A 72,089-nucleotide genomic window follows, 5' to 3' on the forward strand; every position below is an offset into this window, starting at 1 on the left:
GTTGTGAACCATTTTACATGTAATGTGTTACATGTTTTGATTGATTTGATTTATATCCGCTGCGATTTATGCAAATGTTTATTTGATTAAATAAAGAGCATGACTGTTATTTTGGATCATGGTGTGAAGTGATTATGTGACACCCTCGATTGCATGTTACTCTGATTGACATATTGTTATTTTAATTAAATTATTGGGGTATTTTAGAAGGGTGTTACACCTACCAATAACAGTAGGTCTTCCAGACTACATGAAGATCAAGGAATTATACCTCAGTGGTATGCAAACCACAAGCAATGCCAAGCAAGTTCAAATGAACTTAAAGCAACTTAGGTACCTGTGGAAACAGCTAAACCAATCAGTACACAGTTCAGACCAACAATCAACAGTCAGAATCAGACAGACAAACAAGTCATCATCAGACAATAATGAGTAAACCACAAGGTAAGCACAAATGAGTTATCCTCAACCTACAAAACACACAAAGGTTAGCAAATAACAACAAATTACCAAGCTTAAATGAAGGAGCAGCATCAATCATGGAGATGCATACTTGAACCTGAAACTCACAACCCAAATGGTAAGTCTAAACCACTAGGTCAAAGCCTAGGGTCAAAAGAGGATCAAAATCCAAAACAGAACTTCAAACTCAACATGGCTCACATTTAATCCATCAAGAACAAGTCCTAAAAAGGACCAAATCATAATCAATAAGCAAGTCCATTTCATGTGCAAGATAACTCAAAGACCAATTCAAGGCATCCAAATGATCATCATGAATGAAAATTCTCAATCAAAACAGAAATGATTCAAATAATTCTGGAAAAATTCATGAGCAATCAAGACATCCACAACATCCATCACACAAAAGATCAGAAACATTGGAGATCATTTGGCATGGAAATCACATTGTACAAGTTAGACAACCAAATGTGTGACACAAAATATCACACCATGTTAACACAAGCATAAAACAGAAATGGTGAATGAGAAAAATGTCAAACCAAAACCAAAACATCCATCAATGTGTCTAGAATCAGCATGTAAAATTTCAAGTTCATTGGATTAAAATCAAGCATTTCACAAAGGAAAGAGTAAGGCAAGGTCATATATGCACATGTGTTCAATCATCCTAGAGCAAATTAATTTTCCAGCCGTGCACAACTTTCCAATTCATGATCATAAAAAACTACACATTCTAAGGAGCACTTTGCAAAAAATTGGGATTGATTTGGATGATTTTTCAATTTGTTATGATTTTATGAAGTTGGGAAAAAATTTGAAGTCAAACATGAGCATAGCATGAAATAAGGAGGGAACATGTGAAAATGGATTAAAAATTTGAAAACAGCGCTCGGCCAGGATCGAACCTTGGCCAGATTCAAATTTGAGCGCGCTTCCAAAACGGCAGCGTTTTGGACAAAACCCTAAGCCTGGAAATGAATTCCAGAAATCGTAGCAAATGATGAAGGTTTCGTAGCAAATTCGTGGCTATTCTGGAAACGATGATGATCTTCATCCTCTTCATGAGGTTGAAGATGAAGATTGCATGAACTTCATGAGCAAATTCCAGAAAATCCCGAAAAATTCCAGAAATAAAAAAAAATCATACCAAACGAATCCTTGTCTCACGTACATTAAAGATCAAAACACAAATCATGCTAAAACATCATGCATCGTTCAAATCGAAGAGAATAAGATTGGACATCCAAATTTCAAATACACATAACTTCATGAATAATGCACCATTTCACTTGATTTTTTGCTCAGAATCATCACCAACACAAGATCTACACAAATATAACAATGGATTTGAGAATAAGTGAGATCGAAACTTGACCTCTTGAAGAACAGCAAGTTGGAAACGCGTGCTACAAGGCTCAGCAATGGTCCAAAGCTCCTCTACAATGCTTGTTGAGATGATTGATGGTGAGATTGAAGCTCAAACACGTTTGAATCCGGTTGAATTTGAAAATTCCATTAATGCTTCAAGCTTCAAGTGTGGTCAAAACTGGCACGAATTCCTCCAAATCCACGTTCAATTTGCTTCAAAAACACTTCACGATCATGAATTTAACAAGAGAAATGGTCTTTGTGTGAGAAAATTGGAAGTTCTTTTTGAGAGAAAAATTTGAAAAGTTTCTAGATCTAGATCTGAAAAATGTTGTTAATGGCAAATGCAGTTGTGATTATCATTATATATCCCTTGTTAATGATTCTGAAAGTGAGCTTAAGCTAAAACTAAATGAGATTAGCAAGTTACAAGGTGTGTGCACAAATTGTGTTTTCACCTCATGCATGAAATGCATGCGTGAACAGTGCATTATGCTGACCCAAATCCACTTAAAAAAGGCTCATGCACACTTTGGAATTGGTATTTCATGCATATGATCAACCAGATTGATTTTAGTAACTTTCCTTCAAAAAACTTCATGAATGAGCATATGATCATGCAAAGGAATTTCATGCCATGTAATGAGATATTTGGAAAGTGCATGTCATGAGGAACAAAATGCAAAAAGAACCACCAAAATTGGAGTCTTGGTTCAAAAGTTATGGCCATTTGAATTTTTAAACACACTTTGTCATGATTTGATCATAACTCCTTAACCATTCATTAGAAATTCATGATCTTGGACTTTTTGGAAATGGGAGAGAAAGATCTTCAACTTTCATGTTGGAAAAAATTTCATTTGAAGCTTCTTTGATGATGTACAATTGAGTTGAAGTTGGTCCAAAACCTTTCCATTTTTGGAAATTTCAAATTATGGGTCACTTTCTATTTTGGGAAATTCTTGACTTGACTTCAAATCCTTCAAGATAAATGTTTGACATGTTTAATAACCTTCTTTGGGACATGAATGAAGTGTCTCAATCCATTTCTCTATCTCCTAGCCCTCAGTTGACTTGCAGTTGACTTTTATGGGCCTCAGATGACTTGGTCATGCACTGTGGACTTTGAACCTCTAGCACTTGGTCAAGTTGCTTCAAAATGATCCTTGGGTCATGTAAGCTCATTGGAACCACCATAGGGCTTTCATCTCATGGAAAATGCTCTTGCTCTCTTGCACAGTTGAATCTCCTGACCAGTCTTGACTAATGAGATGTAATGGACTATGCAATGTAAATGCAATATTAATGACCTAAAAATGAAATGTATATACAAATGGGAGGTGAAAATTTGAGGTGCTACAACTGTGGCTTTAAATTTTGTTTGGGGTTCTGAGAAATCCTCTCAAAAGCCCAAAGAAGCCACTTAGAATTAAATACTTAGCTAGGAAGAAGAACATACTCAATGGTAAGAGAGATAACTTCAAAGGGTCAAGTTCTGGGAGTAAAGATCGGAATGGTTGTTACAACTATAAGAAGCCTGGTCATTTCATTGGTGAATGCCCTGATCTTCAAAAAGACAAAAGCAAAAATGAGAGCTTCCAGAAGAACAACTTCATAAGAAAGTTAAAGAAAAGTCTCATGACAACATGGGAAAAACTTGACAATGAAGGAGATAATGAAGAACCTAATCTTGCTTTGGTGGCCTTAACCTTCTCAGAATCAGTATCTGAAGTTGATTCTGACACTGAGTCAGAAGATACAGAACATGTATTCTCTAATCTCTCCAAATTTGATTTGATTACTCAGTGTCATGATCTTATGGAAAGATGCCAGCAAAAAGCCAGGCATATAAAAACATTAAAAAAGAAATGTGATTTTTTAAAAGATGACTTAAATCTTTCTAAAGAAAAAATTGAAAATCTTGAGAAAGAATAAATTGCTTTAATGAAAAATATGTCTGACAAACCTCTGGATAAAAATGAATCAGCTCTTAAGAATTTCATTATATATGGTTATGAAAGAACCAAACGTGCTTCCATGATTTATGGAGTGAGTAAGAGCAAAGGGGGAGGTCTTGGTTATCATCAGAAACCTTACAATTCAAGGACTAATATCTTGATGAAACCATCAAATCCTTCTTCTTTAAGAACTGCTCAAAAAGGGTTGAATGCTTACTTTATGCATGCTCCTGAAAAAGGTAGAATTCTGAACCAATTAGGACCTATGATAAATAACTCACAAATTCTGAAGGATTCAGAATCTCATAATTAAGAGTCAAAAGTTCTAAGCAAATTAGAAGCTAAAACTCTGAATTCAAAGATCTTGAAACACCAAGAACCTAAAGTTATTGTATCTAAAGTTCCTAAAGGTTCAGAAGTCAAGGTTAAGACTTATCCTAGACAAACAGTCTGGAAGGATTCTAAACCTTACTATAAGGCTAAGGCACAAAGCAAGAATAAGTCCTATAAAACTAACCTCATAGGACCCATAAAAATATGGGTACCAAAGAATGATATTGCTTTTGTTGCATATATGCTTAAAGGAAAGGTCAAAGTAACAGTTGCTCTAGGACAGGGGTTGCTTAGAACCTTAAACAAGAAGAAGGCCTACATCCTAAATCCTAACTCTAAAGGAGGAAGGAGATGTGGAATATGGAAGAAACTAGTAAGACAAGATTACTAGTACTGGGAAGACTAAAAGTTTCCCACTTGAGAACCGGTGCTTCAAATTCTTGGTTATGTCTCTGAAGTTTATCCAGCTTTTTTGAGAAGTCTTAAGAGACTTCTGATGGTTAGAGGAAAAGCATTGTTGAAACTATATTATTTCTCTTAAACGATCTTAATTGATATTAATATAAGAAAGCTTGGCAAAGAATCTTTTTCTATGTCATAATATGATGACGTTTAGAAGCCACCTTGATCAGAAGCTTCTTAACAGGTTCTAATGAACAAATAGTCTCTGAAGCATTGTAACACCTCAAAATTTGCCCTCCTCTTCTTGGGACTAGTTTAGCATGTTGCATTTCATGTTTTAGGACATTAGGCATTTGCATGTCGCATATCATGTGAAAATAAACAAGTCATCCTCTAAGGTCTTGTCAAAGATGGAGAAGTTGTATGGTTCAAGCCTGAGGGTCTTATTGAGTTGATCATCAACCATCTGAGGGTTTGAAGTGCATCAGGGTTCCTTGGTCCTTCAAGGAGGTTGAGCATTGTCTTGGTTGCAAGGATATATTGCCATCATCATGGTTCTATCACCATCAAGGGTCTCATAATTCATGTTCAGTTCCTTAGGATTAGGGTTTTGACCTCTAGTCAACCCTAATCAATGACTGCTATTCCAACCAGGGATTCTCAAGGAGGTGAAGTATTCTATTGAGATGGAGATCACATGGTTATGTGGAGAGCTTATATGGGCTAGGGGTTTCATTTCTGAGCCATTTCCTCAGGTGGTAGAGGCTCAAAGTCCACAGTACATTTTCAAGTCATCTGGGGCCTATAAAAGTCAACAGAAGTCAACTGAGGGCTAGAAGGGGGAGAAATGAGTTTCAACATCTCATTCATGTTCAAAAGAGGTTCATTTGTCATTACAAACACTTATCTTGAAGAATTTGAGGTCAGATCAAAAGTTTCCAAAAATGGAAAGTGACCTGTAATTGAAAGTTTCCAAAAATGGAAAGTTTTTGGTTCAAATTCAACTTGATTTTACATCATCAAATAAGCTTCAAATGAATTTTTGTCCAACATGAAAGTTGTATATCTTTCTCTCCCATTTCCAAAAAGTCCAAGATCATGAATTTATGATGAATGGTTGAGGAGATATGGCCAAATGATCATGAAGTATGCATGGAACTTCAAAGTGCCATAACTTTTGACTCAAAACTCCAAATGAAGCCACCCTTTTTGCATCATGCTCCTTATGAATCATATTTTCCAAAACCCTCATGGCATTGCATGAATGAGCATCATATGATCATTGGTCCATGCATGTGCTTTTTGGAGGGAAAATCATGAATTTAAATTTGGTTGGTCATGTGAGTTTTCTAGCCATTCCATCATGTTCATGAGATCATTTTAAGTGAAAATACACCATGCATGCTACTGTTCACGTTCATAATGGCCATGCATAGGGTGAAATTTCCAATTGTGCATAACACCTTATTTTGCATTAAATTTTCATTAGCCAAGCCTAAGCATCATTAGCAATGTGATTAGCATAGCATATAAAAGGCTAATCATAACAGAATTTCACAGTTTTCAATCATTCTAGATCTAGATCCAAATTCCCTCCAAAATTTCTCTCAATCATAATTCAAATTTTCTTCACATAAGCCATTGATTTTATTGCATATTGCTGTTCTCTGATCATCATTGAATATAGATCAAGCTCTTGATTGAAGAATTCGAGCCAGAATCAAGGTGTGCAAGCTCAAGAACATGAAGATGGAAACTGATATCTGAGCTAGATCCAAGCCATCTCAAGCTCCAATTATTGCATCAAACTTCAAGTTATCATCTCAGGAGTGGAACTGGACATTGTAGAAGCTTGAATCGCTTGTTTCCTCATTCTGCTCTTCAAGAGGTGTGAATTTCGAACCTCTTAATTCACCTTTTTATGCACATAGAGTTGTAGATCTTTGAATGTTGATTCTCCTGATATAAATGTCATGAAAAATGGTTGAGTATTCATTGAGTTATGTTGAGTTAAAGTTTGATGGTGAAAAATGTTTTCGTTCGTTTCTCTTGATACATGATGAATTAGACTTAACTAATGCTTGATCCGTGTTCCTTGTTGAATGAGCTTTCCAATGATGTATATTTTGTGCAAATCTGGGAAATTTTTTGAAGCTTGGTACTGTAGCTCCGCCGTCTTCATGAAGAAGATGGTGGAAACCACCACGTACCGTACGCGTACCACATGCTAGGGTTTGTCTGGTTCAGAGCGCCAATTCCACTGTTTGAACGCTATTATCCAACGCATCATGTGTTCGATCCCTCCCAGGCGCTTCTTCATTTTTCATTTTAATTACTCATAGCCAAAACGACATCGTTTTGATAGGCGCCTGGTACCTCGCTTCGATTCCTGCGTGTAGCATTTTGCCAATTCCCATTTCAATTATCATTTTCACATAATTTTTCACATGATTCACACTTATTTCCTTTTTATTTCATGCAAATTTTGAAATCCATAACAAATTGAAAACTAATCCAAATAATTCCATTTTTTTTCTCACCTATTCCTTGAAGTGTCTATTATTTTGTGGTTATGATTTCATGATTTTATCATTTCTGGAATTTGAAGTGTGATTGATTCTTTGGACATGTATGCAAATGTGACATGCTTCATTCATTCTATTGTGAAATGCTCATACACTGGCCAATTGATTTGAAATTGGGTATGCTGATTCCCAACATGTTGCATGATTTTTGAGGCTTGGTTGTGTATTTTTATCATTTTTCATCTCTGTTTTAGACATATAAACTTTTGGTGTGACAATGTGTGTCACACAATTTGATGTCGTACTTGTGCATTTTCATTTCTAGGTCAATTGAACTCTGTTGATTCTAATTTTTGGCATGATGATTGTGTTTGACATGTTGTATGCACATAAAAATTTCTAGGATTGTTTGATTCATTTCTGTTTTAATTTGGAATTTTCATTCTTGATGACCAATTGTGTGCTTTATAATTGCCTTTGCCATATTTTGCTCATGTAATGACTTTGCTTAATGCTTTTGACTTGGTCCTTTTTAGGACATGTCCTTACTTGATTAAATAAGCTTCATGTTGAATATTGGTTGCTGTTTTGACTTTTTGCTTTGTCTTTGACCCTAGCCTTGGTGCTAGTGGTTTGTACTCATCTTTTGAGTTTTGCATTTCAGGTTCAAGCTTCTAGTCTTGATGGTTGATGTTGATCTCATGAATTGAGATGCAAAATTCTTTGTCCACTAACCTTTCTTGTGTTGTAGGATCCTTGGTGATGAGCTCACTTGAGTTGTTGACTTGCATTGTGTATATTGGTTGTCTCACTGTTGACTGTCTGTTTGGTTTGTCTGAATGTGAATATTGACTTGTTTGATTTTCTTACAGGTACTTTAGTAGCTTTAACTTATTGCTTGAGTTGCTTTGCTTGTGGTTGGCATACCACCTAGGTAATCATCCTCTAACTTCATGTAGTCTGGAAGCTCTGTCGTTTTTGTTTGGCAGGCATTTGGCTGAAGTCCTCCTTAAGAGGCAATGACTGTGTTTGTTTACTTTTGTGCCATGTACTTCAAGTCCTCCTAAGTGAAGAGGCAATTGGCAGATAGAAGGGATTTGCAATCAATCCCCTGCTATTCAGTTGAGTCTTTCATTATGCTCGCACTACGTGCTGAGGCTTTTGAATAAACACCCAAGATCCTTGTATATAGAGTCAGTCAAGTGGAGTAGGGTCCCACATTCTGGACCCCCACGTTTTCATTGATTGAAGCTCACCGAGGCCCGGGTTAAGAGCTATGAGGTCTTACCCTCATTACCTTTCATCTGCTCACCCTGACGGTCAATGTCAATGGTTAAGAGCCTCAGACACCCTTTCCAGTGTTGGCTTGTTTGTCGAGGTTGATATGACCCCTTGACTAAAGCCCAGCCTTGTATGAGCCGCTTGTTTGCATATAGCGTGTGATGATTGCGTTTGATGTTTATCTGCTTTTGCTTCTCATCTCCTTTCTGTAGGAGTCGTATGATCAACTTTCGAGGAAGTTGAACGTACGTAGAGATAGACTTGAGTTGACTCACTGCCTGTGTGAGTCAAACTCTTGTTAGAGACCTCAACCTAGGGTTATAATTTGCATGATGACTATTAGGCTCGAGTCAGACTCCCTTTTAGTCCGTTATTCCCTTGGTCTCTGGTTAGGAGAAGTTTTTCCCTGTTAAGGGGAACTACGTCGCCCTGATCCTCATACCAGATGAGGTACGTAGGCAGGAGATCGTGCGAGATCTCTCCGGGTAACCTTTTATTTTTTGTGTGTGTTTGCTTGACAGCTATTGAGCTCGAGTTCCAGACTCCCTATTAGCTTGTCTGTTTGATAACCTTTTTGTGTGTGTTAGGAGATGGATGTAAGCCCAACGATTGGCATTCCGTTTCCTGTTGTTGTTGTTTATTTGTGGAGTCTGATGTAAGCCCAGATATTGGCCTTTGGTTTCCTGTTTGCGTTTGTGTTTGGTTGTTCGGAGTCAGACGTAAGACCAGCCATTGGCAGTCTGTTTCCATTTGCGAGTTTCTTTTGACGTCTCAGTGTCTTTGCGTGTGTTTTGTTTCGGTGTGCGTTAGCCGAACTACGGTAGCTCTGATTCTCATTCCAGATGAGATATGTAGGCATATGATGCGATATCCTAGCGAGCCCTTCCTATTTCCCCGAACTACGTCGACTCTGATGTTTGTTTCTGACAAACTACGTAGGCCCAGGATGCGACATCCTGTCGAGTCCCCTTCCTCCGTTTTCCTTCACCTGTTTATTATTCCAGTGTGTGTGCATTCTTTGAGCAGTTTGTTAGCAACCTTATTCTATTCTTCTGAGCGTGGATCCCGTCGAGTACGGCGGACGTGAGGGGTGCTAATACCTTCCCCTTTGCGTAACCGACTCCCGATCCTTGCAATCTCCGGTCGTAAGACCATTCCCTTTCCAGGTTTACTTCGAGCGTTTCCTTTCCCTCCTTTGGGATAAATAACGCACGGTGGCGGCTCTGTCTGTGTCTTTTTCCGCCGGTTGTTTTTCGCGTTGCGACAAGCATCACAACCTCTGATACTATGAATAAGAGTAACTTCCTCTGTTTTATTTACAAATGGTCGCTTCGCAGTAACTACCTCTGACACTTGTCCCGCTATGTGTCATTAATGTGAAATGCCTCCTGGCGCGTGGAATGAATCTATTGGGTAAATATTTTCTCTCTCTTTTTGGTTTTGTTGTAGTTAGCTTATTCATTTTGTTTCTCACTTCTTGTATGTTTTTTTGTGTTTAAAATTTCTTTTTCACTCAAAAACACTTTATTTATATCAAAATCACACACCTCACTACTTCACTACCTACGATTTTGCTTTCTCTAACCTTCTCTAAAAAACCTTGTTTTCAATAGTAACCCTAAAAACTCCGTTCATCAATGGCGTCCTCTTCAAATGCACACATGATCATCAAAACTGGAAAAAGTATGACTATCAAGCCCAAGACCATGGATTTGAATCAAGATGATCTAAAGCTTTTGATAGAACATATTGTCGACTTTGACTCATTCAGTCAAAATGGGTATGACCTTTGGAGTTTCTTCAGAATTCAAGAATGTTCTTAAATATTTAATATTTTGAATGGTCCTGCGTATCCTTATCTTGCGACAGATTCCTAGGTTAGGGCAGAAGTCTTTGATGAACTTGATGCATGTGAAGAAGTTAGACTTTTGATTAAAAAGGATAACTCCTTGAAGGGGAAAGCAGGGAAAGAAGTAGGTTTGAAGAAGTTGAAACTAGATCTGCTGTAATGGGTATTGATGTGGTCATTACTCATAAAATTATTGCTAAACTCTTAAGTTCACCAGACTCGGGTAGGTTTGTTGTGGGCACAAAATCCAATAGTCCTAAAGCAGATGCTAAGTGGTGTTTGTTTGATAATGTTGATAATCTATGTTCTTCTGACTTTGGAAAGGTCAAGAACATGCAGAAAGAATTCAGACTTTTATTCAAAATTTTAATTAGTTGTCTGATTCCTAGAGAAGGAAGTACTGATCAGATTTCTTGGGATCACAAACATTTCATTTTATACATGAAAAATGAAGACAAGATAAATTTATCAGTTTACATTTTCAACCATCTTTATGAAGCTATCAAGTACAACACAAAGCTTCACAAGAAGAATGTGCCTTATGCTAGATTGTTATCATAATTTTTCTTTAAGGGTCTTCTAATTTATGCCCTTAAAAACTTGCATGACAATGGAGATCTAGAGGAGATTTATGGAAATATGCTATATGCTTCTGTTTTGGATAACATGAAGCTGATAAAGAAAAGTATGATGGTTGCTTCAAAGATTCCTTTCTATGTTAGATGTACCAATTCTAACTATCTTGAGGATTATCCTATCATCACAAATATGGATAATCCTGAAGTAATCAAGAATTTCATCATATATTCCTTCAAGGAAGGTAGAAGCATTAGACTCAAAGATATTCTGACAAACCCACTGATGTGTTTAAGTCTTCTAATAAGAGGAAGCAAACGACTTCAGTTGTTCTGAAGGATGTTTAGAGATTGTCTAAGAAGAGAATTATTGAGAAGGAAGTTGAAGAAGTGGTAGCTACCACTATAATAATTCCCTCCAAGACCATGAGTGAAAAGTATCCCAAGAAGGCTTCTTATGTTTCGGTCATCTCATAAACACCTTTTAGGAATAAGAGATTAAGGAAGTTAGTTGAGATTGAGGAAGATGAAGATGAAAAGGAAGAAGGTGTGTCCTTGATCAGAAAGAGGAGAGATGTTCATGACTCTACTTAGAAGAGTACAATTGAGCCTACCCAAATGTATGCTCAACTTTTAGCATCTCTCATCTTAGATCAGTCAGAAAAACATCAAGAAGCATTTATGTCTAAGAATTAAGAGGTTGTTGTTGGTGTTTTAGAACCTGCTATGAATACTGGTGAAACGGGTATAAATCTAAACTTAGTCTTTGAGGATGATTTTGATTTCACCACCCTTAACTACATTTCTCCAAGCCCCTCACCTATTACCTCACTAAATCATTCCCCAAAATACACATCACTCCCTATCAATTAACCCACTGATGTTCAGAATCAGTTAATTGTATTTCCTTTTTCTGGATAACCAACACCCCTAAACAAAATGCTTGAACCTCTCATAGATGTTTCCAATGGGAAATCTATATCATCTAGCTATGAGTCAGAGTATGATGCATAATGGTTTGAAGCTCATATTGACCTAAAATCTTCAAAACCTTCACTAGATATCATCAAACTTATCCCTTCTATCCCTATCCAAGTCTTCTCACCTTTAGTCCAACCCTCTAACTAAACATGTTCTACTTCTGAAGTATAACATGTAATCCCTGTCCAACCAGAAATCACTCTTCCATCAGAAAATCAACCACCATCTCCTCAAAGAGAACCTAGCCATGTCCAGCGTGAACCTCTAGATCAAGTTGTATATGAAATTTAGATTAGAATTGAATAAGCTGTTCAGGATCTATCTCTGGTTAAAATTGAATTTGAATCTACAATTGAGTTTAAACATATCCCTTTTGACCTCCTTCACCATAAAATATCTCTAAATTCACCTAATCTTTAAAACCATTCATCTGAACTAGAACCCTCCAATTCAAACACCTCATCCCTTTCTCAAACAGTCTAAACAAACATGGTTGTAATCAAAAACATTATCTTAGATAAAATGCAGTGTCTAATCAGTGAGATACCTTTAGCATATGAACCAATAACACACTCTTCAAGATGGGATTCTCTCCAGGCATCTGTTGCATCAGTGATTCAGAATCTAAAGAATGTCACTTCAGAATTTGTTGCATCATCTTGTTCTAGGCAAGATCTTGTTAAGGAAAATTTGGCTTTTGTTACTGCTGCTCAATAAGTTATGGCTATCAAACAGGTTGAAATGGATATTTGGATGAAGTCTATGGATGCCAGTAAAGATATCATGGGTGCAGATCTAAGAGCGACTTTGGATCTTCTGAAGAAACCTTAGTCTTAGGATTTAAACCATTTTGTTGTTTTGTTAAACTTATTCCTTTTATAAAATCTTATCTTTTCCTTATTTATCTCTTTTGCATATCTTGATTATTTTCTTATGTTTTTCCATTAAGCAGTATTTATCTGGGAATCTTTATTATTCTTCTGATAAATGTTTGATATAGTATTTCCTTGGTTATCTTGTGGATGAACTATTTTTCTGGGAGTCTCTTATTTCTTAAACGCATTCAAAAGGGGATTAAACCATTCAGAGTCAATATAGTATAAAAAATGGGGGAAATTTTCATTAATTGATGGAAAAATTACAAAAGTTCTTAGATTACATTAACTTATCAATATTAGAACAATATCCCTTAGCCCTAACAGAATCTTCCTATTCAATTACTCATTTCTCACTTCCTTCATTAGAATCAAAGAAGAAAGTCCTCTTTGGAACTCTTTTCTTCTTCTTCTTCAGTTTTTTCTTGTTCTTCTTGGCTTCCTCACTCTTAAAGCATCCCTTGCAAAGGTTGACCCAGTTGGCTGAGCTTCCTCAGTAGATGGTTGCGAGTGTGGTACTCTGACATCCACTGAAATGGGGTTGGTCACCTTCTTTGTTGGAGAACTCATACTACTAAGATGAGAAGAAGAGTTGACTGAAAATATGAGAAGTACGTCTCTGATAGTGTGTTTTTATAGAGGAAGTTGAGTGTCTTGTACGTTGTATTTTGGAAGATGGAACATCCGATCATTTAATGCATGCAATGATGACTTCTGAGGGTTTATACTTTTGAAAGACGTATGACACCTTGAGACACGTAGAAATAGTTCAACCTTTTTAATCGTTTCTCAGTATTGGGAAGTGTAAAGGTTGTTCATACTATGTTTTATCAGAATTAATATTTTCCATATGTGTTTGTATTATTAAATACTTTTGTCCTCTTCTTTGTTGACTTGTATGAACACACTTTTTGTTGATGACAAAAGGGGGAGAAAATTATGGGAATATTTAAGAAGATTAAAAGTATTTTTTAATGCTTTTTAATTAATCCTAAATCCTAGTTATTCAATTATTTTGATATTAACTTCTGAATATTTTTCATATCAAAATAAGTTTAAATTAGCTTGGGTAAAACTTAAAGGGAGCTTAAAAAACTCATCCTATGGACTATTAAACTCACGGGGGGCTTACAAACTCTAGACTCTGATGTTGTCGAGTTGGTTAAAACTGATCAACCATTGTTCTTAAATACATTTGTTTGTCATCATAAAAAAGGGGGAGATTGTTGGAACAAAATTGTTCATATCTCTCAGGTTTTGATGAAAACAAAGTATTTAAAGAATGAATGGGCATGCTAACATATGTTTAAGTGTGCATGATCATAAGCATAAAATTAATCTTAATTGTTAGCATATGTGAAGAAGCAATGTTAGTCTAATTCTAATTTATCAGAATCTGAATTAGTTTCATCAACATCTGAAGGCATCAGACTCTGAAGGTTCAGACTCTAGTCCCATGACCCATATTCTTATGATAGCTCAGATTCTGAAAGGTTGAAGAGCATCTGATCCATATATTGCACCAAAGCAGACTTGTCTTATCAAAGCCCTAGATTTTTGGACTAAGTCAACTAGGGTTTTGTTTTGTAAGGCTTAATGAATAGTGATGTGATATCTTCAGTATGTTCTACCTTTTAGTAGATACCTAGTACTTCGAAAGGTGTTGTGAAAAATTCCATTATTTAGTGGACAATGCTTCAAACCAGATGCATTCTCCAACATCTCTCTTGGAATGCTTCTTCACTAAGTTTCCTTGTTATGTTCAAACCCTCATATGGATCTCTCCCTGTCTTTATAAAAGGAAGCCGAAGATTCAAAGGAAGGTTACAACATCACAACACATTTGAAAGATTTTGTGTATAACTCTGAGCTGTTATTTCCTAAGATCTTAAGGTTTCTTATCTTTGTTTATCTTAGAAATATTAAGAGGTTTTAAAACCTTTGTGATTGTTACACAACTGTTATGCTTCTGATTGTGTATATAAGTATAGTAATTACCATTTCTACTAAACTATTTGTTTAAAGTAGAGGAAGTCTCTTGCCTACGTTTTTGAGTAAGGAAGTCTCTTGTCTGAGGACTTGAGAAAGGAAGTCTCTTTCTAGGTTTCTTGAGAAGAAGTCTCTTGTAAGGTTTCTTGAGCATAAGTCTCTTTCTATGTTCATTGAGCATTGAAGTCTCTTGCAATTGTGTTTGAGCAATTGGTAACATGTTTGCTTATAGTGAAAATCTCCTGTTGAGGCAAGGGGACTGGAATACACTCAATTGAGAAGAGGAACCAGGATAATCTTTGTGTGTTGATTACATTTACCTCTTAACATTTTATTGTTGTTGCTATGATTAGTTCTGTTATCAGAGTCTGAACTTTGTTCAAAATCTGAACTTGCTTGCTCAGAAGTGAAATCGATTTTTAGACTTACACAATTTAACCCCCCCCCCTTCTTGTGTAATTTTCTCACGTTTAGATATCATACTAAGAAAAATCACATGCATGTATGCCTAGACTATTTTAACATGTTAAGTCTTTGTAAATTTTTTCTTGAAAATAAATTCAAGAAAGTATGTGCGCTAAGAAAGCTACGAGCCTCGCTTAGTGAGTTAAACATCATAAAATGGACATTTAATCATTGATGATGAGAAAAGGTTATAAACTTCATACGCAAACTCTAGGTATCTAAAGAACTTTCAAAATATACTATATTAAATGAATGTGCATATGACTCCCAGAAAATATACCATTTGTAGAAAGAGGCAGTCAGGATCATAATTTTCATGTATACTCTATGATCGTAATAGATTCAAGAGCCATTGGCATAAAGAGTTCTAAGAGGACTTAAGAAGCAAAAAACTTCTCACAAAGATAAAAGTTCAACTAGAAGACCCCCATAAAATTCTCTGATTTTGTGTAGGAACTCAGGAATAGAGGATGGAAAGTGCTGGAAAATCTTTAAGAAGAAATCAATTTGGACATGATAAATGAGCTCTATGAAAATTTCAAACCTTTGGACGATGGATGAATATCAAGGGTGTCTTAGGTAAAAGGTAAAGAAAATTCCATATGATAGAGAAACCATCCATGAGTACTTAGAAGATACTTATGAGATAAACATAAATGAGCTAGACTCTTTTTCTAAGGAAGTTGCAAGGGATAGTTGGGATTATGATAGGATCACAGCCGATAATTGCATAGAAGACCGAACCTATTAAATAGGAATAAATGGGAGACCTATATATTTTAAAAGGTCCAACCTTAACAGTACAACACAAATGTGGATGGGCTTTATCTTGCAAAATATCACACCTAAGGACCATACTTCTTCAACAACCTTGCCTACTACTCAACTTTGTCCTCCATCACTGTGAATTTTTCTTTTCTTTTCTTTATTTTTTTTCTAGCTTAATATTATTATTTTTTGAACAATTTATTTGCTTTCTATAGTTTTGTTTGCTAACAATGCTATGGACAAAAGGAACTTTGATATGTTGGTCATTTTATAATAAGTACATGAGCATGTCCAAGTTTCCAAACATTTTACTCTCTTTTGGACAACATGTGAAGTACTTTTATGTTAAATGTGTTGTGATATTACCTGAATATGACCAAGTACCAGCAGTATGTGTAGATATTGCATGAATCTCGCTAGGTGAGTTTTATTGTCCACTGACGTGTGTGAACTGCAAATATATGATTACCGAATTTTTACTCTAACTTTGTTTATCTAAAGCAATTGCAAAATGGTTTGTTTGGTGCAGATTGAAATTGAAATTGAAATTAACAAATAATAAAGATAGGATGGTGTGTCACCCAGTAGAAAGTGAGTCTTCTTGTCACGGCAGCTGCCTCTCTAATCTATTATTTAACAATCCGCTATCAGACACCAATACATATCCTTTCTTACTATGATCGTGTTTATGTTGCCTTTTCTTTTGTAACCGACATAGACGTGTGAATTGGAACTTGGATTCTAAAATAAAAAGAAACTTAAATTTATCGTAATATAATATGGATGAATCAATTAGGGATTGTCATGAGATAGGATCTCACAACCCCTTGTCCTTATGGGACTACTCACCCATGTTGAGACAAACAACAATCAAACAATATAAAGACATTACAAGTAAATAAATAAAGTAAAGAAAGCAAGAGTAATAACTCAAAATGAAAAAGAAGGCAAGAACTTAAGCTTAAAAATCAATATAAAGGAAAATTAGAAATTATAGTGTACGATATATGATAGGTGGTGATCTTATTTCAAGCCTAAGCATCTATTTATACTAAACTAAGCCATAATCACCTCTAAATACCAATTATTTTGAGCTTAATCATTATGACTCAATAACCTAAAGCATATGGAGGTTATAGAAACCTAAAATTCACAAAAACATCCAAAAATAAAAGCATTTGTAATTGCATGGGGTGCTGACACCGCCCGTGTCAGGGGACACGACCAAAACATGTCATCCCCGACTTGCTTCTATGGGATGGCTCTAAGGGAAAACACGACCTGTGTCATGGGACACAACTAGGCCGTGTTGGTCATGAAAATTTTGTATGGTAAGAGTCCCCTTTTGTGTTATCTTTGTCCTTTTTTGCTCTGATTCAGTCCATTACCCTCTTATTACTAAAAACATAAAAAGAAAAAAACACATAAAATCGAACAAAAGTGGAGAAAACACTCATGAATATGGAAATAAAGCAAGTAAGAATTATTATGCATTCACTACTTATTAAATACCCCCAAACTTGAATTGTCGTTTGTCCTCCAACATCAAGTTCACTTAAAAAAATTAGGATCAAACGGTTTAGTACCTCAAAAGCTTAAAAGATGAAATCACTGATACTCGTACGTGGTTTGGTGTTCCGACTAGTAAATACCTAATTTACCCCGTATTCACTAACACCAAAAGCATTACAAAAATACAAAACCGTACAACAAACATAGACAAAAATTTACATTTCAGTAAGCTCTCTAGTTATGCTTTGGACTTAAGTCTTTTCTTCGATTTTGCCTTCCTTTGGTCAGACTATCAAATTAACGTATTTGAAGGCATAAGATCGATCGAGAAAATAAATTTTGTTTTTGCAAATGAAATTACACATTTGTGTGTTTATTTCTTAACCATTTTGGTTTGACGTTGAGGTTCGACCACCTTTGGACTGAATAGTCGGGTGAGGGCTACCTAACTTAGAGGGTGTAATCACCTATTACCGCCATTTTTCCTCTTTTAGTGCTTATATATATTTTTATTTTTTCTTTCTTTCTCAATCAATCAACAATAGAAAGTGATTCAAATGTTTTATTAACCGTCTATATCGACTACTCATGAGGTACTTCTAAGAATCCAAGTACTATGGTACAAAATACACTATAAACTCGCACCTACTCATAAAACTAATTGTGTTCAGGTAATATTCAATTTGTCAGTTTTTCAGGGGTCCCTAGACTTAGCCAATCATTACTTCAATCATATATACTTCTTAGATAATTTTCAAATTCAGAAGCTTTTTCGGGAAAAAAAAATTATAGCTCAATTTTTTGGGTTTTCAATAATGGTACATGAAATTTATTCAAACAAAACTATCCTAACAACACAAAGCACACATCAAAGAGATGAAATTAAAAATGCAAAAAATAAGGGAAATACCCCTCCCCCCCTAAAACTTAAACCATGCGTTAACCTCAACGTTCCAATTAAAGTAAAAAGAGGTAAAGAAAAACTCACAAACACCTCATATAAGAAGGTGGTAGGAAGTGTAGTAGGAGGTCATGCAGTGGCCTTTGAATATCCTCAACCATGACACCTTGTCGGGCTTGTTCATCCCTTTGCCTTTACTGCTCTGTTTTTAAGTACTCATTGATCTTGATACTGAGTTGATGTATCAGTTTCTTGATAGGTAGATGGATTTGTGTGTCAGTTTCATCGTCTTTGTCACCACCTGCATTTTTAGTCTCAAAATTTGGGAAACCATCCTATTCTAATTCCTTTTCGGTGGGGGTCTCCTTAGTATACAACCAGTTTCTTTCCATGCTCATTTTTGTTTTGTTCTTGCTTGGGAGGTAGGACATAGGTTTCTCGTGTACTACTAAGTCGTAAGATTCACCATCACGATAAATCATGCCCATATTAATAAGGGCTTCCATATCACAATAGGAACATGTCGCGGCGGGATTTTTGAATGCAAGATATTGGGTTATCTTTACTCAGTTGAATCATTAAAGCAAGAGTCGCCACCGAACTTTATTGTATCCAAAGACATAGAAATGGAAAATATCGATAAAATCCTAAGAAAGAGATCTATGTAAGTAAGTCGGTTATGCAAAGGGAATGTGTTAGACACCCTTCGCATCCTTGGTACTCCAAGGGAACCATTGATCATATATGTTGTTTGCCTTATTATGGGTATTAGAAATGGTGAGGGGGTTTTAAAATAAGTAAAGTAAAGGATGAGATTGTATTTTTTATTTGCTTGCATAGATTTGTGTGGATATCTCATGCCTACGTACCCCCCAAGTGCAATGAAGGATCAAAGCTTCGTAGTTCACCTAAAATGTTGTTTTGTTTGTTGGTTAATTTTATTTGAGCAAGTGATAATAGACCTTCTAACTTGAGACAATGTCCATTATACATAATTTTATTCTTTCTTTCTCTTTTGTGGTCCACCCTTGTGACCAGTTAATTGCGAGGCTAAAAGACACTCGGCTTACACCATTGGTTGGGTGCTTGGTATATGGACCAAGTAAGTGCTAGGGTTAAAAGTAAAGTGAAGTTTGTGTTTTTTTAATCTTTGATTAGGTTAAAGCCTTTATTAGGTTCTTTATAAAGTGTTTTAACATGCAAAGAGGGTGGTTTTCTAGGTTATGGACAAAGGATGGTGAAACGTTTTTCATGCAAGAAATAAACTTTAGTTTGAATGGTTGATTTTAGGTTGATTTTAGTTTAAGGAATTAAAGCATACAACCTATAACCTACCCCTCATACAAATTCCCATACTCCTATCTAAGTATAGTATCCATAGTATCATTATTACATCACTTTGAAAAGCAAGAAAGATAACTAGTCCTAAGATGATATTTCCCTTCCACACATGGAATCTCAAAGACAAATAAAAGGAAATGTGAAAAAACAAAAACAAATGAAGATATAGGGTATCTCTTGGTCTCTTGCTGGTCTAACTTGATTTTGAATAGCTATTCCTCTTTATAATTTTCTTTTTCACCATGTTTGGACGGAATACTCTTGAATGTAACAAGAAGAGAAACAATGCTAATACAATGACTTAACAAATTTTAAACTATAACATAGAATCAAAATTGTTAGTAAACTTCAAAATATGAAATGAAGAAGTGTGAGTCCATAATGACATATATTTTTCGGATATTTTTCTCATGCAATGAAAGGCACATTTGAACATGATTATCATAACAAGTCACAAATGGAATGCAAACTAAACATGCTTTCTAAACAAAACGAAAATGAAAAAACATTTAAAATATGAAATGACACATAATTAAGTCAGAATCAAATGCAATTGAGACACATCATTAATCATGCAAGTTGACAAAATAGGAATCCAAACAAGGCATGCTAGCAAGGTATGAACCCTAATCTACAACATGCTTGAACATTGAACCAAAAGTGCAAGATGTGAACATGATATCAAAAACATTTTGAAAGATGAAATGCAATAAAATGATATGGCAAACCAATAATATTCATGAATTGCACTAATGATGGGTATCAAACAAGTTATGATTCTAATCATACAATGTGTCACTTAAATATGCCAAAACTAGGCCAAATCAAACATGAAATTGAATGAAATGAAAAGGACCTAAAAATGAAAAATGGAATGAAGCAAACATGTTCCATAATTTCATATAAACATCAATATGTAAACACAAATCAAGCATAAAAAATGAAGGTCCATTCTAAAGTCAAAAGCAAGCATAAACATCAAAATCAAAGCACAAATGAGAACTAAGTGAAAAATGGATCAAATGAGACAACTTCCAACATATAAAAGTATTCAAATCTCATATTAAAACCATGGATGCAATCATTTCACATTGATAACTCATCATGAATAAGTTATAATTTGAATCAAGCAAAAAGGGCAAAAGGAAAACCCTAATTTGAACTTTAAGAAATAAGCATCAAATGAAAAAGTGTTCAACATAGAAAATGCCAAAATTCACCTAAGGAAACTAAAAATGTAACTATATATCATTTATGAACCAATTTTAAACACTTAGGGTTTTCAACCTTTGGAAATGAATGAGTAATAAACCCTAAGTTCAAACTAAATAAAAGATGCTTCAAAATAGAAAGCTCAAAAGAAGATAAGTTTTACCTATTGCATCAGGATCATTCACAAAAATATTGGGATTTTTATCATGTAATTTGAAATTACTATGATTTAAATACATTAAAAATAATACCTAAAAAGAGATTTTTTTTTTAATTTTCTAATGGTCAGATAAATAAACAAAAATCATATTATGGAAGAGAAAAAAATCCCAACAACTTTCATGTTGGACATTTTTTTCAAATTCCAAATGGTTTGAGAAATATTAAATAAACAAAATAAATAGAATAAATAGAAAAAAATAATAAAAAGAAATCCAATGGAAATTAGGGGAACAAGGCCTATGGTAAGCCAGCGTGCAAATCAATCTGTTCCCCTGATTAGTGAGGTGGCTTAGTGTGAGCCACCAGATCCTTAGAAGATACACCATAACACGTGTTTCTTAAAACACAGGAATACAAACAGATTCAAATTTTGGAGGGACCATACTTCATACTCCCATTGGTCCAATTTGAATTTTTGGAGGGAGGGGTGTGTGGTCACCTGAGAATACGACCGGACCACCATGGGCAGTGGCCGGTTTCTTGAAAAATGTAAAAAGCTTCAAAATGGAAAACTCGAAAGAGCAAAGTTGCTAAGAATTTCATGGCGAGCAAGATGGTAGGATCCAAAATTGTTTATGAACAACCAACAATGCAAATCGAAGCTGGTACCAAAATGAAACCCTAGATTACAAATCAAAATTAAATGCTACTCAAGTCATGAAAATGCAATTAAATGGCATAGTGATCATCAGGAACAAATTTCCAACAACATGGAATCAATAAATTCACGATTTGGTTCAAATTAAATACCTCTTGAAGATTACTCGAATGGCTAACTTTGGGGCACTGGTTCTCCCTCCACAAGTTTGCTTACTTCAAGTTGCCACACCTTCACCAAACTTCAAGGAACCTTGATGAGCTAAAGGGAAAAATTGAGTGTGCTTGAGTTTTGAAAACTGATTCAAAGTTCAGAGATCCCAATGGAAAATATGCAGAGGTTCAATATTTATCCAAGCTTAGAAATAGCAGTGCAGTAACCTCTATTTATATAGGGGAAAGATGTTGGTTACATGCTGAATGATTTTAATTAGGTTAGAGGGAAAAATGGAGTTTTGATTAATCTTCCTAACCAAGTTTTGGTGAAATGGTTCTTGTACCTTGCAAAAGGCATGTGCAGACACAATACACTCTCCACCATTCTATTTTGCATCCAAAATTGTGGCCAACTGTCAATGCTCTTGCCTCTTTAGGTGATTTGCTTCAAAATGTGAAAATAAGAAAAATTGAGGAATGTGGGACTTTGGCATGGTATAGGTTGTGGATGAGTGCAAACAGAAAGTGTAAACGGGCTTTGCATGGTTTGTTTGAACTCCAATTGGAGCAAGGGCAATTGGTTTGGGAGAAAGAAGCTTTTGGCCAAAAATTCAATATGACCCGGGTTGGAAGACAAGTCATGGTTTAAGCCCTCAACCATGGCATATCTTGATGCACACACACCACATAGTTGGTAGACAATGGAATGGCACAAGAATTTGAGCTCGAAAGTGTGTAATTTGGAAAATGGCCATGTGACATAAATGGATAACTTGAAATGCAAGGTACAAGGTGGTCCAATTGAGTTTTGGCTTGAATCAACCTCAAACAATGATGCACATAAGTCATATGAACCATTTGTGAGGTGTTTGAGTTGGAAAGACACCCAAAGAGCCTTTAAATAAAAACCTCATTTTTTCACTTTTGGACAATTTTGGCAACTTTTAGGTTTTCACTACAAGTCCTTGATCTATGCATTTTTGGGTTTTGGACAAAGAATGAAAGTTGTAAAGAATGGAAAAATAAAATTATAGCAAAACAAACAAGCTAATTTGGGTCAAAAATGAGAAAGTTACGAGGTAGTGAAGTTGGCAAAATGACCTATAACGTATAGACCTCAATCACCCTTTTCCACTCAAAATTGGACTTAGATGTGTGAAGAACAAATGTTTACAATGGTTGTGAGATTAACTTTGAAAAACCAACCACCTCATTTGGCCAAAAATTGAGGGAGTTATGATGTTTTGAAGTTTGGCCCAAAACCAAAAGGAACCAAAGATGACCTGTAATGTCTTCCCAAAATAAATGGGCTTACAATCAAAATTAGACTTTGTTATAAAAAGAAACGTTGTTATAAAAGACCTTAAGATTGATGTGGTGAAAAGAACCACCCTATTTGGATGAAAATTGACCAAGTTATAGTCAATTGAAGTTGGGAAAAAATCAAGGTGTTGCATAGGGAAACCTCCAAACCTAAAAGCTAAACCGAGCCAAATCTATTCTTGAACAATGAATCAAAGTTGTAGAGGGTCTCAATTGGAACATATGAGAAAAAGAGTTGGCTTCATATGATAAATATTTCCCAATTTATGACCTTGGGAAGTTCCAGTTGAAAATTAGGTCAAAACCCTAGACATCTTGAGATGTTTTGCCTTCAAATATGGCTTTCCATCCACAATTGGCTCTTGTCATATGAAGATAAATTGTAAATGATGGAGATTAAAGTCTAATTCAAAAAGAACCATATTCATAGCTTATTTTATGAAAAAGTTATGGCCTTTGGAAGTGAACCCAACCAGTCTTAGAACCAATGAAGCAATTCCTTGTGATGACTTGCACAAATAAAGGCCAAATGATGATCTTTGAATGATTAAGACTACAATTCCCTTTATTTTTATATTCAAATCTCCCAAACTTTGCATCGTCTAACTGCAAAAGATACAAGCACACTACGAGAGCAAAGATTTATCTAAGTGCATGAAGTTCGTGATGGATGAATGTAGATGCCAAGTCCATACCTTTGAGCCAAGTAGCATAAGTAATAGTATAAATCAAAGCAAATGGGTGATAAAATGAGTGAGATACCGAACCCTAGCTTGAGAAAACAAACAATGAGAGATTATCAAGACCAAAATCACTCAGATCCCTGCTTGTGAACACATTAGGGTATTGATGAATTGAGAGTATGAATGCAATGCTTGATTAAAATGCTAGGCATATTAGGCGTAAAAATTAGGGTATGACAGACAGACCGACAAGAGGGAGCTCAATGTCATCACAAAAGGGACACCTAAGTACTCAACAATAGAGTTAATCAATACCCTAATCATTATATCCCCTGTGAGAGAATTAGCAACGCGACTCAATTGTTTAGCAAGAACAACATCAACATTAACAGAATAACCATTTACCATGGCGTGGAGGAGATATAACTCACTAAGTGTAGTAGGCATGCCATTACCTAATTTTGTCCTCTCCAAAATCTTTGTATACATTTCCCTCAATTCATTTTCATTTTGTATCCATAGCAGTGTTTCAATAAAGTCTAGGTCAAATTGAAAGTCAAAGTGTCAAGTTTAATCATTCTCATTTCATTTGCATTGCATTTTTTAATTTGGCCACTTTTAAGAAAATCATGTTCTAGATAAATAGAGAATTCATTGGTTTATGTCATTCATCATTTTATTCCTTATGACATGTCTTGCAAGAAACTTCTAGTTCATCATCATCATTCCATCTCTTTGCATCATAAAAGAAAAAACAAGATCATTATCTCATAATCATTTTGGAAATTTATGGTGAATTCAAGTTAATTAGCCTTTTGTTTTCAGAAGCACGTTCTCACCATCAAAGTCTTTTTTTTCCAATTAGCCATCCATACATTACCACCATTGAAATTTGAGATGATTTGAAATTAAATTGTGGTGGGAGTAAACTAAAACTTAAATGTGAAATAGAGATCCTTCTACCACCTTTGAAGCACACAAATCACCATCATTCTATAACATATCATTCATTATCATTACATATCAACAAAAAGAAAAAAAACTAAGAGAACTTTGAAATAAATTATTTTCAATTGACAAAACTTGTTTATTACATTACGGAACACAACTTGTTTATTACATACACAACATAACAATATTAAACAATATTACATATATCTCATCAACATATTTACATAAATACAAAATTGAAAACAAAAAGAAACAATTTGAATTGCAATTTATGTGTGAACAAAAGTTACATACACAACCTACACATACATACAACATTTGCCATTACATAGCAACACAACCATGACCACATTGATCCTACATACATACCATTAAAATAAAAAAGAGGAAATAATTTGAATTTATGTTACAATTAAGCACAAGTTTCTCAACAACCTCTATACCATGCCATCTTCTATCATCCACACGCCATAGCATCATCCATCCCACATACATCCGAGTCACACATTCCACACCTTCAAGTCACACATTTTGAACTCCCCTTCACACACTTCCAACTCCCCTAAAAAAATCATCCATATCCTCACATTGTCCCCCTCAAATTTCCTTCACGCTAATCACACATCACCCCAAATCCTTCTATAAAACCATCACTTAACTCACTCTTTAATCACACCATAAAACCCTAGCAAAAGCTCTACAAAATCTCCTATATCCCTCACCCCAAAGCTCTGTCAAAATGTTTCCCAAGCTTTTCATCAAAGCTTGAGCTCAGCTTTTGTACAACACCAGTCCAAAGAAGCAGGTGGAGAAGTAGAGGTTCAGAGACGAAGGGAGAAGTAGACACAAATAGCAAAGGAAGATTAGAGAAAGCATTTTACTGAAGGTAGAGAGTCTCATTGGCATTCTTACTGGATTCCCATATTCCGGTGAGGTTCTCTTCTCTGTTTTTCTTTTATTTTCCTATCGTTACATGTCGTTTTTCATTGTATTATCATTTTATCACCTCATTTGTTGTAAATCTAGGTGTAATCACTGGAATAATATTGAAATTGTGGATAGGGTTTTCAATTGGGGTTGAGGGAAATTTGTGTTATTGGTTGTGAAGCAATTTTTATTGAGAACCATATTCATGATCAGCATAAAAATTGGGGTGGGTTTGGTTTTGTTGATTTTTGGTTTTGGAGAGTGGTGGCTGGAATCTGGGTTTTGAACAGGGATGTTCATCCATGTTCTTCCTAGGGCCATTGTGTTAGATCAAAGGTTTTGAAGATAATTTTGTAATGTTGTGTTTATGGCTTAGCATGGGACAAAGAAAAGGACTCTGAGGAGAGAGAGAGAGAGAGAGAGAGAGAGAGAGAGAGAGAGAGAGAGGAAATTGAAAATGAGAACTATGTGAGGTATTCTCACATTTTTATCAATTATCCCATCACAACCCTTTTCCACCTGTGGCATGCCTATGAATCCTCAGATTGAATTACTTAAGCCTTTGACTAGGGGGTCCATGTGGGAATCCCCACTGCCTTACCATGTGCCCTCCATAATTGGACCTTAGATCTTGTGGCAATTGATCCAACGCTTAAATGTTGAGTCAATTATTTTGACTCCCTTTATCATCATGTTGGGCTAATGCCCTTTGGGCCTACATCTTGCACTTTGGGCCCTGCTTTAGCACCCCCTTGCTTTTATTTGCAACTTTTATTTGTTGTTTCTTTTTTGGTAATGGGCATTTAACCCATATTATTTTATTTTGCTTATTTAGCACACACACCTCACAATTATTTGCACCATATCTCCCATTTTTTCTCTATTTATTTTATTATTGTTTTTATTTTATTTATTATTATTTTGACAAATTAAAAAAAAAATCAAGAAATAAAATCAATCATTTTTCCAAATAAAAATCTTGATCAACATCAAGCATTTTCAAAATCAAAATCAAATTCAAACCTTTTCACTAAGTTCAAACTATTTTCAAATGGGATACAAAACACATGATCATAATCAATTTCGTTTGAAACTTAGGCGCTTCGCCAAAATATTTTTCTTACTAAAATCAGAAGTAAGAGGACATTCTGGTTTACAGTCCTCGAAACCTCAAATAGTCGGCCGTGATGCACATGTCTTGGTCTTACCGAGCATTCTTCTTCCATTATAAAACACTTAATAAAATTAGGATAAAAAAGGGACATTAGGGTTTACACTCCTTGAAACCTCGAATGATCGGCCTCGAGGCAGACATCTTGGTCTTACCGAACGTTCGTCTTCTGCAAATTATTCTCTGAAACACTTGGATGGAAAAGGGACATTGGAGTACACACTCCTTGGAACCTCGAATAATCGACCCTGAGGCACACATCTTGGTCTTACAGAGCATTCAACATCCTGTTAAACAAACTTCAACATATCAAACTATATTTTTCTCGCCTTTGCATGATCAAAAACCTTTTCACTAATGAACAATGTATTATCTATTCTATCGCGATACAAACAAATGCTTAAGCCTTCACCGTGAGAATATAAGAAAATGTTTAACCACTAGAATGCGATCTAAGCATTTGTTCACTAAACACTACTACAAACAACCTTATTTCACCTCGAACGTGAAGGGGATATAACATTGGTTACCCAAGCGAAGTAACGAATGATGTCATGAAAACTTTCCACTATACCCCTTGGTTTTAGAATAATCGAGGGGATACTTGAAAGGATTATGGGTTTGATCCCCAACAACAGAACATTTATATTTTCAAAACCACCACCACATACCTCTCGTATTTTGTCAAAAAATGAGGGGAAAAGTTTTAAAAAAAATTACAAATTACATTGTTTACACTAAATATTAAATTAAATTGTTTACACTAAATATTAAATTACAATGTTTACACAGAATAATTAAATTACACATAATATTTAATTCTTCATCATCACTTTGAATAAATCCAAATTTATCCAATGCTTTTCAAGCTCGATGATTTGCACACTTCCAATTTCTTATATAACATAAAAAAGGTTAGATACATAACATATAATTTAATTAAAAATATAAAATATTATGTAAGAACACCAACCTTGAAACACATTTTTTTCTGCACTTTCAATCCATCCAAGAGATATATTCCAAGCTTTCATTATCAATGTTTTCATGGCAAATGCTTTCATTATAAATGTTTGAGTTTCACAAGATAACGTCCAAGATATATAGTGGTGGTGTTCACGTTCTTATTGGATATTGAGGGTTTCTTGTGGATTGATGTGTTGGCAATATCTTGTTGGTTAACTAAGTAACTATACCTCTTGGTTCTTTATAAAACCGATGAGAAAGGTTACTTTATTATTAATTAAAAAATAAAATAAATTAGGGACTTCACCTCAGTTTTATATAAAAACCAAGGTAATATATTACTTGGTGAATGGTAAAAAATTGAAAGTAACATGTAATGTATATTTTTTCAGTTTATTACCATTCACCACTTTCTTTGTGTGCAATATGTTTTGGAAATATTTTATCAATGTTTAGGAGTGCTTTCTTTGATTTACAATATAGGAAGAGTATCCCAAAATATAATAATGGTCTGGCAAGAGAGGTGAAACAACAACAATAACAACAACACCATAAAAACATCATTATGTGAGATGGATTGCAAGAGCTGAAAAATGCTTTCCTCAAGGTTGGTGTTAGGAGAACAACATATAACACAGAACCTTGAAGATTCTTTCAGCTTTGCAATACATCCTAAAGAATGATGTATACGAGTTTGGAGCGGCTAGGTTTAGGGTAAAACTTAATGAATGAGTGCCTTTATAGTAAAATCAAACCCCTCAATAGTTAAAGAAACCAAAGGAATAGATCAATTAATAAATAAATAAATAAATAAATAAAAAGAAATGCACCACTTTTAAAGAAATAACACTTAAACTGGTTTGGTGGGATTCGAAGCATGTCATGGATTACTTTTCCCCTCAGTTATATTTAACATCCAAGGGAATATATGGTATTTTAAAAATAAAAAAAAATCGTGGCGCTTTCTGGATTTATACCTTGGTTCTTTGTTGGGTGAGGTGAAAGCGTTGTCATGAAATGTATTATTTATAGTAGTGAAAATCAACCAACAAGTACAAGGTTTTCTACCAAGAACTACATAGCTTTGAATTCTTCATCGCACTTGAGGATACGTAGGAGCAAGACTCGTAATCTTGTCAAGCACCCTAATAAAAAACTTAGTTTGTGCCTTTTTCTCTTCCTTTTAAACTTTCAATAAATAGAAGAAAACAAATAACGAAAACTAACATTCTATTCAAAAATCTAACTAAATGGTTCTCGTTGAGTACAACGTATGTGAGGGGTGTTAATACCTTCCCCTCGCATAACCGACTCCCGAACCCGAATTTGGTTGTGATGACCGTTTTCTTTTTATTTTAAGGGTTTTACAGATATTTCCCTTTCCTTTTGGAATCAATAAAGTTCAGTGGCGACTCTATTATCATCTCAAACATGCGAACGCCCGTGGTCATTTTTTTGCATCGCAACAGCTAGCGACTCTGTTGGAGATAACATTTCAACTAGAAAGTCAAGCCTAATTTAGTTCATTTTGTGATGAATGTTGGATTTGTTTATTTTGTTTTCTTTTTCTCTCTTTTATCTTGCATGTTTATTATCTTCATATGTGGGATTTGAGATGGCACTTTGAGTAAAGCTCTACAACCGAGCTTTTGAAAAAGAGAGAAACATAGGTTAAAATGGGAGTCACTTAATGTTAGTTCCAAGGTGCACACCTTGAATGGCTAACATGAAGACTCCTTCTAGAGTAGACCTCTTTGAGAACTCGTTGTAAGATGTCTTGTCCGTCGCATGATGTTGGTTCATCTAAAGGTCCATGATTCTAGAGACCCCTTAAAACCAGCTTGTTTTTAGTAGTTGCATAGTGTTATCCCCCAAGGTGCACACCTTGAATGGATAACAAGAAGACTCCACATAGAGTAGATATTTTTCGTTAATCTCGTCATAAAGCGGCTTGTCCATTGCAGTACGCATATACGACTAAGGTTCGTGACTCTAGGAACCCTATCGAAACACCTTTAAACCAACCTTATGAGTGATTTATTGGTAGAAAGCATAAAATTGTCCCATTATAGGGAGACCTTCTATGTAGGTTATTCTAGCGTTACTCATGCTATCCTGGATCCTTACGATCATGCATTCATGACAATCTGTATAACATCATAAAAAATTTCCTTAAGCATATGAAAATTTTGTTTTCAAGGTATCACAGTGTTCGAGGTTGTTTGCATCTAAAAGAAAGTATAACTTCAGATAGAATAAAACATCTACAATTGAAAGCCAAAATGCTTGACTTGGACAACTTAAATAAGCTTACAAATAAGCTACATCATTGCTTTAGAGTCACCTTTTAAGGGGATATGGCAAGATCATAGACTTTCTCTCTATCAAAGTTCATACATTGGCCATTACTACACTAGCTCAGTTTTGTGATCCTCCACTTTGAAGCTTCTTATTTCAAGATTTTTAGTTGACCTCAACCCTGGAAGAATTTGAGAAAGTCTTTGAGATTCCATTGAGAGGAAGGAAGCCTTACGCTAGAATCGGGCAAGTTCCCAAGGGGGGAGAAATAGTCGTGGCCCTCCAGATCCAATTTCCAAACATGATGTCCAACTGGAAGAGGATAGAGAACTTCCTCCCGGATTCTGGAGAAGTTATTTGGAAGGGAAAGTTGAGGATTTAGCTACATCCCAACAGTGGGATGGTTTTGGGGATGTATTAACCCTCCTCATATATAGGTTAATATTATTCCTAACTTATGAGGATTTCATAGACTCTGTTGTCGTGAGTGTATTTTGGGTTGTATTGAAGGAAAATAAGAACCTTATTCTTGCACTTCTAGCTAATGTGTTCCATACCATTCACGTCTGTCATGAGAAGAGAAGTGGTACCATAGTCTGTTGCCTTCCTCTACTTTACACATGGTTAACCTCACATATCTTTAAAGCAGATGCCTGGATCAATGAGATGACTAGTGAAGAATGGGCGCAAACCCTGGTTTCACTAACTGGAGGGCCTGTCACTTGGTATACCATAAGAGTCAACGTGGAAGAGAGCACTTTCATCTATGGAAGCTTTCCTAATGTGCCTCTGATTGGGTCCAAGGGTTGTATAAGTTATAATCCCACCTTAGCTTTGAGACAACTTGGATACCTGATGTTGGGTAAGCCCAAAGGCAAGGCCTTAAAAGAAATGGTGTTACATGACATGGGTGTTGGTAATCTAGCTTTGCTTCACAAGATCATTCGTGCATGGGGTAAGGTTCACATAAAAGGTACTGAATTGGAAAAGAAGAACTACATAGCAAAGGAGCCACATCGTCAATAGGTCTAATTAGAAAGGGTTCAGATAGTCAAGCTTCCCTTCTCCACTGAGATTCCCACTCAACCTGTATCACCTGAGCCCGTTCTCGTTTCTCTTGAAGAGGTTCATGATCTTAGAGCAACTATCCTCAGACTTGATCTGGAAAAGGAAGAATTACAAACTAGTCTTAACCATGTTTCTTACGAGAGAAACAAACTAAAGTTCAACCTCAAGCAGAAGGAAGAACAAATCAAGTAGAAAGAGACCACAACTGAAGATAAGAAGAAAAAGAGAAAAAGTGTTGGTGAATGCCTAGTTGGGGCAAGGCTCGATCTTGATCATCGAAATCAATAACTCAAGGAAGCTCAGTAGAGAAATGGTGAGTGGAGAAGTCTATGGGAGAAGAAATTAGAGGGCCAGAAGGAAATCAGGGACAAATTCAAGACACAAATCTCATTTGTGAGAAGAAGTCGAGTGTATGCCTAGAAACTTCCCTGATAACTTGAGAAAGGCCCAAGAGGTACTCATAAACCTCAAAGCTTATAGTCATTGTATGAAGGACTCCTATGAAACTTTAAGGGACGAAAGTAGACAGTGGGAGGCCAAGGTTCAAGATCTAGAGGGTCTCGTACACCAAGACCAAGACACTACCCGATACATCCTCCAAGAGTCGATGTTGTGGTATAGGAAGTGCATCCAAGTGATAGATTTTTCTAATGACTTGGTCATAGACATGCCTTTGAAGCTGAGGGATGCCTTCAATGATATGACACCTAATATCACTCCTCCAATTGTTTTTGACTTGATCATATTCTATAGAATCATGATAAGAGATCTCCAGCCGAATTAAAGCCACTTAAGAAGGCGCAAGCCGATGATAATGGCTAAGGGATCTTATTACTTGTATTCTCAAATATTGTACTTGTATATGATGAATGAAAAGCTTGTTTGTGGTTGTTATCTTCTCAATTACTCTTACAATTTTGAATGCATAACAGGTGATAAATCCAAACATTTCCTAAAAATAAAAACCAACATAAAACATTTTTGCATGCATAAACATATATCATCATTTACATGCATTCCATTTTCAAAACGAAAAACTCATACCTGTTCTCCATCTTTTTGTCACAGTTTAGTTTTATTTAAGTTCATTTAAAATTGAGACGTACAATTCATATATGACTATTTTATCTATATCACTCGATAATTAATTTGGATAGTGTAATAGAACTTTATATAATGAGCATCTTTCACTGGTATTCGACTTATCAAAATACAATATATAAGGAATATTTGTCATAGATTAATATAAAAAAATATATAGAACAAATTATTTATAAAAATACATAGAATACAAATAAATATTTGTCACTAATTAATATAAAAAAATCAAAAAAATCAAATATTTATTATTGATATATAAATAATATATAACTATTATTTGTTAGTAATTAATATAAAAAACATTTAAAAATATGTTATTATACAAAAGAAATGAAAAATTAAAAGATAATTTGTTTCTTTAATAATATATATATATATATATATATATATATATATATATATATATATATATATATATATATATATATATATATATATATATATATATATATATTACCGATATAAAAAATATTTGAACCACGAAGTCAAATTCTCTTTTTTAGTAAAATAAATTTAATTTTTATTCAAATTTGTTAAGTTTATCTTAACAAATTCGATGTAAATATTAAAGAAATTAAATTTATTTTTGAAAAACATGTTTTATATTATATTTATTTAATTATTCATTCTATATTTTATAAATTTTTAACATAACAATAATATATGTAACAAACGCCTACGATATCATGTGTATTTAACTAATAAACAAATTTCAAATAAATTAATTTAGTCAAAATGATAACATTTTTTTCTTAAGAAACTCGTATTAAATTAAAATTCTTTATAAAAGTTTAAAACTTTATTAACTTTTCTAAATTCATGAACCATTTTGCAAATTTGTTTATATCTTTAAAAAAAGAACATAAAAGGCATTACAATAATTAATATATTTTTGAAAATCAACGTTTATAATTTAATTAAAGCAGTAAAGGATAAGAATAAATTTTTTTATTAAATCGTAAAATGGATCTCTTAAAAATGTTTTGACTATGAATATTTTTAAAAATGGTCAAAATTTTATTAGCATTAATCTTTCAATGCTACTATTTAAAACTAAATTGATATTGAAGTATATCTCCTCTCAACAAAATTTCTATACTTCAAAAAATAATCTAAAATTTCTTATTCAAACTAATATTTATTACTTAATTAATACAATATTGGTAAAGAAAAAAATGGATAACTATCAGGTAAATTTTTTTTTAAAAAAAAACTATATATTTTGATTAACTTAATATTCACCAACATATACACTCCCTCGTAATTCCGTCCAAATTCCAAGGGCAAACATGAATTTGTGAATTGATATTAATTTCCTTAAAGTTTTCAAACTCAAACTGATCATAAAGTTGCCTATAAATACTATTATACGTTGAGGAGAATCTTGACCTCAGCAACTTACTTTCATCCTAAATTTCTCTGTCTTGTCTCCAACAAACTTGTGTGAGTTCCTCTCTCTCCTCTCTCTCTCTCATAACACACTCTCACAGAAACACTGTATTTTCAGAATTCAGATCCATTCTTTGTGTTTTTTTTACAGACCCTTCTTTTTTTCTGTCCCCTCAATCATATTATTATTCTCAAATATATCATTCTTTTTCATTTTTTTTACTATTTGCTACTATCAGAATGCGATGATGACACTGACACGATTATATTATTAAGAATTTAAACAAATAAATAAATTAACGTAATCACATATGTTAAGATAAAGTATGTGTCTGATACTGACAAGGATTCAGACACATACTTTTTCAGAGTTGAGTTGCCGATGTTGCATAGTTTCTGTTGGCTTTTGGGTCATTCTGACCAATTCTATAGAGTTTTGAAGACCCAAGAACCAGAAAACAAAAATATATTCCCATGTTATTGTTTTTTCAGGAACCAAACAGTGTGTACTTTTGTTGACTTTCATTTTTGTTTTGTGTTTTGTTTTTGGTAAAGGGATGTTTTCAAAATCTAATCTTTAATATTGGACACCACTTTTTATATTGTCCTTTTTACCCTTAAAAGACTACTTTTTAATTTCTATTGACTATTGTTTTTTGTTTTGTTTGCTTCATTACTAACCAGTTCTGTTATTGTCTATCATTTTCTCCATCATTTTCCAAATTTTCCTTTTCTTTCATATTTCTAATGGTTCATAGTATCTGTAGTAAAATGCGTAATTGACTAATTGTGTTAATTCGTTTTCAAAATCTATTATGCTGGGTCCATGGCTTCAAAAACAACGACAGAAGCTAATTACACCACTCTAGATAAATACATATATGTTTTCTTTTATTTAATAGATAATATCATGATTTTTTTTGTTCATAATAGGTGAAGAAGTGTGAAGATGAGGGAAGAAGTTGGAAAATTTGACTTTGAAAAAGTGATTGAGGAATTCGAGAAAATAACAAAGGATGCTGGGAATGTTCAGAAGGAAACACTGAGAAGGATTTTGGAAGAAAATGCATCAGCTGAGTATTTGCAGAATTTAGGACTGAATGGAAGAACTGATCCTGAAAGTTTCAAGGCTTGTGTTCCATTGTCCACTTACAAAGATTTGGAACCATATATCAATAGATTGGTCGATGATGTTTCTCCGATTCTTACCGGAAAACCAATCACAGCTGTGTCCTTAAGGTATGTGACAGTGTCACAGTGACACACTTGTTAATTTGTAAATCTTTGAATGTTCTAGTCTGAAAAAAGTGTTATGTTTTTGCAGTTCTGGTACTAGTCAAGGGAATCGGAAATATATTCCATGGAATGATGAATTGTTTACGACCACAGTGCAAATATATCAAACCTCTTTTGCATTTAGGAACAGGTATTATTCATTTGTTATAATTCAACTTCATGTTTGTATGGCGTTGACATTTACAAGATAATGTTTTGTAGAGATTTTCCTATCCAAGATGGCAAGGCTTTGAACTTTATCTTCAGCAGCAATGCGTCGCAAAGAAAAGGGGGTGTGATGCTAGGAACAGCCACAGCGAATGTATTCGGAAATCCGGGATACAAGAATGCAATGCAAGCTCTTAAAGCTCCAAGTTGTAGTCCTAATGAAGTAATCTTCAGTCCTGATTTTCATCAATCACTCTACTGTCACCTCTTATGTGGACTACTTTTCAGAGAAGAAGTTCAATCGATTTCATCAACATTTGCACACAGCATTATCTACGCTTTTAGAACATTCGAACAAGATTGGGAAGAACTCGTTAACGATATCAAAGAAGGTGTTCTCAGCAGCAGAATCACTGTCCCGTCCATTAGAGATGCTATGTCGAAACTGCTGAAACCAAATCCTGAACTAGCTAACTTGATCCACAAGAAATGTACAGGATTAAGCAATTGGTACGGATTGTTTCCCGCGCTTTTTCCTAATGTTAAGTATATTCAAGGGATCATGACAGGTGCAATGTTGCCTTATGTGACCAAATTGAGACATTACGCGGGAGAGGTTCCGTTGTTGACTTCGGAGTATGGTTCTTCGGAAGGCTGGATTGCTTCAAACGTGAACCCTAAAGTAGCTCCTGAGTTTGCTACTTATGCTATTCTTCCTCAAATTGCTTACTTCGAATTCATTCCATTGGCGCAACTCGATGGAACTGAATCAAAGCTTGAGCCAGTTGGTTTAACTGATGTGAAAATCGGCGAGGAGTATGAGGTTGTTTTCACCAATCCTGCAGGTTTATACAGGTATAGGCTAGGAGATGTGGTAAAGGTTATGGGGTTCCATAACTCAACTCCAGAAATCAAATTTATGCGCCGAAGTAATCTTTTGCTTACAATCAACATTGACAAGAACACTGAGAATGATTTACAATTTTCAGTAGAAACTGCATCCAAGTTTTTAGCTGAGGAGAAGATTGAGCTGATTGACTACACAAGCTACATTGATTTATCCAAAGAGCCAGGACACTATGTCATATTCTGGGAAATCAGTGGTGAAGCAAGTGATGAAGCGCTTGTTGAGTCTTGCAACTGTTTGGATAAGTCTTTTATTGATCCAGGTTATGTTACTTCTAGGAAAGTCAAAGGTATTGATGCTCTTGAACTCCGAGTTGTTGGAAAAGGAACATTCGAGAAGATTCTTGAGAGCCAAGTTGCAAGAGGTGTACCTGTGAGTCAGTTCAAGACACCTAGGTGTATTGGTCCTACAAACACCACAATGTTGCAAATTTTGTTGGAAAATGTTGTCAAGAGCTATGTTAGTACTGCTTATGACTGATTTATTTTCAATTAGAGAAGAATAAATTTACCAGTCTAATAAATAGTCTGAAAAGTATGCAATGATATGAAGAAACTTTGTTAGGTATGATAATAAAAAATAATGTGATGTCATGGTAAAATCTAATTGAGTAAATTTATAGTATTATTTTACAATATTATCGAATAATCTTTAAACTCTTTAGATTTTAATAAGGTTGAATTCTTATACAATTTTAAATATGTGGTTGATAATAATGGTGGATCAAAGTATAAATAAAGTTGAGAAAATAAATGATTTTTAATTTTTTTATAATATCAATATATATATCATTAAGTGTAAAGGTCCATACATTACATACTTTGATTTATTGTAAAGGTCCATATATTACATATTTTGACTTAATATTATGGTCCATATATTACATACATTGATTTAATGTAAAAGTCCATATATTACCTCATTGACTTAATGTAAAGGTCCATACATTACATACTTTAACGTAGTCTAAAAGTTCGTTCCTTGATGAACAAAGATCAAATAATTAAAAATCAAATGAAGAAGAAAGAAATACATTATATGCTTTGATTTAGATTTAGTGTAAAGGTCCACACATTACGTACTTTGACTTAGTGTAAATGTTCATTACTTAATGAACACAAATCAAGTAATTAGAAACCAAATAAAGAGGAATGAAATACATTACATACTTTGAGTAAGCGTAAATGTCCATACATTACACACTTTGATTAATGTAAAGATAAATTCATTATATACTTTAACTTAGTGTAAATGTCCATACATTACATGACTTAATGTAAAGGTCCATACATTACATACTTTGACTTAGTGTAAATGTCAATTTGTTAGTGAACAAAGGTATAGTAATTAGAAACCAAATTAAGAGGAAAGAATTATATTATATACTTTGACTTAGTGTAAAGGTTCATACATTACATACTTTGACTTAGCGTAAATGTCCATTCATTACATATTTTCATTTAGTGTAAAGGTCCATACATTACATAGTTTGGCTTAGTAAAAATGTCAATACCTTAATGAACAAAGATCTAGTAATTAGAAATCAAATGAAGAGTAAAGAAATATATTACATACTTGTAATGGTAAATTCATGACCACTGAGCTATTGGTTAACTCAGCGTCAATAAAACAAGAGTCGTCACTGCGTTTTTATTGTTTCCAAAGGAAAAGAAAAAAATACGAACAAAACCCAAAGATAAGAAGTTTTCAAATCAAAACTAATAAAATGTCAGAGATTACAAGTAAGGGGGTTGGTTACACAGAGGGAAGATATTAGGACCCAAAGTATCATAGGTACTCCTAGGGAACCCTTTTTGTGTGCAAGTGTTTTAGTTGAAAAAGATATTTGCTAAAAAATAGAATGAGGGGTGAGAAAAGAATTCATTTATTTAAAATTTTGTGTTTGACAAGACCTTTGGTCTTATACCTATGTACCAACATAAAAATGAGGGATCAAAACCTTATGCCTACGTACCAACATAAAAATTTCAAAGTTGGACGGATTGATTTTAACAAAAGCTTAAAGATCTTTTGTTATCAATGGGAGAATAGTCAACCAAACATCCACCGATAAGGAGAGCTTTACAATATTTAAGAAGGAGGGCTCCAACTTGGATTCAATCAACAACTTGGATTCACTAACCCCTAATAACTGGAAAGTCTTACAATCAATATATCATGGAATGGGAGAATTATATCTCAAGATAACTCAAATCTAAATGCTCTTTTTTGAAAAAGTTAAAAGGAAAAGGCACAAAGTGGCCAAAATGATTAGATGAGGTTGTTAGTTCTTTTTATCTTTTTGAAAATAAAGTAAATATGATTAAGTTTATTTACAAATTTGATTAAGAAAATATTTTGAAAATCAATGGGATAAGGCCAAAGTTTTTACTTATTAAAACAAGTCTAAGTTGAAAAACACAAGCAAAAAAGTTTTGAAAATGAGAGAGAGAGATTTTGAAATTAAAGAAGGAGAAGGAGAGGAGGGACTATCCTAGACAAGATTTAAAAGTTTAGAGTTGAAAATATCTAACCAATGGGAAGTATCCACAAAACAATAGTGTCAGCTAGAAATCCATTTCCTTTGGATTGTCAAGCAAGCAATAAAGAATAATCATCCAAGCAATTAATAAGAAGACCAAATGGTATCAAATAAAGATAACCAAACATCCAAGCAAGCACTCCAAAGCAAACAGTCTTCAATGTTGTTCAGATGTATCAAATGAAATATCCCTTGAAACATACTCAAATAAAAAGCATCAAATGACATCAATAAGATTAAAATAACAATTCAGACAAAGAGAGAGTATAACAAATAAACCAAAAGAGTCTCTCTAGCTTGTATCATATGAATGGCATTGGCCAAGAAATGATCTCAAATTAATGGCATCGACCAAGTCCTTTCTATAGCTCAGGGATGTTGCATGCTCTAAGTCCATAAGGTCAACTCAAGTTACATACAGAGGTCCAACAGTCCACCAATATATTTTTGAGGGTTTTTGTTTTTATTAAGTATTTTAAGGTCCTAAGACCACAAACAAAGAAAAATCACAAGCACAAATACAATGGCTCAAGTGAGCAAAGTGAAAATGACTGAAACATAAACCATTTGCATGAATGTAAATGAAAATGAATGATAAAGTGCAAGAATTTAAATTGCATTAAAGTAAATGACATTAACATAAAGTCAATTAAAAGATGTTAGTCAATGTTAGTGGAAAAAGAAAATTGTTCAAGTCATTTTTTGGTGAACACTCAACCATCCACTCACAAGCATGAAGATATGAACCTAGACATCATTCATGAGAAGGGCTCCAATTTGAATAAAATCAACAAGTATGCCACTAGCTCTCACAAATGGAAAAGATGCAAAATCTTCACACAATACCATGAGGAATGAGAGACTTAAAATCTCACTTACAAAAATGCTACTTCTTTTGGGATAAATTATGTTAAGCAATCGTAATTGAACTTATGTAGAATTCACAACTATTTGTGTTAATGCATGCTAGAGACAAGGTTTAAAAACTAAGCTCCTAAAGCATAAAACACACAACAATAAGAGGGGATGGGCCTATCCCATTCAAGCTCGTGTTGATTCATCTAACACAATGTCATTGGTGAATCAACTAACATTTTGATCTATGAGAAATAATTGGCCATAAATGGATTGGGAAAGAAGTGATATGAAGAGGAAGATATAAAGTGAAAGAGATCCCAAATTGGTCAAGGGATGAACCTCACTTGATCAATGTCATTCATTCATCTTGAAGGATGAAGTTCAAACTTCATCAACCCCTTAAATCCAATGGTATTGACCAAGTCAAGGTGCAATTCAACCAAGACCAAAGCCAAACAGAAGTTGAGTCAACATAAAGTCAATAAAATGGCTCAACAAAATATTAAAGCAATTAAAACAATTTAAATCAATTTTTAAATGAAGAAAAATACATTTTAAAAGATGAAAAAAAACCTAAAATCCCTTCAAATCACCAAAGAAATGGCTAAGGGATTTATCATAGGTCAAACAAGGTCAAAACACCATTGACTAATTTTTTTGGTATTTTTTTTAAGTCAAAAGTATTTAAGAATCAATTAAAACAAGTCAAAAATCACAAAATTCACTAAAAATATCAAACTTAATCCAAAAATTAATTTTAATTCAGAAATGAGAAGAGGAAATTATTTGTGAAATTTTTGTGGTAGTCCCATAATTTTTGGATTAAAAATGAAATTATAGTGAATTTCATAAGAAAATGGTATTTAAAATTAATTTGGAAAATAAAAGAAATTAGAAAAAACAAGGGCCATTAAATCTCCCTCATTAATTTAGGTGAAAAATCTTATGGACAAGCGCGTATAGTCCATCATGCACTGCAATCAACACGCGCGTAACAAAGGTAATCAAAACGGATGGATCAGATTAGAACGTGGCCACATAATCAGATGGCTTGAACAATGCCAACTCACCACCGGAGCCCTAGCTCCAGTCATCTTCTCCGGTCACCTCACCGGACTTGTCCGGATTAAAAGTTCACAAACATTTATGGATCATACATCAAATTGAAGAGAAAATCATGACGATTCCAAATATGACCTCCAAATTTTCCAACTCTCACTATATAATGAGAAATGTGGAGTTGAAAATTGAGGTATTGTAGCGGGGTATTCGTTATCATTAGAGATATTGACTAAATCCAAGGTAAATCATACAAGTCGAGTCGCCACCGCACTTCTATTTATCCAACGGAATGGTTAGAAAGCGAACAAAAACCTAAAAGTTTTAACAAAAACTAGTAAAAAAGAAACAGAGATCTGGGTAAGGGGGTTGGTTATGCAATGGGAAGGTGTTAGGCACCCAAAACATCCTAGGTACTCCTAGAGAGCCCTTTTCATACTTGTTGTAAGGTTGTTGTTTTTATGAAAAATTTATTTGTGCAAACATGATTGAAGAGATGAGAAGAGAATATACAAGTTTATTTACATTTTTGTGTTTGGATGGATAAACCCATTGCCTACGTACCATCTTAAAAAGATTAGGATCAAAACCTCGTAGTTCGGGGTAAAAATCTCAAAATGAGTGGGTGAATTGATTGGTCCAAAAGCCTTAAGATCTTTTGTTATCAAAGGGAGAAAACTCAACCTAAAACCACAAATCCACCATGTGAGGATAGATTCAACATGCTAGTGAGGGGTTAACCCTATAATAAGCATGGAAGACTCATTGTCCATCACTAAGGATATAGGTGAGTATTATATATACCACCAAGATTACTCAAACCTAACAGCTAAAGGTTATGAAAAATTTGATTAAGGAAGTGGCCATTGGAACCACAAAAAGACATTTGAATGGGTTCTATTTACCAATTAGAAGTATATACAAAATGGTCAAAGTGAACTTAAAGATTCAATTCAAAATAAGTATTATGAAAAGAAGGTTTGAAAATCAAAAGCATAAGGCTTAGGTTTCTAATGTTGAAAACAAATGTTAAGTGTTTGCACAAAAGTTTTGGCTTGGGTTAGAGTGGAGAGAAGAAGAAGAAGGGCTAAAGTCCTAAGCATGCAAGAGGTGAGGGATAAAGAATAAGACCATAATGGAGTTCCTTTCTTAAGATCATATTGATGATCCAAGTAGCTCTCATCCTTTGGAATAAGCAAGCAAAATAATAGTAAGCTCAAGCAATCAAACAAGTCTCTTAAGAGATCCTCAATGTATCTTGTATCTTTCACTTTGGATGAACATGGCAATGGTTCTTCAATTTGAGCTCTCATAGGATTCCCTAGCACAAGAGCACACACATCAAAAAGTTCCATGAAGCAAATCAAGAATGGACAAGATTGAGTTTAGAGATTTGGTCCTTCTAATCCATCTTCAACATTAGGATCCTTTTTACTCCATTTTTGCATAGGGAATGTCCTAGAAACTAAGTCTATTTGTCCATTTCTTTGCATTTTGGTCCACAACAGTCAAAACAAAAGCACAAGTATAATAATATATACACCATTATGTGCTCAAGTGAGCAAAAGGCAAATGACATTAACATAAACATGTGCTCAAGTGAGCAAAGGGAAAAGCAACGGATAATATGTGCAAGAATAGTAAATTGCATAAAAGTAAAGAGCAAAAAAATAAATGTTAATGGTTAATGGTTAGTGTTAGTAGTTAGTGTGCCATAAGGCAAATTTAGTGCTATGTTAAGCAATCGTAATTGGACTTATGTAGAAGTCACAACTATCTGAGGCCGGTCAATAATAATGTAGGCAACAACACAAGTTAGAAGTCTTGATTAGTGAACCAAGTTCCAACAACTTGACATGCCAAAAAGAAGAAGAGAATTGATCTTGTATTGGTTTAAGTCTTTTGCATGATTTAGGAAATAACCTATCCTTAATGCAAAGCCATTCACTTGATCAATTGATCAAGATGAATTAGATTTGAATCAAGGAAGGTTAAGTCTTCCTAATCAATGCTAACTTATCAACCTTCAACTCATTGATCAAAAAGAAGAAAAAAAAGAAGAAGAGAGAGATGAATCATGAAAAAGGAAATGGAAAGAATAAAGTGCATAAGGTGAAAATGTACCAATCCATGTGTATTGACCAAATGACATTGAAAGTCAAAGTCAAACAATGAGAAATCAGAAATGAGATGAAGATTGGACGTCAAACAATAAGCAAAATATTTTTGGCATTTTAATATTAAAATAAACTTGAATTAAAAATAAAAGGAAGGTCAAACTTCAAAATCACTTCAAATCAACCTTGAAAGGTCCAAGTGATTTATCCCAAGTTCAACAAGGTCAAACAAAGTTTGACAAAAAATTTCAGCATTTTTAAAAGTCAGAAACTATTTTTTATCAATTAAAAATGAATAAAAATAACCTAATTGAACTAAAATCTCAAATAAATCTCAAATCAATTAAAAATTTGATGAGAATATTTTTCATAGATCCATCATCATTCAAATAGGTTGAGAAAATATTTTTGTATTTTTTGAATATCAAAAACTATTTAAAATGAATTAAAAATAACCAGAAAAGAGAAAATTCACAAAAAATATCAAATGATGAAATAAAAAATATTAAAAATCAAAATTAGAAACTAGATATTATTTAGAGAAGAATGCAATTGGTCCCATATTTTTTGGGTTAAAAATGAAGAAGATATTAATTTTTGAAAATAATGGAAATAAAAGAAATTAAATCAGAAAATAGGAAAATAGAAAAAACGGGCAGCGTCTGATCAAGCCTCATTAATTGACGTGGCTGATCAAACGCTCCACATGCGCGCTTCCACCATAGGCAAGAGTCAAACGCGTCGCACCTGGCATTATTAAAGGTCATAACATTGGACAGTGGAGATTGCATCTGGGAAAATGGATGAACGATCCAGATTGAATCTGGAGACTAGACGGTGGCCAGCGCCACCGTCTTCTCCGGCCAAACTCCGGCCACGTTCAAAAATTGCAGAGCAAAAATAGGTAACCAAATGGCACGATCCATACATCAAAATGAAGCTGGGGTGATGTACATCACCCCTGTAACCTTGAATTGTACTCAAGCTTTCTATAGAATAAGAAATCTGAGCTGGAAGATTCAGGTACAAAAATTACAGTTCATTAAAACGCAAAATTAAAGCCACCACTGGCTTGCCTCTCAAGTGAGGACTTCAGAAAACACATTGGTCAGGCAAATAGATCATGGAACAAGGAGATTCGAAGCAAAAATCAGTTGGACCATATGTAATACCTCAAAATTTGCCCCCCTCATGCATGCATTCATTTTTAGGTCATTTAACATTTCATATTGCATTTCATCATGTCAATCGGAATTAGATCCAAGAAACTTGAATATCATCCAAGACACTTTGTGGGTCCTATCTGGGTGATCAGTCAACACAAGGGAATGGCTTGAGATACTTCCAACATGTTCAAATGGGGTCTATTCATCAGTCAAAACGTTAATCTTGAAGGAGCAAAAGTTTGTTCATGAACTGTCATGCTCGCTAGGCGAAGCCCACGCGTTTCGAAAAAAAAAACGAAAAAACGAAAATAATAATAATAATAATAATAATAACGAAAGAAAAAAAAACGAAAAACGAAAAACGAAAAAAAAAATAGATAAATAAATAAATAAATAAATAAAATATAACAGAAAAATCTTGGACTTGGACCTCTGTCTTTTGAGCCCACAAAGTCACAAAAATCAGGTTATAAATTCTAGACTTCCATCTCCCAAAAAACCCTGGGAAAAAGATAGTGAGAGAAGAGCTAACAGAGTTCAGAGCAACCTCCAGAGACTGAAAGGAACTCATCTGCAAAGAGCCAATTCCATCTCATATAAACCCTCAGATTGCTTTGCAAACCCAACCGGGCAATTCAATTTCATTCGATCTCTCCAATCAGGTTTGCCCTATTTCCATTACTCTATGCTTTCAATTTGAATGCTCTGAATGTATGAGGTATTATCGTTAGGTTTTGCATGTGGGCACATGTTTTAGTATGTATGTCATGTCTTGATGTGTGGATCCTTGCCCCTGACTTTGAATTTTGATACCCTTTTGATGCATGTGTTTAACAAGAGGTTTAGGCCTCCTACACTTGGTTGCTTTTTGTGAGCTCTTTTTGTGAATTTTAATGGCATGATTCATGTGGTTACATTTTGATTTGGGGCAACTCTTGATTGCGCCCCATCTTGTCACTCTAACCTGTTTGTTGAGTTTTTGTGAGGGCTCACATGATTCTTGAAAGGATAGCTTGCTTGGCATTCCACTTTATTAGTGGGATACCATTTGGAGATTTATTCCGATTACCTGTATTGACTTGCTTTCTTTGATGGTGCCAGCTTGAGAGATCTCGGGGTTTCTTGTGTCGTTAGTTGCTATTACTTCGGATCATTATCCGTGTGGTACTTTTACATCTTTCCCGCATTTTACCGCTTTCTTAGCTGGAAGACCTCAATAGGAGGCAATGTTTTCTTTTGTTTGTTTACTTTTATGCCCAAAGACCTCCATGCAGAGGCAATTGACGGATAAAAGGGATTAGTAATCAATCCCCCGTTATTCAGTGTGTCGTTCTTTATGCTCGCACTACGTGTCGAAGCTTCAGAACAAAAGCCCAAGATCTTTTGTCCGGTCAGTCAGTGGAGAGGGTTCCACCTTTCTGAATCCCCACTTTTTGTCATGAGCTCACCCTGGCCAGGGTTAAGAGCTATGAGGTCTTATCCTCATTACCCTTTTGATCTGCTCACCCTGACGTTCAATGTCAGTGGTTAAGATCCCATTTGATGACCTTTCCATGGCTTTTTTGTCGAGGTTGATATGACCCCTCTTGACTAAAGCCCTACCCATGTATGTTTGAGCCCCCATGTTGGCGCGTTTACTTTAAGATACATGTTTTGTGTGGTGTGATCGTCTCCCCATAGGATTGCTAGGCTTCGTATAGCCTCTCGTTGCATGTCAATTAGGTAGCACTGTTCCTTCGTCTAGGACTTCCTTTTTGCATGAGCATTCCTAAAACACAAACAAACTCATTGATTTTTCTTCTCCTAAGAACACGTTAACTCCTTCTACTACAGGCGAGTAAGTCTCCCAAGGTCGAGCATCCGGTAGATTGCGTAGTAACGTCGTTCACCCAAAAACACAACCCTTAACCCGTAGTAAGCCGAACTACGGCTTGCTCTAATTCTCATTCCAGATGAGATACGTAGGCATAAGACGCGATGTCTTAGCGAGCACACTCCTCTTTAACCCCTAGGTAGCCGAGCTATGAAGACTCTGATTCTCATGTTCAGATGAGATACGTATGTAGTGAATGCGACATCCGTGCGAGTCATTTTCTTTTGACCCCCCTTTTAGTAAATAGTACATTAGATAAACCTACACCCTTTAGACAAGAACAACAAAAGTGGATCCCGTAGAGTACTACGGATGCGTAGGGGTGCTAATACCTTCCCTTCGCATAATCGGCTCCCGAACCCAAGATTTGGTTGCGAGACCTTGTCTTTTCCTTTCCTTTTTTCAGGTTTACTTCGAGCGTTTCCTTTCCCTCCTTTGGGATAAATAACACACGGTGGCGACTCTTCTGTCATTTCTTTTTTCGCCGGTTGTTTTTTCGCATTCTTTTTTCAGGTTGCGACAGCTGGTGTCTCTGCTGGGGACACTGGTTTCCCTAAGCGAGTCCCTCCTAGCTTTTGTAGGTTGTTTGTTTATTGGGTGTTCATTCTTTTGTACAGTTATTTATTTTTCAGCATTTACCTGCTTCATTGCATTGTGTACATATCATTGTTGTATCTGTTGGCTCTGCTGTTGGTTTGTTTGTTTGTTGGGATGGGGTGTTCTATGAGAGATAAGCCCAATACACAGGCTATGAGTGAACTTTAGGACACCTAGGAATAGAGTGATTCATGGGAAGCGGGTGGTATGGCGCCACTTAGCGGAACATGGTATCACGAGCAGTTCAGATTCTGATGGGGTATTATCGTTGCATACACCTGGTGTGCATATGATGATATTCTTGAAAGGATTGTTTATCCTGCATTTCTCTTGACCTTAACCTGGCCTAAATTACACCCGTGAGTGGGGCGGGAATGAATCATTTACAGGTATTGATGGTGACTTGTTCTGTTGGTGACCGTGTCCTGATAGTGACTTTTGTTTGGTCCTTGTTGGTGACCGTTGGTTCTGAAGTATGGGTTCTAAATTGATGACTGTGTTTTATGGTTCCCGATTCCGAATTCATGCTGAAGTTCTGATCCTGTGCCTCGTGATATACAACCAACCCGGTTTTCTAGAGCTGAGTTTTGATCTCGTATTACATTCTTCAGTGGGTTTCTCTTTAGACAGTGCAACCCAACAGATATTCAAGCAGATACAGCAACCTTGATTTGCATGTCACTGAATTGCATCACATCATTCTGCATTCATATCATTTAACACATGTTTATCCATTTCGGTGGGGTTTATATCTTCTTCTTGATTCTAGTCGGGGTTTTCTGGTACTTTTTAAAAAGGGATATTTTATCTGATGAGAGACTGGAATCAAGGGGGTAGAATACCTTTGGAATTGATAAACATGTCATTGCATTTGCATATTCATTAGCATGTCTTGTATAACAGGTACTGCCGCAGTGTTCTCAGTTGTTTGGTGCTCCATTAGGATAGCTGACTCAGGCATTCACCGATATGGTACCCGAAGGGGTCAACAATGAATATGGGGATAGTGATTGCGACATCGATAACTGGTTGCGTCCAAGGATCCCGGGTGAAGTTCTCCGTAATTGGTCTTCTGAAGAGATTGTCCAAGCCACTTTTCTGGAGGAGTAATTTTTCTTGTTTATTCATGCATGTCCAAGTCTTACGTTCCGCCCAGGGCGTAATGACTCATTGTAGGGCTCATCTATGTGGATACTTGCATTTTTTATCATAAATAAAGGACGTCTTTTTGCATTCAAATATTTCGTTCCCTGTCTTTCTATTTTTGCAGTTTTAAAAAAAAATGGCAATGTTTTGTTTAGTTTTCATTTTTTTCCACACTCATAAGCACATACCATCACTCATGCCGATGCACATCACCGGATCCTATCGATAACAGTTCTGCTATGGCTCGCTTCGACTTTGAAAACCCAATCTTTCAAGCTGAAGAAGAGGGTGATGAAGACTGTGAACTCCCGGAAGAACTTACCAGGTTATTAAAACAGGAGGAAAGGGTCATTCAACCGCATCAAGAGTCTGTTGAAGTGATTAATCTCGGCACCGAGGACACCAAGAGAGAAATCAAGATAGGGGTTGCTTTGGAAGATAATGTGAAGAAGGGGCTGATTGAATTGCTGCAAGAGTATGTTGACATCTTCGCCTGGTCTTATCAGGACATGCCCGAGCTTGACACAGATATCGTGGTACATCGTTTGCCTCTCAAAGAGGATTGTCCTCCGGTCAAGCAGAAACTCAGAAGAACAAGACCAGAGATGGCTGTCAAGATAAAGGAAGAAGTTCAAAAACAGTTGGATGCAGGGTTTCTAGCAGTCACAAATTATCCGCCATGGGTTGCAAATATCGTTCCAGTACCTAAGAAGGATGGAAAGGTATGGATGTGTGTTGACTACCGGGATCTGAACAGAGCTAGCCCTAAGGATGATTTCCCATTACCTCACATTGACGTTTTGGTGGATAACACGGCTCAGTTCTCGGTATTCTCCTTCAGGGATGGCTTTTCTGGCTATAATCAAATTAAGATGGCACCAGAAGACATGGAGAAGACAACATTCATAACCCCATGGGGCACCTTCTGCTACAAGGTGATGTCGTTTGGTCTAAAAAATGCCGGAGCAACATATCAACGAGCGATGGTGACTCTTTTCCATGATATGATTCATCATGAAATCGAGGTTTATGTTGATGATATGATTGCCAAATCCCAGACAGAAGAAGAACATTTGGTGAATCTGCAGAAATTGTTTGAGCGTTTGAGAAAATTCAAGCTGAGGCTTAATCCGAACAAGTGTACTTTTGGGGTGAGATCTGGAAAACTACTGGGTTTTATTGTTAGTGAAAAAGGGATTGAGGTGGATCCGGCCAAAGTGAAAGCGATACAGGAAATGCCTGAGCCAAGAACAGAAAAATAAGTTTGTGGTTTCTTAGGAAGGTTGAACTACATTGCAAGGTTCATCTCTCACCTAACAGCCACGTGTGAGCCAATTTTCAAATTATTGAGAAAAGATCAGGCCATCAGGTGGAATGATGATTGCCAAAGGGCTTTCGAGAAGATAAAAGAGTATTTGCAGAATCCTCCTATCCTTATGCCTCCGGTCCCAGGGAGACCGCTGATTATGTATTTGACAGTACTAGACAATTCCATGGGTTGTGTTCTCGGTCAACACGACGAGACAGGTAGGAAAGAGCATGCCATATACTACCTGAGTAATAAATTCATAGATTGCGAGTCGAGATACTCGATGCTTGAAAAGACATGTTGTGCACTTGCATGGGCTGCTAAGCGTTTGAGACAATACATGCTGTCTCACACAACCTTACTGATCTCCAAGATGGATCCAGTCAAATACATATTCGAGAAGCCAGCTCTCACCGGAAGGGTTGCTCGTTGGCAAATGGTACTGACAGTGTACGATATCCAGTATACGTCCCAGAAAGCCATCAAGGGGAGTATTCTGTCAGACTATCTTGCTCAACAGCCAGTTGAAGATTATGAGCCGATGAAGTTTGATTTTCCAGATGAAGACATCATGTTCCTCAAGATGAAAGACTGTGAAGAGCCAGTTGTTGAGGAGGGACCTGATCCAGACGAAAAGTGGACTTTGTTGTTTGATGGGGCTGTCAATGCCAGAGGAAGTGGAATTGGCGCTGTCATTACTACTCCGAAAGGTGCCCACATGCCTTTCGCCGCTCGTCTGACTTTTGAGTGCACAAATAATGAAGCTGAGTATGAAGCCTGTATCTTGGGTATTGAGCAAGCCATTGATTTGAGAATCAAGACCCTGGACATTTTCGGAGATTCAGCTCTAGTGATCAATCAAGTGAATGGTGATTGGAATACTCTCCAGTCTAATCTGGTCCCCTACAGAGATTACACGAGAAGACTGTTGACTTTCTTCACAACAGTAAAGCTGTATCATATACCTCGTGATGAGAACCAGATGGAAGATGCTCTTGCCACTCTATCCTCCATGATCAACGTGATTCGGTGGAACCACGCTCCCAGGATTGATGTTATGCGCCTTGATAGGGCCGCGTATGTATTTGCTGCTGAACTGGTAGTTGACGACAAGCCCTGGTATCACGACATCAAGCGCTTTCTGAAGAATCAAGAGTACCCTGCAGGGGCATCCAACAATGATAGAAAGACTTTGAGAAGATTGGCAAGCAGTTTCTTCTTGAACAAAGACGATGTGTTGTATAAGAGGAACTTCGACATGGTTTTGCTCAGATGCGTGGATAGACACGAAGCAGACATGTTAATGCAGGAAGTTCATGAAGGCTCCTTCGGTACTCATGCCGACGGACATGCAATGGCTAAGAAATTGTTGAGAGCGGGTTATTACTGGATGACCATGGAATCTGATTGTTTCAAATATGCCCGGAAGTGTCATAAATGCCAGATTTATGCTGATAAGGTGCATGTGCCGCCAAATCCTTTGAATGTGATGTCTTCGCCGTGGCCTTTTGCTATGTGGGGCATTGGTATGATTGGAAAGATTGAGCCGACCGCCTCCAATGGGCATCGCTTCATCCTTGTTGCCATTGACTATTTCACCAAGTGGGTCGAAGCAGCATCGTTCGCGAATGTCACCAGACATGTGGTTGCCCGTTTCATCAAGAAAGAAATCATTTATCATTATGGGATTCCCGAAAGAATCATTACTGATAACGGTTCTAATCTCAATAACAAAATGATGAAGGAGTTGTGCAAGAACTTCAACATTCAGCATCACAATTCTTCCCCTTATCGCCCTAAGATGAACGACGCTGTTGAGGCGGCAAATAAGAACATAAAGAAGATTGTGCAGAAGATGGTCGTTACGTACAGAGATTGGCATGAGATGCTACCCTTCGCCTTGCATGGGTACCGTACTTCATTACGTACATCGACCGGGGCAACCCCTTACTCCCTTGTGTATGGTATGGAGGCAGTCCTACCTATTGAAGTGGAGATTCCTTCTCTAAGAGTCCTGTTGGATGTCGAGTTAGACGAAGCTGAATGGATTCGGACAAGGTTCAATGAGTTGAGTCTTATCGAAGAGAAGCGAATGACAGCCATTTGTCATGGGCAGTTGTATCAGAGTCGGATGAAGAGAGCCTTTGATCAGAAAGTGCGTCCTCGATGTTTCCAAGTCGGAGATTTAGTGTTGAAAAGGATCCTTCCTCCTTAGACAGATCACAGGGGCAAGTGGACTCCTAACTATGATGGACCGTATATTGTCACCAAGGTTTTTGATGGTGGGGGCCTTAATGCTTGCAACAATGGATGGTGAAAACTTCACTTCCCCTGTGAACTCAGACGCAGTTAAAAAATACTTCGCATAAAATAGACCCGATGGACAGTAAAAAGAATAGTCCAGGCAAAAAATAGGCATCCCGACGAACCAAGAAAATGAAAAGGTTCGGGCAAAAATTAGGGATTAAAAATGAAAAGATCGTACACCCGGTAAGTTGAAAACCTGAAAAGGCAACTTAGGCAAAAATGGGTATCCCGGTGGATTGAAAACCCGAAAAGGGCGATCCAGGCAAAAGTTAGGGATTAAGCGAATGACTGCGTTCTGAGTAGTTCTGAATTTCATCTCGTGTCAATAACCGGAAACTTCCGAAAGGTAGGAAACATTCCAATCACTCTTTTTGGAAAGTTGATCATCTGGAGGATCTTGAAGACGAGCGAGTCATAGCAGAATTGGAACCCAATAGGAATCCATTTCACATTGCCATTAGATTAATTTCTGTTTTTTTATCTTTTGTGCGATTACCTCTTTCCAGGGATTGCTTCCTGATATAAATGCCCATTCAAAGGCCAGCCAATCAATAAAATCATGTTATTCAGTACATCATTGTGTCCATTTTTCATTTTACTGTTTTGTTTGCAAAAATGACGTCCGAATTTTTGATAAACATTGCATCATGAAACATAAGAGCTTTACAGGTACATGCTTAATAAACATTTAAAATTGCTGTAAATGTCAAGTGCTTTAGATCGTCTATTCAGAACAGGTACCCTCGGGGCATTTCCTTAAGGTTCCCAGCCGATGATCGCGAATGTTTTCCCCCAACAGTCGAAGCTGGTATCTTATCCTTGTAGAGCTGATCAGAGCATTGGATTCTTCGATCCCCAGTAGGCTCTCACTGTTGTACCTCCCCCAAGCGGTTGTTTCAGAATATACACTCCCCAGTAGAGTTGACGGTGCCAGAATATATATCCCCAGCGGAGTTGACAGTGCCAGACTGTAGCTTCCCAGCAGAAGCGACTGCTCCTCAGGGTTCGATGCCAGATCGATGATCTCGACGCCAGATCCATGGTCTCTTTCCTTGAAGCAGAATCTCGGTACCGTATTGGTGTTTGCTTCCCCTGCTAAGTTGTCTCTCTCGCAGGTTATGGTTGCCAGAACCACTATCGCTTTCCCCAACAACAGGTTTTCAGTGCCGTTCTCTCCCCAGTCAGAGTCTCGGTATTTCGTCATTGCTAGAACACCGTGTGGCGGGTCATTTCCCCACAGAGTTCTTTGCGCTGTGCATCTCCAACAGCCTTGTCAGGGTCCATAAGATGATGATCATTTCCCCAGCAGATTCCCTTGCCTCGGCTTGGCATTCTACCCAGCATTTCGCATCCCTGCATGTAGAATCATATTGCATTGCATCCTCCCAAATCGCGTAGCATTTCCATTTTCATGGAGCATTACGCCATTGAAAAATCAAACATACGCATGTAAGCATAAAACATTCTCGGTATCCCAAGTGATAAGCCAGAAGTTGTTTCCAGTACTCAGACTGAAGATTGTTCATGACTTACATTTATTATCCCCAGCAAGTGTCATTGGCCCATGCGTTGCCTCTATTATCTTTCCCCATTTCTGCCGATGCTAACAGGCATGAAGTTTTTCCGGTATTCAGACCGAAGTGGCATTCAGGCCAATTTTCCGATGTTCAGATCAAAGAAGTTTCCGACATTCAGGTCGATGCAACTTGTGGCATTCAGGCCAGTTTCCGGTATTCAGACCGAAGTGGCGTTCAGGCCAGTTTCCCGATGTTCAGATCGAAGAAGTTTCCGACATTCAGGTCGATGCAACTTGTGGCATTCAGACCAATTTTCCGATATTCAGATCGAAGTGGCATTCAGGCCAGTTTTCCGATATTCAGATCGAAGTGGCATTCAGGCCAATTTTCCGATATTCAGATCGAAGTGGCATTCAGGCCAGTTTTTCGATGTTCAGATTGAAGAAGTTTCCGACATTCAGGTCGACGCAACTTGTGGCATTCAGGCCAGCCTCTCGGTGTTCAGACCGATATTAATAATCTCATATCTTCCGATGTTCAGATCGAAGTCATTTCCAGTATTCAGACTGATGAGCGGCATTCAGGCCATGGTTATTTCTGTGTTACCATTTATTTTGGTATCTAGGTTAACATTCTTTTTCGGTATTCAGACCGACTCTCACCGTACCAGACGGATTCTTATTTCAAGACCACCTCTTTGCCGATTCTAACAGGCATTGTTACTTCACTTCACTTCAGTGCAAATTTTCGGGCTTTTATTGTATTCAATCCCTTGATACCTCGAAAGTGCGAAAGCCGCTGCTATCTTCTTTTCGGGTCTCCAGTTGATTGAATAAGGGCAGCTGTAATACCTCAAAATTTGCCCCCCTCATGCATGCATTCATTTTTAGGTCATTTAACATTTCATATTGCATTTCATCATGTCAATCAGAATTAGATCCAAGAAACTTGAATATCATCCAAGACACTTTGTGGGTCCTATCTGGGTGATCAGTCAACACAAGGGAATGGCTTGAGATACTTCCGACATGTTCAAATGGGGTCTATTCATCAATCAAAACGTTAATCTTGAAGGAGCAAAAGTTTGTTCATGAACTGTCATGCTCGCTAGGCGAAGCCCACGCGTTTCGAAAAGAAAAAAAACGAAAAAAACGAAAAAACATAAAAAAAAACAAAAGAAAAAAAAACGAAAAAACGAAAAACGAAAAAAAAAAAAATAAATAAATAAATAAATAAATAATTAAATATATAAATAAAATATAACAGAAAAATCTTGGACTTGGACCTCTCTTTTGAGCCCACAAAGTCACAAAAATCAGGTTATAAATTCTAGACTTCCATCTCCCAAAAAACCCTGGGAAAAAGATAGTGAGAGAAGAGCTAACAGAGTTCAGAGCAACCTCCAGAGACTGAAAGGAACTCATCTGCAAAGAGCCAATTCCATCTCATATAAACCCTCAGATTGCTTTGCAAACCCAACCGGGCAATTCAATTTCATTCGATCTCTCCAATCAGGTTTTCCCTATTTCCATTACTCTATGCTTTCAATTTGAATGCTCTGAATGTATGAGGTATTATCGTTAGGTTTTGCATGTGGGCACATGTTTTAGTATGTATGTCATGTCTTGATGTGTGGATCCTTGCCCCTGACTTTGAATTTTGATACCCTTTTGATGCATGTGTTTAACAAGAGGTTTAGGCCTCCTACACTTGGTTGCTTTTTGTGAGCTCTTTTTGTGAATTTTAATGGCATGATTCATGTGGTTACATTTTGATTTGGGGAAACTCTTGATTGCGCCCCATCTTGTCACTCTAACCTGTTTGTTGAGTTTTTTGTGAGGGCTCACATGACTCCTGAAAGGATAGCTTGCTTGGCATTCCACTTTATTTGTGGGATACCATTTGGAGATTTATTCCGATTACCTGTATTGACTTGCTTTCTTTGATGGTGCCAGCTTGAGAGATCTCTGGGTTTCTTGTGTCGTTAGTTGCTATTACTTCGGATCTTTATCCGTGTGGTACTTTTACATCTTTCCCGCATTTTACCGCTTTCTTAGCTAGAAGACCTCAATAGGAGGCAATGCTTTCTTTTTTTTTGTTACTTTTGTGCCCAAAGACCTCCATGCAGAGGCAATTGATGGATAAAAGGGATTAGTAATCGATCCCCCGTTATTCAGTGTGTCGTTCTTTATACTCACACTACGTGTCGAAGCTTCAGAACAAAAGCCCAAGATCTTTTGTCCGGTCAGTCAGTGGAGAGGATTCCACCTTTCTGAATCCCCACTTTTTGTCATGAGCTCACCCTGGCCAGGGTTAAGAGCTATGAGGTCTTATCCTCATTACCCTTTTGATCTGCTCACCCTGACGTTCAATGTCAGTGGTTAAGATCCCATTTGATTACCTTTCCATGGCTTGTTTGTCGAGGTTGATATGACCCCTCTTGACTAAAGCCCTACCCATGTATGTTTGAGCCCCCCTGTTGGCGCGTTTACTTTAAGATACATGTTTTGTGTGGTGTGATCGTCTCCCCATAGGATTGCTAGGCTTCGTATAGCCTCTCGTTTCATGTCAATTAGGTAGCACTGTTCCTTCGTCTAGGACTTCCTTTTTGCATGAGCATTCCTAAAACCAAACAAACTCATTGATTTTTCTTCTCCTAAGAACACGTTAACTCCTTCTACTACAGGCGAGTAAGTCTCCCAAGGTCGAGCATCCGGTAGATTGCGTAGTAACGTCGTTCACCCAAAAACACAACCCTTAACCCGTAGTTAGCCGAACTACGGCTTGCTCTGATTCTCATTCCAGATGAGATACATAGGCATAAGACGCGATGTCTTAGCGAGCACACTCCTCTTTAACCCCTAGGTAACCGAGCTACGAAGACTCTGATTCTCATGTTCAGATGAGATACGTATGTAGTGGATGCGACATCCGTGCGAGTCATTTTCTTTTGACCCCCCTTTTAGTAAATAGTACATTAGATAAACCTACACCCTTTAGACAAGAACAACAAAAGTGGATCCCGTAGAGTACTACAGATGCGTAAGGGTGCTAATACCTTCCTTTCGCATAATCGGCTCCCGAACCCAAGATTTCGTTGCGATACCTTGTCTTTTCCTTTCCTTTTTTCAGGTTTACTTCGAGCGTTTCCTTTCCCTCCTTTGGGATAAATAACGCACGGTGGCGACTCTTCTGTCATTTCTTTTTTCGCCGGTTGTTTTTTCGCATTCTTTTTTCAGGTTGCGACACCATTCCTTTGGATTGTGAGGATTTGAGCTGATTTCTTTGCTTCCTTTTGCAAAATAGAAGTACAATGGACTGAAGGGTGAAGGTCTAGGAACTTTAGATCCAAAGATTCAACCAGATTTAGTAGAATTTCGGATCTGAAAAATTTGAAGAAAAGTGAAATAGTTCCTTTGGTAATGGTTATGGATTCAGTTGTACAGCATCTCAGGCGCCATTAGGTTAATTTTCAAGTGAAGCAAGCAAGTGTATTTATAGCAAGAGTTGATGCAATGCATGATCAAACTCGTGTGCATGTGAATTGGGTCCTCCATGCATGGGCCTGTACAGGCGCATGTGAGGCCCAAAACTTGGTGCAAATGCAATCTAAAATGAATGTGAGATGGTTTGGACGTGTAGCTTGGAGTGAATTGGCTTGTGTAATGAATTTCAACATGTTATGCATAATCATGCCTAAAACTTCTCCTCTTTGAAAATGCCATTTGCCAAATCCAAACATGAGCATGTGAGTAATGGTTGGAAAGGTTTTGATGTAAGGAACAATTGTTATGTTGGGAAAAAATCCATTTGAAGTGTGGAAATTGGTGAATTTTGAGTTTAAAGTGCAAGGTGCAAAACATGTAAAGGCAAAGTTTCTAAATTTGGCCAATGTTCAAGCCCTTATGTTTTGATGATGCATGCCCCAAATGAAAACACCTCCAACATAAAAGTTGTAGATCTCTTCAAGACAATCAAAATGGACTTAAATTTTGCATCATTTGGATTTTTGTTGAAAGAGTTATGGGCACTTGAAGTTGGACTTTTTTGCCTTTTAATGCATTTGGTCCAAAAGGACCTATAATGTCTTGCATTATCACATGTATTTCCTTTGAGATTTTGAAATTTTGTTCAACATAACATTTGAAGTAGACATCTTAAGATTTCCAATTCATTTAATACCACCTCAAAATCATAAACAAAGAATGAGTTAAGTCCTTGGGAAGTTGACCCAAAATTAGGGTTTCAGTCAAAATGACCTATAATGTATTGGAATGGGAGATGACCTTCCAAGCTTCAAATCAATTTTTGATGAACATGAAAGTTGTTAATATTGTCCTTAAGAACATTTTTTATTTTGGGATTATCTCCATTTGACCAACACATAAAAAGTTAGGTCTCAGTGCATTTCAAAATAGTCAGATGAATTGACTGATCTACTTCTCAAGTCCACAACTCATATCCTGATGAATTGATGATTGAGGACACTCAAATAAGTTCAAATATGCATTAAATTTTGAATTAAAGAACTTCCCTTGATTGTATTTGATCATGGGCTGAGGTTGCTTCAAGAGCAAGGCATTGTGGTGCACAGATGAATTAGGGTTTCTTTGGGGGACAAACCTCAAACCCTTTGACTTGCTTTGATCAAAATGATGAATTGAGATGATAGGGAGGCATATTTGATGGAGGAGAGCTTTGGGAACCATTACCATGCTTGCTTTCCTCTTCTTTTGACCATATCTTTGTACCAATGATATCCTTGAAGCTCTTGACTTTGTGATTGCTCAAGCTACAAACAAGAAATGTTAGTGACATATTTTTGTGCTTTTGGTTAGTGAACAAGATAAGAAAAGAAATAATATACAATTCAAGCATGCTTGGTGATCTCAAACCACTCTCAAGAAGTCCCACCCAAAGGTAAGGGGAACCAAGATGCTTATGATCCTTGAGGCAATGCAAATGCAATGTTATGATGCCATGAGGGATCTTAGGGACAAAATTAGGGACTTACAGATGCCCCTATTTAAGGTCATTCTAGCCAAAGAAGTGAAGGTTAAAATCTTCGCTTCGACGAGGTAGAATGGGCTTAAATAATAACAAAGAGACGAATTTTGGTCCCTAAGAGACCTCATGATGCAGATGTATGCATGCAAATGGTAAAACTCTGTGGGGATATGTGTCCACAAATGTAAAGATCAGGAGGAAATTAACGATCCCTATGAATAATTCATTCTATGGGGCAGAGACTCTAACGGGGAGTAAAGGGATGAAAACGCGTGAGCAGGTCACGACTTGAAACTTGCTGAGAGACACAGAGAGAATCCATGAAATGAATCAATGGAAGGACTCGAGCTGACTCGAAGATGCATGTATTAGGGAATATGCCAATACAGCAAAATTATCCGCAACGGATACTTCGGATAAGAATTCGGACTCAGGTGGGGATGTCCACTAAGGACTCAGCTGAGGGAATAACAAATGAGGTATTACCGATTACTGGGTAATAAGCTCAAAAAGAGATCATGTAATCCCACCGGTATAAGGGTGAGGGGAAAACATGCTCCGGGAGAATGAATATCTAAGACCGGTATAAGGGTGAGAGATATCAACCATCCAAAACGTCTGAGGAAGACCTAAAAGGTATATTTCAACTCAGGGATTCTGACTCCACAGGGGACAAAAAGTCATAATAAGGAGCAGAAGGAAGGAACTCCAAGGATGCCGGTTACTGGGCATATAATAGGTGACCAACCAAAGCGTGAGTTGGGGAATATTCCCAAGACACTCATCATCCAAAAGAGGGCTAAAAGCAAACTCGATTATGGGATGGACATTCGATTCCACAAAGGGATACGAATCTTACTCAACTGGGGAAGAACAAAAGGCTTCGACCAAAGAGTGCATGAGATATATTATCTATTACCGTCAGAACGTAGATAATATACTCGCATGGAAGATTATCCACAACCGGTTACTGGGTTAATAAAGGATAGATCGACCGACAAAGAAAGGCATCGGGATACCGAAACTAGGTATATAATGATGACCAATCAAGGGGAGCAATAAACATTACCGGCAATCGGTATATGAAAGATGACTTGCTGGGGATAAACTACCTAATCAGAGCAATTATCCAAGAGAATGAGGGAATATCAACACCGAATATTGGATAATGATAACCGTCAAGGAGGGGATTACATCTACCGGATACTGGGTAGCAAACCACATAAAAGTAACTGTCATCGATTAGGATGAACAAAAGGTTAACTCTGCAAGGGGAAAAAAATAGGGTTTACAACTACCGGTATAAGGGTAGAAAACCACAGACTCCGCCGGGGATAAGATGAACGATTACTAATTACTGAGCAATTATTCATTTATACCACAGGGAAGTGCAGGAGACCAAACATAGGAAACCAATCTAGGATCAAACTAAAGAGGCAAACTGAATCAAGACTCGTCCCAATGAGGATATAACTCGATAGGGAAACCTATCCCAATATATGTGTAGGGAAGAAACAGAAACAACCATCGTCCACGAGGATATAACTCGGTGGGGAATATGGAAGGAAAGATAAACACTTTCTGCTTAAGGGGCTGGCTCTATATTGAGGGATCAGACACCGACATCCGCTTGGGACATGTATTACCAACTAGAAGGGGATAGCAAACAAAGATATATGGCAAAGAATGTAATCATGAATATCTGCATATTTGAAAATATATGCGCACATGCGTGGTTTGTATATGATGAATGCTGACAAACAGACATTTCTAACACAAACAGTATACAAACATCTGGTACTACATCTCAAGAGAGAAAGCCAGGTTCACCGGAGAGTATCCAATCTGATGAGGGAAAGAGATACCAGGAAGCAAAAATCTCTGCAGGGGGATGAACATCAGTCATTCCAGCTGGGGACAAGAGTTATTGCACATATAAAATCCGCCGCATAAGCAACTCTACTGGGGAATTTATCCGAGGAGGTGGGGGAATCCGGGGATCAACCACCAAATAGGAAGCTTCCAAGGTCATCACCAAATACCGTACTTACCAAAGAGATCACATCTGCTGAGGAGGAAAGGTCGCTACTCTGCTGAAGGGAAGAGTGGTGAATATCCTACCACACACTCCGCTTGGTAGAAAAACCATAAAAGGCTCCGGAGGAAGAAGATACAAGCCTGCCAGGAATATGAACAAAAGTCTTACCCTGTTGGGGATCATACCATCCTTGGGAGAGCACTGAAGATCTCCTAAGTATCCTTTCGTCATTGTGAATGTTCACTTTGTTTAAAAAACAAATTATGAAAAATTTGATTATTTAAAACAATGATATTTTCTCCATTAAAACATGCAAAACATTTGTTGAATAGAAACAAATAAGAGTGCAAATAATTGGATAAAAGGTTCAAATTTATTTGATGGAATGGTAGTATGAAAATGGCAAGACTCCATAGATCTTTACAAATTTGAAATTGGTGATATATATTGGAAAAAAGGGCTACATTGAACATAATGACCATTTCTCCACCAATTTGAATCCGATGTATTTGTAGCTTTGGTTGATGACGAACGAGCAAGAATTTCTGACGGATGACAGTTTGTAGAACAAAGTCTTGTTAGGATGCAGTTACTTGCCAAATCCCTAATTTTTTCCTAGATTGCCCCAGGATGAGGTACTCAATCTAGCGGGATACATATATTCATTTTTATGTCTCTAACTTTTGCCTGGACCGCCCTTTCGGGTTTTTAATCCACCAAGACGCTCATTTTTGCCTAAGCCTCCCTTTCGGGTTTTCAACTTAGCGAGCTATTCTGTTTTTATTTTAGGCGAAGTATTTCTTGACTGCATCTGAATTCACAGGACGAGTGAAATCCTCCCCATCCATAGTTGTAAGTATCAAAGCACCACCTGAAAAGGCTCTCTTAACAACATATGGACCTTCATAGTTTGGAGTCCACTTGCCCCTGGAATCGGGCGCGAAAGACAAAACTTTCTTGAGCACAAGGTCACCTTCTCGGAACACACGAGGCTTGACTTTATTATCAAAAGCTTTCTTCAGCCTTTGATGATATAATTGACCATGGCACATGGCAGTCAATCTCTTTTCTTCTATCAAATTCAGCTGGTCATAACGACTCTGAACCCATTCAGCATCAGTCAACTTGGCTTCCATCAAGACTCTCATGGATGGGATCTCCACCTCTACTGGGAGTACAACCTCCATGCCATAAACAAGAGAGAAAGGGGTTGCCCCTGTTGAAGTGCGGACAAATGTACGATATCCGTGTAAAGCAAATGGCAGCATCTCATGCCAATCTTTGTACGTGACAACCATCTTTTGGATAATTTTCTTGATATTCTTATTAGCAGCTTCAATAACTCCATTCATCTTGGGTCTATAGGGAGAAGAGTTATGATGTGCAATCTTGAACTCACTACACAGTTCTTTCATCATTTTGTTGTTCAGGTTAGATCCATTATCGGTAATGATCTTATCTGGCACACCATATCGGCATATGAGTTGATTCTTGATAAACTTCACGACTACCTACCTGGTCACATTTGCATATGATGCCGCTTCAACCCACTTGGTGAAGTAATCAATTGCTACGAGAATAAATCTGTGTCCATTGGACGCTTTTGGCTCTATCATGCCAATCATGTCAATTCCCCACATGGAGAAAGGCCATGGTGATGAAATCACGTTCAGAAGTGTCGGGGGAATATGGATCTTATCTGCATAAATCTGACACTTATGGCATTTCTTCACATATTTGCAGCAGTCAGACTCCATTGTTAGCCAATAGTAGCCTGCTCTCAATATCTTTCTAGCCATGGCATGTCCATTGGAATGAGTACCAAATGAACCCTCATGGACCTCAGTCATTAACAGGTCTGCTTCGTGTCTATCCACGCATCTGAGCAGAACCATGTCAAAATTCCTCTTATAAAGCACATCACCATTGAGGTAGAAACTGCCCGATAATCTCCTCAAAGTTTTCCTATCTTTCACAGACGCCCTAGGCGGGTAAGACTGGTTCTGAAGGAAACACTTGACATCATAATACCATGGCTTATCATCTTCTACTTCTTCTACTGCAAATACATGAGCTGGTCTGTCCAAGTGCATCACAGGGATATTGGGAACTTCATCCCAAAGTTTTACCACAATCATCGAAGCAAGTGTAGCAAGAGCATCTGCCATCCGATTCTCATCTCGAGGAATATGATGGAAGTCAACCTCAGTAAAGAACGTTGAAATCCTCATCGCATAATCCCTATATGGAATGAGGCCGGGCTGATTCATTTCCCAATCACCCTTAATCTGATTAACAACGAGGGCCGAATCACCGTAAACATCAAGATGCTTGATCCTTAGATTAATGAACTCCTCCAATCCCATAATGCAGGCCTCATACTCAGCCATATTATTCATGCATTTGAAGGTTAGCCTTGCTGTAAAAGGAATATGTGTGCCCTGAGGAGTAATAATCACTGCCCCAATACCATTTCCATATTGATTTACACCGCCATCAAACACCATACTCCATCTGGAACCAGGCTCTGGCCCTTCATCGAGCGTAGGCTCATCACAATCTTTCATTTTCAAATACAGAATCTCCTCATCTGGGAAGTCATATTGAACTGACTGATAACCCTCAATCGGCTGATGTGCCAAGTGGTCAGCCAAGATATTACCTTTATTAGCCTTCTGAGCTCGATACTCAATATCATACTCAGATAAAAACATCTACCAACGGGCAATCCTCCCTGTTAAAGCAGGCTTCTCGAAGATATACTTGATTGGATCCATTCTGGATATCAACCAAGTCGTATGGTTCAACATATACTGGTTTAAGCGCTTAGTAGCCCAAGCCAAAGCACAACATGTCTTCTCAAGCATAGAGTATCGAGACTCACAATCGGTGAACTTCTTGCTTAAGTAGTAAATAGCATATTCTTTCTTTCCTGATTCGTCTTGCTGACCAAGGACACAACCCATTGAGTCTTCAAGAACAGCCAGATACATAATCAATGGTCTTTCTTCCACGGGCGGAGAGAGGATCGGAGGCTCAGACAAATACTCTTTAACAACAAGTGCCGGATTCGGGGTGCTCACGGCATTCCCCATCGGGCGCTCAACAAAATCAACATCAACATTTCTCGAGCATCAGCTTGAGGCTTCGACGGTGCTGAAAATACACGACCGCTGCGTGTAACGCCCCGATTTTTATTAAGTGTTATTATTATTATTTTTATAATGTTTGATTTATAATTATTTTGGTAAAATATTTTATTGTGTGTTAATTATATTATTAGAGTTTAGTTATGAGAATTGTGGTATAATAGCTATTGGGCCTAGTGGTGTATATAGTAATTAAGGGAGGTGTAACAATTAAGCCCATTAGTTAGTTTTTATTTAATTAAAACAAAGAATAGAAATAGAATAGAAATAGAATAGAAATAGAAAGAAGAGAAATAGAAAGAAGTAGAGAGAAGGAGGAGAAAAGAGAAGAAAAGAGAGAAAAGTTAGGGTTTGGAGGAGGAAGAGGAAATTGGAGAAGAAGAGCATCATCTTGATCAACCCAAGCTTGCTAGAACACTATAGAGTAACTCAATCATCATCTCTAAGGTAAGGGTGTGAGTTATCATTTCCTATAATTATGAAAATGATGGGTTTTATGTGGGTAATGGTTGTTAGAGGATATTGTTGGGTTTTGATGTTGTGATTGAATTCCTTGCTTTGAAAATGTTGTTTGTGTTCTTGATGTAGTGTTGATTGTTTGTGATTATTGAACATGTATCAATTCTTTGCAAAATGTTAGGGTTAGGTTTAGAAGAATGATAAATAACATTGTGTGTTGTGTTGTTGTTGATGGTTTGGGGTTGATGTATGTTGTGAAAAATATGCTATTGCGTTGATGAATTAAAGTATGAGTAATTTCACAAATTGTGAATTTAGGAAGTGTTGGAAATTAATTGAATGGTGTTTAGAATGATGAAATAAATGTTAAATTGTGGTTAGAATGACTTTGTAATATTGAAAATATTGTAGTCCGTTGAATTCTGAGAATGAGACTTTTTACGGAATCAAAATCGGAGGTCCAGAAGGTATTTAACGGTCAAAAACGCATTTTCTGTTTCCTACTAAACTCGCGGCGCGAAAGAGAGTTCGCGGCGCCAACTGAGTTGAAAACAAAATTCTTTTTTAAACTTCAAAAAGTCATAACTTTTGAACCGTAACTCCGTTTTGGTCCCCGTTCGAAGCGTTGCGAAGCTTATGAAATTTTCTACATGTTGTTGATGTTTATAGGCCATTATAAGGGCTTATTTTAATAAGTGATTATTTTGGAAAAGTGATTAATAATTGATATAGTAGGAAGCCTATTTGATTAATGAGGAATACCACTTAACTATAGTGTGTAAGTGTGCGATGTAAATAAACATAGCATGAGGTTGAATTACCTAAGAGATTGTATGATGAAACAATTGATTGTGATGAATATTCTCATTTGTTTTATATATAAACATATGTATGAATGTTGGTGAAGATGATGTTGTGTGAATGCTTTTATGCATGTGAATGGCGACGTGGCCTAAATGGCAATAGCGACGTGGGCTTCGGCCATTGTGATGAGTTATGTTGATGCGATGATGATTTTGGTGTATGTGTATCATTTATCATGGAGTCACATACATTTGCATAAGCGACGTGGCCTTTTGGCAATAGCGACGTGGCCTTTTGGCAAAAGCGAAGTGGGCATAAACCCTTGGCCTTGATGGCAAAGCGACGAGTCGGTACTGCATAGCATTTGCATAGTTGAGTCACATATGTTGGTTATGTTTATTTCCGCATTTTGTGATAATTGTTGTTATGTGACGGTTTATGATGTGCGGTGATATTTTGCGATGATGCGATTAATCATAATGTTTTATGATGGATTGATGAAATGTTAAAGTGATGAGATGCTATGATGTAACATTGATGTTGTGGATTATTATTGACTTTGTTTATGATTAAATACATAAGCATTCAAGTGAAGGATTGTACGATGTGGTAACAATATTTCTAACTTTCCGAATTTACTTATATATTGCTTATCATTATCTTGATTATATGATTTGAGTATCTCACCCTTTTGTTGTTGGCCGTTACCTTTATATTGGTAACGTGCAGGTGCTCCGCGTTGAGAGGAGGATAGTGGTAGCACACTTTTGGCGTCATTGCTCTGATTAGAATTGTAACACTCAGGGGTTAATGAACGCTTTTCATGATTTTGATAGTAACAATGCCCTTTTGTATATCATTGTATATGGTAGTTGTGATGGGCATTTGTTTGCTTGTTTTCTTTTGAATGTGTAAATGTACGACTCAACTTAATTATCTAAATGATTTCCGTTGCGATGTTTTGTGTATTGCTGCTATATGGACTAGGTGAATCCATATACAGTGTTGTTTATTAATTAACAAGGACTAAGTGGATCCTTGCGCAATTGCCGTGTTGTGTAACTTGTTTAAGTGTCGATGAAATGATATATGTGATGCCTCAATTTTGTGTGAAATTTGTTTACTCTGATTTTTAATTGAATTTACGACGGGTAGAATTGGGGTGTTACATTAGTGGTATCAGAGCAGGTCGGTCCATCCGACCACGTTGTTGAGTCTTTTGTTGTTTAACGACCTTGTGTTGTTAATTTGTTGCTAATCCTTGTTTGTGTTATGAGCGGAAGTGTAAGATGGCCGGAAGAAACGTTGGGAGGAATGATGAGGCTCTTGCCGCAGCTATGCAGGCAATGGCTCAGGCGTTCCAGAACCCACCCAATGCTGACGAGAACGTGGGGTCTCGTAGTCTGGTGATGTTTCAGAGGGAGAACCCGCCTACTTTTCTGGGTAGGTATGATCCTGAAGGAGCCTTGGCTTGGTTGAAGGAGATTGAAAGAATCTTCAGAGTGATGGATTGCACTCTTGTGCAAAAGATCCGTTATGGAACTCATAAGCTGTCAGGTGAAGTCGATGATTGGTGGGTGGACACTCGTCTAAGGTTGGAAACTGCGGGCGAGGAGATTACTTGGGAAGTGTTTCGTAGAGAATTTCTAAAGAATTATTATCCAGAAGATGTGCGAGGAAAGAAAGAGATTGAATTCCTCGAGTTGAAGCAAGGGAACGGTATCTACGTCTCTTGTGTGTAAGAGTTGCCCCTTGTCAATATTTGGTAAAGATTTTGTAGTTGATCTTGTTTGTTTGCCGCTTGTCGGGTTGGATGTAGTATTGGGTATGGACTGGTTGAAATCCAACTATGTTCATATTAATTGCTACAACAACATTGTGAGGTTTTCTTCTGCCGAAGAAGAGGGAAGAACAGAATTGTTATCCAAGAAACAATTGAAGGAGTTCATAGAAGAAGACGCGTTGGTGTTCTTGTTGATGGCAAGCTTGTCTGTGGAGAGTCAGGCTGTAATTGCGGACTTGCCGGTGGTGTGCAATTTCCCTGAAGTTTTTCCTGATAAGATTCCTAGTGCATTGCCAGAAAGAGAAGTTGAGTTCACTATTGACCTTGTACTTGGTACTAGACCCATCTCTATGGCGCCGTATAGGATGTCAGCATCAGAGTTGGTTGAACTGAAGAGTCAGCTAGAGGATTTGCTTGAAAGGAAGTTTGTGAGACCTAGTGTATCACCTTAGGGAGCTCCAGTTTTGCTGGTGAGAAAAAAAGACGGAAGCATGCGACATTGTATTGATTATAGACAATTGAATAAGGTGACGATTAAGAATAGGTATCCACTCCCAAGGATCGATGACTTGATGGATCGTTTAGTGGGTGCTCGTATTTTCAGTAAGATTGATATAAGGTCGGGCTACCATCAAATTCAGGTGAAAGATGAGGACATTCAGAAAACTGCTTTCAGGACTCGTTATGGACACTACGAGTACACGGTGATGCCTTTCGGCGTTACTAATGCGCCGGGAGTATTCATGGAGTACATGAATCGAATTTTCCATCCTTATTTGGATTAATTTGTGGTGGTGTTCATAGACGACATTTTGGTTTATTCTAAGTCGGAGGAAGAGCATGTGGAACATTTGCGTATTGTTTTGCAAGTGTTGAAAGAGAAGAGATTGTATGCTAAGTTGTCTAAGTGTGAGTTTTGGTTGAGAGAAGTTAGCTTTCTTGTCATGTTGTTTCCGGTGACGGAATTGCGGTTGATCCATCGAAGATTGATGCGGTGTTGCAATGGGAAGCTCCTACGTCAGTTACCGAGATAAGAAGTTTCCTAGGCTTGGCAGGTTACTATAGGAGGTTTATAGAAGGCTTTTCTAAGTTGGCACTTCCTTTGACTAAGTTAACTTGTAAGGGTGCTGCTTTTGTGTGGGATGTCCGATACGAAGAAAGTTTCCTTGAGTTGAAGAAAAGGTTGACAACGGCTCCGATTTTGATTTTGCCAAATCCCGAGGAACCGTTTGTGGTTTATTGTGATGCTTCGGAGATGGGATTAGGAGGTGTGCTTATGCAGAATGGTGAGGTGGTTGCTTATACTTTTAGACAATTGAGGATTCATTAGAAGAACTACCCTACGCATGATTTGGAGCTTGCGGCGGTTGTGTTTGTTTTGAAAATTTGGAGACATTACCTTTATGGATCTAGATTTGAAGTCTTTAGTGACCATAAAAGCTTGAAGTATTTGTTTGATCAAAAAGAGCTGAACATGAGACAAAGGAGATGGCTGGAATTGCTAAAGGATTATGACTTTGGGTTGAACTACCATCCGGGAAAAGCGAATGTGGTGGCCGATGCTCTAAGTAGGAAGACTTTGCATATGTCGACCTTGATGATGAAAGAGTTGGAGTTGATTGAGAAATTCCAAGATATGAGCTTAGTGATCGAGGTGACACCAAGAAGTGTGATTTTGGGTATGTTAAAGATTAACAATGATTTTCTTGATAGCATTAGAGAGGCTCAAAAGTTGGATATGAAACTTGTTGATGTGATCATTGGACTCGGACAATCTGAGAATGAGGATTTCAAATTGGATGCACAAGGTGTGTTGAGGTTTCGTGATAGGATTTGTGTTCCCGATGATGTGGATTTAAAAAGGATGATCTTGGAAGAAAGCCATAGGAGTAATTTGAGTATTCATCCCGGAGCGACTAAGATGTACCAAGATTTGAAAAGATTATTTTGGTGGTGGGGAATGAAGCGTGAAGTAGCTCAGTTCGTGTATGCGTGCTTGACTTTCCAGAAATCAAAGGTGGAGCATCAGAAACCTGCGGGGTTGATGCAACCGTTAGAAATTCCTGAGTGGAAGTGGGATAGCATTTCCATGGACTTTGTGACGGGTTTACCGAATACATCTAGAGGATGTGATGCTATTTGGGTCATTGTTGATAGGCTTACGAAGTCGGCTCACTTTATTCCTATTAACATAAGTTATCCGGTGTCGAAGTTGGCGGAGATTTATACCAATGTTATTGTGAAGCTGCACAGTGTTCCTCTTTGTATTATTTCGGATAGAGATCCGAGGTTCACTTCAGAATTTTGGAAGAGTTTGCAAGAAGCTTTAGGTTCCAAGTTGAGGTTGAGTTCGGCGTATCATCCTCAGACGGATGGACAAACGGAGAGGACTATCCAATCCTTGGAAGATTTATTAAGGGCATGTATTCTTGAACAAGGAGGTTCATGGGATACTCACCTTCCGTTGGTGGAGTTTACTTACAACAATAGTTACCATTCAAGTATTGGAATGGCGCCTTTTGAAGCTTTGTATGGGCGGAGGTGTAGGACTCCGTTGTGTTGGCATGAATCTGGTGAAAGTGTGGTACTTGGACCTGAGATTGTTCGAGAAACTACCAAGACGGTTAAGATGATTCGGGATAAGATGAAGATTTCTCAAAGTAGGCAAAAGAGTTATCATGATAAGAGGAGAAAGGATTTGGAATTTCAAGAGGGTGATCATGTGTTTCTAAGAGTCACACCTACGATCGATGTTGGACGAGCATTGAAAGCTAAGAAGTTGACTCCTCGTTTCATTGGACCGTATCAAATTACGAGTAGAGTGGGAAAAGTTGCTTATAGAGTGGCGTTACCGCCAAACCTCTCGAATTTTCATGACGTGTTCCATGTGTCTCAACTTAGGAAGTATATTACGGATCCGTCTCATGTGATTCAAATGGATGATATTCAAGTGCGCGATAACCTTACGGTTGAGACGATGCCTTTGAGGACCAAAGGTCGTGAGACGAAGTCCCTACGGGGAAAGGAAATTGATTTGGTGAAGGTTGTTTGGATTGGTGCAGTCGGAGAAAGCACGACATGGGAATTGGAGAACAGGATGCGCGACTCCTACCCCGAGTTATTCGAATGAGGTAATTTTCGAGGATGAAAATATTTAAGTGGGGGAGAGTTGTAACGCCCCGATTTTTATTAAGTGTTATTATTATTATTTTTATAATGTTTGATTTATAATTATTTCGGTAAAATATTTTATTGTGTGTTAATTATATTATTAGAGTTTAATTATGAGAATTGTGGTATAATAGCTATTGGGCCTAGTGGTGTATATAGTAATTAAGGAAGGTGTAACAATTAAGTCCATTAGTTAGTTTTTATTTAATTAAAACAAAGAATAAAAATAAAATAGAAATAGAAAGAAAAGAAATAGAAAGAAGAGAAATAGAAAGAAGTAGAGAGAAGGAGGAGAAAAGAGAAGAAAAGAGAGAAAAGTTCGGGTTTGGAGGAGGAAGAGGAAATTGGAGAAGAAGAGCATCATCTTGATCAACCCAAGCTTGCTAGAACACTATAGAGTAACTCAATCATCATCTCTAAGGTAAGGGTGTGAGTTATCATTTCCTATAATTATGAAAATGATGGGTTTTATGTGGGTAATGGTTGTTAGAGGATATTATTGGGTTTTGATGTTGTGAGTGAATTCCTTGCTTTGAAAATGTTGTTTGTGTTCTTGATGTAGTGTTGATTGTTTGTGATTATTGAACATGTATCAATTCTTTGCAAAATGTTAGGGTTAGGTTTAGAAGAATGATAAATAACATTGTGTGTTGTGTTGTTGTTGATGGTTTGGGGTTGATGTATGTTGTGAAAAATATGCTATTGCGTTGATGAATTAAAGTATGAGTAGTTTCACAAATTGTGAATTTAGGAAGTGTTGGAAATTAATTGAATGATGAAATAAATGTTAAATTGTGGTTAGAATGAGTTTGTAATATTGAAAATATTGTAGTCCGTTGAATTCTAAGAATGAGACTTTTTACGGAATCGAAATCGGAGGTCCGGAAGGTATTTAACGGTCAAAAACGCATTTTCTGTTTCCTACTAAATTCGCGGCGCGAAAGAGAGTTCGCGGCGCCAACTGAGTTGAAAACAAAATTCTTTTGTAAACTTCAAAAAGTCATAACTTTTGAATCGTAACTCCGTTTTGGTCCCCGTTCGAAGCGTTGCGAAGCTTATGAAATTTTCTACATGTTGTTGATGTTTATAGGCCATTATAAGGGATTATTTTAATAAGTGATTATTTTGGAAAAGTGATTAATAATTGATATAGTAGGAAGCCTATTTGATTAATGAGGAATACCACTTAACTATAGTGTGTAAGTGTGCGATGTAAATAAACATAGCATGAGGTTGAATTACCTAAGAGATTGTATGATGAAACAATTGATTGTGATGAATATTCTCATTTGTTTTATATATAAACATATGTATGAATGTTGGCGAAGATGATGTTGTGTGAATGCTTTTATGCATGTGAATGGCGACGTGACCTAAATGGCAATAGCGACGTGGGCTTCGGCCATTGTGATGAGTTATGTTGATGCGATGATGATTTTGGTGTATGTGTATCATTTATCATGGAGTCACATACATTTGCATAAACGACGTGGCCTTTTGGCAATAGCGACGTGGCCTTTTGGCAAAAGCGAAGTGGGCATAAAGCCTTAGCCTTGATGGCAAAGCGACGAGTCGGTACCGCATAGCATTTGCATAGTTGAGTCACATATGTTGGTTATGTTTATTTCCGCATTTTGTGATAATTGTTGTTATGTGACGGTTTATGATGTGCGGTGATTTTTTGCGATGATGCGATGAATCGTAATGTTTTATGATGGATTGATGAAAAGTTAAAGTGATGAGATGCTATGATGTAACATTGATGTTGTGGATGATTATTGACTTTGTTTATGATTAAATACATAAGCATTCAAGTGAAGGATTGTGCGATGTGGTAACAATATTTCTAACTTTCCGAATTTACTTATATATTGTTTATCATTATCTTGATTATATGATTTGAGTATCTCACCCTTTTGTTGTTGGCCGTTACCTTTATATTTGTAACGTGTAGGTGCTCCGCGTTGAGAGGAGGATAGTGGTAGCACACTTTTGGCGTCATTGTTCTGATTAGGATTGTAACACTCAGGGGTTAATGAACGCTTTTCATGATTTTGATAGTAACAATGCCCTTTTGTATATCATTGTATATGATAGTTGTGATGGGCATTTGTTTGCTTGTTTTCTTTTGAATATGTAAATGTACGACTCAACTTAATTATCTAAATGATTTCCGTTGCGATGTTTTGTGTATTGCTGCTATATGGACTAGGTGAATCAATATACAGTGTTGTTTATTAATTAACAAGGACTAAGTGGATCCTTGCGCAATTGCCGTGTTTTGTAACTTGTTTAAGTGTCGATGAAATGATATATGTGATGCCTCAATTTTGTGTGAGATTTGTTTACTCTTATTTTTAATTGAATTTACGACGGGTAGAATTGGGGTGTTACACTGCGGGTCAAACCACTAACATCGGCAATGTTAACAACAGATGAAGATGGCAAGGACACCTCTTTCCCATTTTCCACTGCTACAACATTGTAGCGATAGGGGACTGCCTTCTCAGAAGAGTATGGTACCGGTCTGACTGGCTTAATGGTTAATGCGGGAGAAACCTTCTGCTTGCTACCATCATATTTGATGATAACAGGCTCGGGGATCCGGAATACTGGAGAAATTACGTTGACCTCATCATCATCTTCGTCAACATTTCTATTTTGAAGGATCTCAATAACTCCTTCATCCAGCATTTCTTGAACATCTTTGCGCACCTGGCGACAACCTCTTTGATTAACAGAACAGATTCGGCATCTATCATGGTCATGCTCATAATGACTATAATCACATAGCAAACGATGCATCTCGACCAGAGATTGTCGAATATGACTGACGTATTTGACTTTGTACTTGCCAGGGCAGCCTTGGACCATGTTGACAGATTTCCCATGCTCGGGCAATGGGTTCTTCTTCATGTTAGGACTTACATCCTCGAAACACAGAATGCCACACCTCACAAGGTCTTGAACCTTGGTCTTCAAAGGGTAGCAATTCTCCACGTCGTGGCCGGGAGCACCAAAATGGTAAACACAGTGTAATTCGGGCTTATACCACCACTAGGGGTTAGTAGGTATAGCTGGCGGGTCTCACGGAGTAATCAACTTCCTCTCTATCAAAGAGGGATATAACTCTACGTACGTCATCGGAATAGGATCGAAGGTGACCCTTTTCCTCTCATAACTTG

The 72,089-nt window shown here is 36.8% G+C and overlaps 1 protein-coding gene across 1 annotated transcript; it reads left to right on the plus strand.

Moving 5' to 3' along the window:
• Window positions 1–33,559: 33,559 nt before the first annotated feature.
• LOC127076053 (jasmonoyl--L-amino acid synthetase JAR6) lies at window positions 33,560–36,639 on the plus strand. The gene is made up of 4 exons (XM_051017603.1): window positions 33,560–33,706; window positions 34,586–34,891; window positions 34,977–35,078; window positions 35,150–36,639. The coding sequence occupies exons 2-4, from the start codon at window positions 34,602–34,604 to the stop codon at window positions 36,480–36,482; spliced, it is 1,725 nt and encodes a 574-aa protein (XP_050873560.1). The 5' UTR covers window positions 33,560–33,706; window positions 34,586–34,601; the 3' UTR covers window positions 36,483–36,639.
• The last annotated feature ends 35,450 nt before the right edge of the window (window positions 36,640–72,089 follow it).

Source organism: Lathyrus oleraceus, chromosome 4 (genome assembly GCF_024323335.1).
Source record: "Lathyrus oleraceus cultivar Zhongwan6 chromosome 4, CAAS_Psat_ZW6_1.0, whole genome shotgun sequence".
Lineage (NCBI taxonomy): Eukaryota > Viridiplantae > Streptophyta > Magnoliopsida > Fabales > Fabaceae > Lathyrus > Lathyrus oleraceus.

Excerpts from the sequence above, each read along its gene's own strand:
- LOC127076053 (XM_051017603.1), top strand. The coding sequence starts at position 34,602 with ATGAGGGAAGAAGTTGGAAAATTTGACTTTGAAAAAGTGATTGAGGAA. Across the intron at positions 34,892-34,976 it reads ATCACAGCTGTGTCCTTAAG|TTCTGGTACTAGTCAAGGGA; the intron begins GTATGTGACAGT and ends ATGTTTTTGCAG. Across the intron at positions 35,079-35,149 it reads TCTTTTGCATTTAGGAACAG|AGATTTTCCTATCCAAGATG; the intron begins GTATTATTCATT and ends AATGTTTTGTAG.